A 72,089-nucleotide genomic window follows, 5' to 3' on the forward strand; every position below is an offset into this window, starting at 1 on the left:
AAATGAGTTATTAAAAACAAATGAAAGTAAATATAAAAGGACAGTTACTTACATGGTTAAGACATCAAATACAAATTCTAAATTAGTATTTGACAAGAAAGAATAAGGAAAACATTTTGCGAGTCATGAAAAACAGAACAGGTTTTTCAAAGAAGACTCATGAATATGATTAAAGGGATGAATGGACTTACTTATTAGAAAAGATTAAAAGCATAAATACTAATAGTTTAGTGAAGTAATTAGGTTAGGAAAGAGAGGAAGACATAAGAAGCAACTACAAACATCTGAAAGCAGTAAACACCGAGGAGGGAGAAGAATAATTTAACCTGATACAAGATAGTATAATTAGAAGTAAAGAAATTAAAGTTTAAAAAGAAAAAATAAAACTACATTGAGGATCAGAATTAACCCATCAACTGTGAGATGAAAAATGGTGGTAGTGGTGAGAGTCCATCCCTATGGGTAAGTAGATGAAAAGACTGCAAAAGAAAACAAAACAACATGAAAAAGTCAAAAATCAGTTCTAAAGGACAGCATGCAGCAGTCTGACTACAAAATTTGCATTCCATGGACATAGTTTACCTTCTAAAACAATATCTTTTTAAAAGTAACAGGAATGATTCTTTCAAAGATAATTTTCTCTGTTTCTGTGTAAGTCTTCATCAGTCCCTGTTATCTTATTGAACCTTTGTGGATTGGTGTGGAAAGTCCTCTGGGAGAATGAAGAAAACTTCCTGTGCAATCACAATAAATGCCTTTGAGGCATGACAAGCACAGGCAGCACATGTGCAAGAGTTAGGTTTATTCCCAAAATCACAGAGGAAGCAATGAACAGAGGAAGGTTTGAGAGTCTCAAAGCTTAATCTTCATCTTGTTTTATGATTAGAGGTTAGGTCTTTATGGAGAGGTATTGTCAGCCTTTCAGATTTGGATTCTGCTGTTCCCTGGCCAAATGTACTCCACAGTTGTTTCTGTGACTCTTTCCTTTATATCTTATCCTCTCTCTGTCCATTTCTTATGAAGCTCAAACTCAAACACGATCCCTGTTGTTTTCTTTCCCATCTCTCCTCCTTTCCCTGTCATCTTGCATCTCATCACAAATAATTCCCTGCAAGCTTCTCTTTTCTTCCCTTGCAAGCACACAAACCTCTATTTCCTTTCCACCATTGTTTTGCACTATAGTCTCTGCACTTGCCTTCAGTCTCTGCTTCATCTCCCTTAACATTCCTACTGCTGCTCCAGCAGTGACGGAATAAATGCCTCAGTCCTGCACCCCCCTGAGCTTTCTTCTCCTTCACCTTCTAAATTTCCTCATTCAAAGACAGGCTCTTGTGGTAGGAGGAAAAGAGAGTCCAATGCATATTTTTTCTACATTATATGTAGAAATACTGTACCAGCCTATATAATTTCTAGGAAATATAAAAAGTAAAGATTCAAAAGGCAAGACACAGGTCCAATTTTAAACAACAATTTTCAAGCTCCTTTTCTGATTTTCACAAGAACAAGGTATGTCCTGAGACAGTTTCTAGGACTTCATTTCTTTTTTTGGTCAAAGAAGGAGACAGGGTTATAAAGTGAATAATTTCATATTACCATGAGTTTTAAGTGAAGAACAAATAGAGTATCTCAGTTATTAGAGGATAGTCATGCACTGGTATGGGGGTGAGCTCTAATGTGTCTTTAAGTTCTGTTCCCAAGGTATTTGATCCAACAATAAAGGCAGCCAAATATATTCCTATTGTGTGTTACGGTTCCTCAACACCCTCTGTCAGTCCTGACGATCCTTAACCCGTGGAGGTTGTTATACTGTCTATTACTATGCAGGCTCGTATTTCTATTTTTAAAGTATACTATGTTGTAGACCTTTTAAAAATGTAATGCATATATTTAATGTTTATCTTCCTATTGAGAGATTTAGGGTATAAAATAAAAACAGATATACAAATGGAAAATTAATCATATGTGTAAAGATACCTTCCCAGCTCTCTAGGTACAGAAGGGTGTTTTTTTCTACCTTTTTTTCAGGTGTACTGAAATACTTATAAAATATTTCAGAATTATATATGGCTTTTTTTTTTTTTGAAATTACATAGATTGATAAGATTGATTTTTTAGTTCACGGTAAGATCAATTTTTGAACAAACTTTAAAATAAAGAATATCTTCCAGACTCCCTGACTAGCTTGCTGTCGATGAGACCACACTGGCCTTGGTACGCTACATAAAAGATCTAGAGTTCCTTATGAAAGGATCTTAAAAGATTCTGGCTGTTCCCTTAGTTTGAACAACTTAAAATTATCTGCAAGAATGCCTCACAGAATAATTGCATAACAAATCTCCCAATTTTTTTCAAGTACCATAGCTGTACAGTTCTTTCCTTGAAACTCTGCCTTGTGTACTGTAGTTTATAAGATTCTTACCCTAAGCTTCACTGAAACCCCCAAGGAAAAAGTAACAGTAAAAGCAGTCCCTGAAGTCACTTGCTTTTGAAAACAGTACTGAAAGTATGTAATCCAGATGATCACAGTATTTTTTGTCTCAAATTACAGATCCAAATTGAAACTAATCTTGTGTTTTTCCTGATTCAAGTGTTGTAACTCAGTTATTACTCTAAAGATCCTACACTTAAGGCTCAGAAATGGTTAGTCTTGGCCTAAGAAAAGAAAAGTGTGCTCATGTGCTCTTTTGAGGGAGTGACTGCTTTTATGGGATTATACAAAAATATATATAAGCATAAATGTGTATGTGGTTTTTCATACAATGAAAATAATTTTAAGAGTTAGTTTTACTTTGGATTTTCATATTTTAATAGCATTCTTGATTAATGAGAAACTATGAACAGAAACATTATTAAGAGATCCCCCTGATTGTAAATCCTCAGGTTTTGTTGAAGATTTTAGTAATTGTTTTCCTTTCAGTTTCCCAGTCTGCCATTTTCTGGTGGCTCAAGTAACCCTTTTTTTTTCACTTGCTCTTGATTAGGTGACTTAATAAGGTGGTTCACAATGTGTGTTGCAATGAGTGTGATTTTACAAGCTGTGGGCTATTTATACAACTTTAATTTCTCTGGAGTTTCTCAGTACCAGTCTATTTGGGAACATTAAGTTGTTTTTAGTGATAGCTTAAGACCAAGCTATAAGGTACGATGATTAGTCTCACATGTCTTAATATTCTGTTTACTTACTAAGACATATCCTTGTGCTCTCTTCTGACTGGACAAATTAGCAGATCACAGGTCATGTGTTGAAGGAAACAATATTGTGAAGTGCCACACACCTGCTTGCTTTGATTTGACCCTTTAAATGTGAACTGTGAATAGAGTTATCAACATCAGCCAGTCCAGCTGGACCTAAATAGCAGTTGTAATCATCTAGGAATAAGATGGATCTAGTACAATAAATCATCAGACTGAATCTGCAAATAAAGCAAATAGAAAATTCCATTAAAGTCATATGGGGGAAGCAGAATTGTGTATTTAGTTTATAACAGCCTGGTAGTTTTATCTTTTGTTTCTTTTGGGAATGCACCTAAACATTAGTCAGATTCTTACAACTTCCTTCTCATTAAGGAAGAGATCCTTCTGCATCCTTCTGCATCCCCATGCTATCAGGATCACCAGCTAAGGCAGTTCTATATCACTCTATTTCTATAAGCCAAGTCACAAAGTGCTAATAACTGTTTTGTCACTGAAACACAGAATTCATCCCTAGACTAGTATAGTTTAGACACTTATGTTTCTGTCAGTATGACCTTTATTTGTCCAAGGTCTAAACTACTTGTGTCATATGAATCACAGCACATTCTGGGAACACAAATTAAGTCTTAAAAGCCTCTTCACTATCTCAAAGACTTTTCCGGCTTTGGACTAAGCCTCCAACGTGTCTCTTCTGGCACAGGCCATACATGTAATTAGAAAAACAAAAACGTTAACACTGCCCTGATAGTTCTCAGCTGTTGCAATGACCTCTTTGAAGGGTGCCTTAGAACAACTTCTTTATGCCTGATAGATATAAGAGTGGTTGCAAAATCCAGAGGACAGAATGTCAGTTTAAAGCTGTTTTTAGTTAAATACCTCTCAGATCTGCCAAGCACTTCGTTGTGGGACCAGCAGATATCAGGAGCTGCATGTTGTTGCTCTCTCTCTTTTAATATTTTTGAGGTAGTAGCAGGGAGGCCAGAAAATGTCGGAATCTATGAGTGGCTGCCACTACCTGACCTTTTTTTTTTTTTCCAGAATGTTTTCTAATAAGTAAAAAATTAGCACCCAAAGAGTAACAGTTTGTAATTTCCTGTCTTAACTGTGATATGACTATTACCCTTTTGAACTCTATCATTACCCTCTTACTCATCTGAAATGATACATAAAATTAAAATCAGTAGCTGAGAATACAATTTGTTCCATTCAAGCCACAGAAAAAAAAAATAAATCAAGTAAGGGAGCTTGCATTTTCAGACAGCAAATTTCAAGAGTATACTGCATTTGGGTGAGTCTAGATCCACTCAAATAATAGCTTTGGATGTCCAAAATCAGTGACAAATAGTTATGCCAACATGATACATGTTTGAAAATTCTTTTCCATGTCCTTACAAAATTAATCTGATGTGACAGAAAATAAAAGATACCAAGATAGTGAAGTTTTATGCTTGTCTGTGATATACGTGTTCTCTCAGATACCAGGTCACATCCCAGTGGTATAAGGTCTTAATTTGAAAGAAACTAATATAAAAATTGGATTTTTTTCCCAGTGTTTAGCATTTATCCTTCATGATTATACTAACTTGTCTGATGTGTTAATTGGTGTTTCTTTTCACTAAATAGGTTTAGTATTTGGCTTTAGCATTGTTCAATCATTTGTTTTGTTCAAAGTTTAAGTCTTCTTAACCTTAAAAAATTGAACATTATCTTTAAATGTCTTTTCCATTTTTTTTCCCATGAGACCATTCACCACTGCTCTTCAGAGAGTTGGAGAAATGTGCAGATGAGAGGCACCTGAAGAATTCAGGTAATCTAGACTTTGTCCAGGAGTAAGGAACAAATATAGTTGTATTATGCTAGGGAATCTGTGCTTTCTATTGATACCAGTTAACAGCTCAGTTTTCAGGTGTCTTCAGTCAGTAACCACCTTCAAGACAACAGAATCACAGAAACTTTCATGGACTAACTGATTTATCTTGAGACCTCTCTTACAAACCTCCCAAAATCATAAAGTTTGGTTTTTTTTTTTTTAAATTCCTGTAAGGAATGGTGTTAATTCCTCTACATTCTGTCACTCAAGAGTCTTAAACAAACAAACAAACAAACAAACAAACAAACAAACAAATTGCAAGTGAAAAAATTAGACTACGTAATCTTTTGTGGTATTGTGGGTTGATCTTGGCTAGTTTCCTGGTGCCCACCAGGCCTCTCTGTTTATTCCACCTCTACGACAAAACCAGGAGAGAAAATGTAACAAAAAGCTAACAGATTGAGGCAAGGACAGGGAGGTGGCTCGGCAATTACTATCACGGACAAAACAGAATCTGCTTGGGAAAATCAATTTAATTTATTGCCAATTGAACAGAGTAGGATAACAAGAAATAAGAACAAATCTCCGGAAGCATTCTGAAATCCATTTACCTCAGGAATGCATGATATCTACATACGATTAACATATTTTGCTATACTGTAAATACTTATGATGCTTACGCTACATATTTAAGGTAAGGGAACAACATCCACAAAATTGTTTTGTCATTTGTGTATGAAAATTATACCAACAGTAGCCTCTTTCACCAAAATATTTTTACATTAATTTAAGATTTTAATTAATTATGAAACAATTGAATTGTTATTATTACTATTATTATTAGCAACAGCAATAGCAGCAGCAGCATAAAATTAAATAAAATTCCACTCGTAATAGCTTTGATTATAGTTTTGACAGGCCATGTGATAAGACAGAAAGAACTAAGGGCCTTTGTGTTAATGTTAACTAGTGAATGTTGTTAGATGAATAATACTAAGAAAAAAAATATTAAAAATAAAGGAAATAAAGAAAAAGGCTTTGCTGTCCTTAGATCTGCTGCCTTAACCATTAACAGATGGACCTATAAAAAAGTACATACGAACATTGAGATGAAGTCTGAGAAGGAATACAAATAGCTGTTGAATGAATAAATCTGACAAAGAGATTCCCAAGATTTCTTTGCCAGGCTCAACGTTAGCAACAGTAGGTGACACCTCTATCTGCGGGAATAAAGCAGTAGCTGTTTCTGTGCCCACTTGTGTCTGTCAGACTGTTCTGCACAGCAGAAGAGGATGTACACAGTTCTTCAGGAAATAATAAGTTAGAACAAAATCAGATGCGTTCAGCTGTTGTTGCTCCCTGTTTCCTTTGCTTCTCAAGCAGAATGTCTTTGGAATCCTGACTTAAGTTAGGCCCAAAGTCTTGTACATGTTTTGTCATATTTTTCTTTTGATCTTTGCAGATCTCTCCTATCTTGAGATAGGCTTTTGTCTGTCTGTCTGTCTATCTATCTATCTATCTATCTATCTATCTATCTAATCTACTTATTTAAATCCAGAAAATTATTTGATTATAACATCTGTCTGTATAAGAACAGAGAAGTTATTTGACAGGAAGTTAAACCAATTGACAGGAAGAACACCAAAATTCAACAACTAAGAAATCATGTAGAAGTTACATGATATCATTAATCTCTTCATTTGCTTTCTTTCCTTTTCCATTTTGTTTGGGTTTGGAGGATTTACTTGCAAATAATCAAGCATTTGTCTCACGTACATAATGTAACAAGGTAAACATCTTAGCTTAATGGTATTTTCACATAGAACAAGAAGTTACAGATTTTTGGAGTAAGATGAATAAATAAATAGCTTTATAATGAAAAGCTAAAGTTGTGTGTTCATTCTTCTTAATTAAATAAAGAGTGATACATAGCTAGGAATTGTGCATACGTGTGTGTGTTTGCACATGTCTATGTGTTGGCTCAGCTTTGAAGACTGTGAACCATAATATAATTTCTTCATTATGAGAAAGAGGAACTCTTCGGTACCAAATACTTCTTCAGACAACTAGAGGAAGACCCTCGAACCTGTAGGGGACTCTACCTCAACATCTGCCACAAGGACAACATGGGACACAATCTAGGCGGGTTTTGGAGAGCAGAAAGCAACCTCTACTCACAGTGAATTCAGGAGTTAAGTGAGACACTTTCTTAGACCTAATAAGGTCATGAAGTTTTGAACCAGATGATGTACAGAGAGTTCTTCAAAACATACTTGAGAAATCTCACAATTGACAGTACGAAGAACTGAGTATTTTGTCTTGTTTAATTTAAATATATGTGTATGTATATGCATATGTGTATGTCTACATATATTCTATCATCGGTTTTGTTGGGTTTGATTGGACGTATCTCAGTTTTTTCACTTCTAAAGCATCACAGAATCAAAGAATGGATAAAATTGGCAGGGGCCCCTGGACACTGCCTAATCCAACTCATCTGCTCAAAGTAAGTTCAATTAGAGCAGGCTGCCCAAAAATGTGTCCAATTATGTGTTAAATATGTCCACAGGAGACTGCATAACATCTCTTGGCAACCTGTTCCTGTGCTTGACCACTGTCACACTAAAAAAAAAAGTATATTATGTTAAAAAAAAAAAAAAAGTTGTATTTCTATTTGTGCTTATTGCACCTTTCCTGTCCTTGGATACCACTGTGAAGATTCCAGATCTGCCTTCTTTATACCATCCTATCAGATAAAGGTATTTACATACTAAAGAATGTTTGAATAATTATTTTAAATCTTTATGTTCATTCTTTATTTTTAAAGTTTTATATTGCAACTTTGAAAGAAGGAAATGAAAGAATCCAGGGGTTTTGTAGAATTTTTATTTCTTGCTTTGCAGTTAAAATAAATAATCCTGACAGGAAACTGAGTAAAAAATCAAAATCAAATTCATTTAAATGTTTTGGAGGGGAGTGAGGGGGATTATTCTGTCTATATTCTGTGTGCTTTTGTGCAGGATCATTAAGTCATTTTGATTGGAACAGACTCTCAAGATCATCGAGTCCAACCATAACCTAACTCTAGCACTAAGGCAAATTTCTCAGAACCTCATCTATACATTTTTTAAACACTACCAGGGACTTCCTGCAGACTTAGATAAATACTATTTAATTTCAAATAACATATTCCAGACAGTTGAACAGATACTAAAATTTTGTGTTCTTTAATAATGTACAGTTAAGTATTGATTTAGTGTTTCTATGCAAATGTAGTTCATGGTCAATGTTACTATTGTAAATTAATATTTTTTTAAAAAAAATCCATTGAAATAGGTAACATTTTGCTATAATTTTATAATCAATGACTGTTATACTACCTTCAATTGCAAAAACCTGGCTTTTCAAAGAAACCAATTTTTTCTCAGAACTACTGGAGTAATGTGGAGATAACAAATTTAGGGTTTGTTAGTCATTTCTCTGTTACCAAGATAGGGAGTGAGTTGTTTACAGCTGGTATTTTGTTTCTTTGAAACCTTTTTCATGGTATGCTCCATAGGAATGAAGAGCATGAAACTAATACACAGCACAGACACCCCTTGATTTTGTTCCTCAGGTCTGACCGAAAAGCTGTCTCATAGTTCCTTCAGGGAAAGTGATTGCAAGGCATCACCATGTCTCCAAGTTGTGAAGTCTCCTGGCAGAGCTTATATTGAATTTGACTCTTCTTAAGTACTAAGTTGGTCTTTTCCTGCACACAAGAATCCCAAGCTTTTGTTGGACTCTAAATCTGGAAGCCTAGGAAAACACTTGCACTTTTTTTGATCGTCTGTTACCAGCTATTAGGCTCCTGCCCAATTCTGTCCCCTTAGGAACCTAAACCAAAAAGATCAAGCAGAATCAAATCCAGGATACGAAAGCAATATCTTTAAAGTGATATGCTCACAATGATATCTTGTCACCCAAATAAGTGGCTTCTGTTAGAGTGAGGCACACAAAATCTCTCCTGATTTGCATGGAATTTGGGTCTTCTGTTGCACCTGAAAATCAGTCTTGCTCACCTACATTTTCTGTAAACAACTTTATATCCTAACATAGAAATAATGTCATAAGTCTTTGTAAGGAGTGTGGTCATTCTTTAAAATTTAAACATTAGCCTTGCTCCCTTTTAAGCTTTACAGACAGAATATGAAAATCCTACTGACACTGTTGCTCTTAACTTTAAAAATAATTGTATTTAATTATAATAAATGTTCCAAATAACCTTATAGTAACTACCAAATTGTTATCACACTAACCATCTTTATTTTATGAATAGATATGTTTTATGAGAAGGTATGTTTTACAAGCAGATACTTTAATCACAGGAAAAAATCTGCCACCTGATAATTGTTAAAAGGATGTGAATAAGGCATATTGTTTTTCTGATTCTTACGTTACAGGCTTGTGGTCTAATTTAATCTGTTCTGAATGCACAGTAAATGTAGTACAGTCATCTTTAAATCATAAACCTCTCGAAAAAGACAGGCAGAGGTCTGTTAATGTGTTGAATGATGGATATCCTAGGTACTATTGATCTCTGAATTCAGAACCAATTCATTCTGAACTTGCAAACATTTTTCATATATTTTTAGAAAATATTGAATGACTCTTAATCAGTGACAAGACTGTTTTGTCTATTGCTACTCAAAGTAGATTAGCAACAACCTACTGCATTTCACTAGAAAAACAAATCTTGTAGAGGTTGAATCTTCTGTAGTATATCTTGAATGAACTGACTTCATATTCAGCTACCCTTGAATTAAAGGAAAGCTCAGAGTAAGCAATTCATACATAGTGAGAAAAACGTTGTAAGGTTTATTATGTATGGAGATCTACACAGTTCTCTGTTGTATGCACGTATTACACACTGTGGTTTCAATCACTGCTAGACAATGATTTGATTCAAACAAACTGGCTACTTGATCATTGGAGCTGGTTTCTATATTATATCAGTTTCTAACAGCTTCTATACATCCCACTCACTACTGATGCTATTTTCTTTTTCTGAAACTATCCCATTCCAATTATTAGCTTCCTGCACTTCACCTGTCTCTATATTTTTCTGTTCAAGTTTGGATGCAGAAATCCTCACTATAGTAGCTTAATCTCACCTTTGTGTTCCTTGGCTATTGGTGCTGATCTGGAGGATATTAAAAGAATATCACACATTTGATTTAACTAAATATGGAATGCAAGTGAGTATCTAATAGACAGTATTTAATGAGCAAACAGTCCTTTCCTATTAAGCCTGTGTCATTATACTCCCACAAGGCTCAGAATAGACTAACAATAGAGGGTGTGAATATAAAACTGTGATTCAGTTCACTGATTAAGGACTCTAATTTTGGGCATCTACCAGCAGACTTCTCATTGTTAGGTAACTGTTTATGCTCTTATTAGAGTTAAAAGAAGTTGAGGGTAGGACCAAGCTGTGTAAAAGCAGGTATTTAGCACCATGGGATTTTCCCTAAGATGTCCGAGACATCCACACAGGTCTGACAGGTAAGATATGTGACATACAGGAAAACTCAGTCCTTCTGAAGTAGCTGTAGAAGGTGACACAATATATTCTAGGGCATTTCACATGCCACTCCAATCTTGTTTATGTTTCCCTTGTTCTCAGTACAGCTAGTTTATCCTATAAAATATTTGGGGACATCATCCCCTAGATAATGTCTACCTTATAATAAACTAAAGGCCCTTAATGCTTTTGCAAAACAAACAAACAAGCAAATAAACACATAACCTCCAAGAGCCATAAGCAATAATGGTGGGACACTTGTCTCTTTCCCAGGTTTATATAAATTACACAAATCTTTCTGTTATCCTCTTATTTGCAAGGAAAGGTTTTATAACTGTGCATGAAGAATGACAGAAGAACAATCAAACTGCAGATGCTACATAAGAAAAGGAAATTAATTGAAATGTTTCTGAACTTATCTACCACATCATCTTCAACTGCAGGAGAGTCAGGCTGTGTCTCAGAAGGTATTTGACTTGCACTTCTTGTGACATTCAATAAAAGTACCAACTTCTAACCCTAGTTTAGGGGGGAAATCCTTTCTGCTGCCAGCCCATAGTCACTTCATTATGAGTTATGATACCTTCAGATAATTCAGTTTTCACAATGGCAATGCACAAGGCCTATACAAATTAACAGTAGGTGCTTGCAGGCAGGCAAATAAGCACAGTGAAAATTCTGAGACTGTGAAATGTTCAAGAAAGTTCCTGATTTTACTGATTAATCTTTTAATTCAAATTTGTTTCTAAGACAAACAAAAATAATAATTTTGAAAATCCTGAAACTGACATACGAAAACCTTTTAAATATCAGATGCTAATTCTTATTATTTTCATAAATTACAGATAAGCCAAATTGAGTTGATTATATATGACTTTTTTCCTCATAAATGCCATGCTCACAAAAACCACTACATTTTTAACATTGACATTAAATCACATGAAACAAATAGTACTGTTGTCAGATTGAATATTCTTCTATATCAACCTAGAGAGTAACTGGTCTCTCTACTGTTGAGGAGCTGGGCAAGAACTTTCATCATCATCTCCCAACTATATAACTATACCATAAATAATGCCAGCTAATGTCAGCACTTTCTTTTTTGAATTTTCTGATCAGTAACCTCTGAAATAAGGGTTTCAGCTTTAAAGGATATATGTACCATAGTTTTCATTTCTTAGGGAATTTAATTGTCCTCTTTTTCTTATCCTGATAATACGCTATTAAAATTTCCTGTGAAAAATGATGTTCCTGAAACACAATTATCACAAATAGTTTTGTTGTCATAGAATGAAAACATTCTGAATGTTTAAAAGTTTAAAAACTATAAATAGGAATTTCATTTCAGAAGTCACTTAGAAAAGAAAAAATGTTTGTTTGTTTGTTTTTTTTCACAGAGTGACAAAACAGGATATTTCAATGTTAAAATATTGTGCAATTTTTCTGCTTTCCTTTTAACATGTAGGTTATCTCCTGTAGATGACATTTTACACTGTCAAACCAACTTAATAAAAAAGTGCCACCTAGACTTTTTCGAAATAAATGTGAAAGCCTGTGAAGATGGCAAACTAAACACACTGAAAACAATAGTTCAGATAGGGATGCCCTGGATAACAAAGGACAGTTATCTCTGCTGATATGGTTGGATGTGTCAGAAGCTGTCGTCACAATTTTTCAATTACTTCTGTGCAAGATAATGTGAGGCTGGGCTTGGCAGTCCCTGCTCATTCCAGCCAGACAGTTCTCAGTAGTCAGCCAGTTAATTGTACCCTTTCCTTAAGAGTGCTGATTTTCAGTGTCCTGCAATACTCTGAGATGTCTCTTTTGTGAAGGGCTTCTAAAAAATATCTAATTCTATGGACTAAAGTGGTCATACACCAATTACAGATATGGCACCAGCCAATGCAGGGCTCCTGCTCAAACCAGAGAATGGCAGTAACCAGCAGGGAGAGGGAAATGTTTTCAGAAACTTTAAAGATGTTAATTAAACATTTGCCCTCTTCTCATTATAAAGGTAATAGACATTTAAAGGGTTATTGAGCTCATTGCTGGACCATGACAAATAAACACACAACCTTTTTCTCTATTGTATGTCTTCTCTGGTAGACACCTTTTTTTCACCCTTAGTTTAGCTATTAAAATGCTTTCTGATGGAGATAATGCAAAAGATAGTTGGATAGTCCAACTATACAATATGCATCAACACATCTGAGATGAGATGTAGAAGAAAACACTGTACTGAAGTTCTATCTCTTTTTCCTGATTTCCTAGTTTATCCTGAAATTTTAGTCTGGATCCTTTAAAGAGTACAAGCTGGAACAAGATTATATTTTTGAGGAACCTAATGCTACAGAAAGACTTACTACCAATCTTTGAATCATAGGTTTTTGTAGGGCACTGCAGGAATCGTATCTACAAAAACCTCCTCCACCCCAATGAGAAATGTCACACTTTGAATAAAAGTAAATTACTAAACTGTTTATGAGGTTGGGAGAGGGAAGAAAGAGGCTACGTATGTTCTGGACATTTTTCCCTCTTCAACATCAACAGCAGCTACAGGTGACTTGATTTGGGATATGTTACTGGCTGCTGCATAAAAAATGTTCATATAAATTTTAGTTGCTATACTTGCATCCACAACATTATAATTCTGTCTAAAGATGACACAGACAAGAAAGTGGTAAATGAAAAGATTATCAGTGTCATGAAGCCTATGAACCCATGAACACCATCTATTAATTATTTTCTTGTAAACTGTTTGTGAAAATATAGATATTTCTCATTACATGTTCTAGGTTTGATTTGACCTTTAACTCTTCCTCCACCATTCCTGTTCAGGATAGTTATTTCTAGCTCAGAAATAGGTAATGAGCAATCACTTTTAAGAGTGATGGATCTAATGGAAAGACATTTTGTTTGAAAGTATGGGATATCAGGTTAATGGGAATTGTACTTGTACACTATTGCAAGAATAAATTTCTCAATTTCCTACCTGATTGTGCCTAGATCATAGATTACTAAACCAATATGGGTTGACATCATCAAATGGTTTACTGTCTTGTAGCAAGCAAACAGAGTCGTATTTTTATTAGAACTTTTTTTTTTCCTTTTCTTTTTTCCTACAAGGAATGAGGCATTAAAGATAAAATTGCATGAGCAAAATGGAAGGACAGAGATGTGAAAGGAGATGAAAGAGAAAACAGAACACAGAGTTTAATTTAACCTCTTTGCCACCATAAAATAAGATATTTAGGTCAGAAAACACATTCCCCAAGGACAGCATTAAAAAGTGACAAACATATGTTCTTTTCAATAATGCATAAGGTGCATCAGATCCGTTTAAAAAAGAAGTGTTGCTGGGAGACAACATCAGAAAACAGTTTCAATGAGTTAAGAGAAAAAAACATATAAAATATATTTCTTTAATTTTTTAAAAATTAATTTGCAAATCAGAGTAAAACTTTTTGTAGATTGGCTGAATATTTTAAAAGTTCATTCTACTGAAGAACTGCAAGCAATAGTCATTATGCCTGGAATACACTATAGGTTAATTTTTAACAGTTAACAGGATCTGAACTTTACTCTTTAAGAGATGCTGTGTTTTGCAACATTCTGAGAATTCACAAATGTCAAATCATTAAAGAAATTATGTTTATGTCATCCAAGTAGAAGCTGTGATTTTTTGCAGACTCGGCAACAGCTAAATAAAAATAGTTATGTACATTCTTTCAGATAAAATTTGTACTAAGTCCAATAAAGTCATATAGAAAAGTCAGGTTTTGTATTTTGTTCCTATCTTGTCTTTTCTCAGAAAAATTCCAATTGCCTTAAATCAGTCATTCTGTGAATACTATATGCAAACAGGACATAGATAATTGTTCTTGTTTTTTTTTTTTTTCTCATTAAAATTATTTTCAAAACCTATTCAGGGTATTTAGTGGTTTCCATGCAGCCCAGAGTGACAGTTGATCACAAGCTCATTCTCAGCTTCAAAACTAATACTTTCTATGTAGTCAAATAAGTGAAAAGTGGCCAGCACAGACCTCAGAACTATCAACTATCTTAAATTTGCCATGGGACCTGAAATCTTAACAAAAGACAAAACAAGCAAACCAAGAAACAATATGATTGCAGTTACGGTTGCTATTCTATGAATAAAAAATTTTATTGCAAAATGGAATAATTGGAAAGTACAGAACATACAATCAGACCTTACAATCAAGTTTTCTTTCCTTTTAGTATTAGTATTATTGTCTCTTCATTTCATAATATAATTTGATTTTTCTGTACAAAATTTCCTGAAGGGCATAAGTGCATTTCAGCACTATGCAGTGGTAATTCAGTTTCAAACCATGCATAAAAACTCAATAAACAGCAAAATGCTAATTAGTTGTATATGGGCTGTGACCTTTTCTAGTTATTTATCAGTATTTTTAACAGTTAAGAAATATTCACTGAAGTAAATTGAAAGAATTTTAGTATACGATTTACTTTTTTTAAAAAAACAAAACAAAACAAAACAAAACTGAATGTTTATCAAATGGAATTGAATTGATAATAATATGATAGTTCATGCATGAGAAGCCTCACAATTGCCCATGTGAAGAACTGGATATTGTTTCACTGGTGTAATCATGTGAAGGGCGGATAGCACTTACACTTTGCATGACCTTGAAAACACTTTCCCAGACAAATATCAGAAATTTTTTTGTTATATCGTTGCTTTTACCAAGCATATAGACTAAAAAAAACAAAAATAGAAATAAAAAATTAAACAGTGTTAGTAAATGAGACAATTGTGCTCTTTTTTTTCAAGTGTTTTAGGAAAAAAAAAAAAAAAAGACCCATAATTATAATCTATAATTTAAAACACAGATTTCATAAGACACTTCACAAAGAGGATTTAGCATTACTGATGTCTTATATATTATAAACCAGACTTTTTTTAAATGTGCATTTAAATATTCATTGAGAATCCAGATTCCTTGATTCTGTGATCCTAACTGGCAAAGATGCTGGGTTTGATACAGAAGCTATAGTTGCACGCTAGATGTTTTCAGTAGCTTTGATTTCTTTGTTACAGCATATATTCCTAAATTTAGCAGAATGTTTTTTCTTTACTTCGTGGCATTTTTATCTTGAATGTATTCTTTATCTGCATATTTTTATAGCTCTCTGGATATCTTTCCACTATGTTGGATAGACACTAATATAACTATTGTGAAGTACAAACATTTTTGTTTGCTTCTGTGAATCAGTATTTGCCTTCACTATATTTATTGACCTGTTACTTGGAAGTTCTACTGTCTTTATTTGAAGACTCAAGAATGTCTTTATTTTCCCTCTGTTCATACTTCAACCTTACTGTAATACTATCCAGAATTTTAAAATATTTATTTCAACTATAGCTAGGAGAAGGTTACATGCTCCCTGCAAATACAAGAGAAATCTGGCTTCCTGGTGGAGTGAACAAGGCTACACCTGCTTTTACGATAGAAGAAAACAGCCTCAGTTTATATGCATCTATGAAATTCCTAAGCCCTATATAGTTATGTGTTTCATCTTTGGATTTCACCAGTCTACTTTCCGACTGAATTTTGTATTTCACCTGTTTACATTGTATCCACAATTGATCCCTGTATCTATATTTAATTACATCCATATGTAATAAATTTTTTCAGTTATTTTTGTGATATTATTCTTATGTTTATTGAAACTTTCAACACTTTATTCAGCTCTGGAAATGATCCACTGTATTTAAATATTGAATGAATTAACTAAGAAATATTCTTGATTCTAAATTCTTGTTACTAAATAAATGTTTCTCGTGAAATGATTCTTGTTACTAAAGCAATGTTCTTGATTCAAAATAGGGATTGGAGTTATTGATCTGTTTGCTGGTTTTGGACAAGACCCTAAAGCAGGTCAATGCTTCTCAATTATATCATCATTTAGTGGAAAAAAAAAACAACTCCTTGAGAAATAACAAGCTACTTTTCAATCATGTTGCAGCACAGAGTCCACTATAGTTACTGTTTATAATGATTTATTAATGCAGTCTGGTTTTGGTTGCTCAAGCATTTAAGTTTTGCTTGATCTGAATGCTATCTTTGACACTGTTGATTATAACATTCTGCTTGATCATTTATGAAATCATGGAGGATAAGCTGGCACTACTCTGAGTTGGTGTCAATGAAGCATATGTCCCTTTTACTTTGTTGTTACATACTAGCTTTTTGCTGTATTACCTTGGCACCTTGACAGGTACTTCAGTTTTTACACAACCTCATTTTTACTTAGCACATAGAGAAGTATTTCTTTAAGGTAACTTCATTCATCATTTAGCTACTTTTTCCTTTATGTAAAATACTCAAGGATATGGGTTAGTGACTTTGTACAGCTGTATAGGAAAGCACCAAAAACTAGAAGGAATATATTTGCTCTTTGAACATGTACACACACACAGAGAAACATGTATGCATGTTCTGGGGCTGTGGTAAAACCATTTCTCTTCTTTAGATGAAGTTAATTAAGAGAATGGGTCTGGAATTTGTCACATCTGCAAAAGAGACTTTGTCAGGGATAATTATGAGAGTTTTCAGAATTCTAAACCTCTGCTTATATATATATATATATATATTTTGGCTATTGTTCATTACAAATACAATCATTATTCATAATTAAGGTAAACTTAAAATGCACATGGGACAGTGCACAACAACCACCAAGTTTCACTTACAATATCACAGTGTTTATCTATTTATAGAAAACTCTAGATCTGTCCCTTTAATTCGGTTTACATCAAGTACCTACGCTGATTTAAATTCAAAATGTATGTTTACTTTAGTAGTAATATTAGCAGTTGATGTCTGGTGTATATCCTCCAGGTAACACATAATCTCTCTCACTGTTCATCTTAAAGAACAAAATGTTTAGGACATGTCAGGCATTTATTTTCATACAGCAGTTTTTTTCCTCTGTGAAAGTGATGTATGGTAATGGGAAAAAAATGCTTTTATACTCAAGACGTGAGCTGTCACCTCAGAAATGCATTTGCCTGGTTCCAGTTTAAGCCTTCTTCATGTTTCCTAATGGTGATGGAACACTCAGACAGAACACTACACGGATCAGAAATGTGTACAATAACCAAGATAACTCCAAGTTGTTTTGTCACCATGGTAACTATGCTTGAGTCTACTCTAGAAACTTTGCCTGGCACAACAATTGTCAGCTATAGACATTTGGGAATTTTTTAATGATACTACTTAGACCACCAAAGGCCCTAATGTAGACACAGCAATTCTGAACTCGAAAAAAAAAACAACAAACCTGTCATTTTCTCATATAGTTTATTTTATGTGAGAAACTGGTGCATACTACATCCAAAGAAACATATTTTCATCAGTAAAAACTGCAGTTACATTTAGAGCTTTTGCTGAGATAGATGTGTTAGCAATCCCTCTCTAGTTTAGACTAGCCCTCAGCAGTATAGAGAAATTAAAGGTAATCCTGAGCATGCTTTCAAAGGATAATATTTTCTGCAGCATTTTTGTTCATGATTTTCAGGTGCGTGTTTTTCTCTACCACCCCGCAGATCATGTAATATAGATTTCATACTGATAATGCAGGCTGTTATCTGTAGGTGTTCCTAAATAATGAGTAGTCCACTGTAACAGCTTTCCTTACAAACAACTAGCAAAAGCCAGCTTCTGTCTGTTTTTTTGAACAAAATAACTTATAACATTTCTAAAATTGAAGCCTACCTCAAGGCTTTTAAATCCATTCTTGGGCACCTAAGGGTGCCTTTCAAGTCCCATTCATTTCAACTTCTAAATTATATTTAGTCCAAAAATGGCCATCTTTCTTTAGGCTAGACTGTGCCTGGGCAAGCACAAATGCTTGTCCTGAAGCTACAAGGACCCTTAGCCAACATTTCCGTCCCTATGGAAGCAAATCTAGGCACAACATTCTCTAAATGTCCCTATCTTACATATCCACATGTGAGAGGAAGGAAAAGGCTAAACTATAGCACAGGAGGAAGCATGTTTTACCCTCTTGAGAATGTGTCTCCCGGATGTAATGATGTGCTGGGTTGGTGAGGGTTCTGTGTTTCTGCTCAGCCTTCAGTTTGTTTTAGCTACCTTTTCAGTAGAAACTCCCTTTCTATTACAAGCACCACTATGTACACAGTAAAAGAAATCTCAAAATGAAGGGGAACACGTTGTGTTTAGTAACAGATTTTTTTCCCAGACTGCAATCCACTGCCTCTTCCTTTTTTCCATCAGTGTGGCTCATGGGATTTCTCTCAGCAAAGACTAAATGCTGGAAAAGCTGTCCTCATTGTTCTGCTCTGTCCTTCATTTTAAACTAGGTTGTAACTTTTTATAGTCCTTGGTGTTTAATTGATCCATATCTAACAGAAGATTTTCCTTACAAAATTCATGATTGCATCAACTCACATATGGAAAACTGAGTGGAGTAGACTCTAAATGATAGTTTGCACAAGTGGCAATTGAAGATCAGAATTACTGCAAGTTCTAATTTACTATTAGAATAGAGCCACTAAGTATGCTGATGATTATGGCATCACTGTTTTTCTCGTTTGTCTTTCTCTTTGTAAATGGGATTCTGGGAAGATATCCATGGGAACATAAAGAAGGACATAATGGTTTTTTTTTGTTTTTGGTGACAGTCTTGCATCTGTCTACCAAGAGAATTATTTCGATACATCATCAGTCATCTTGGAATTAATTTAAAAGATCTTCCTGGGTGATCTGAAGGGATTTCAGCATGCTTAATTTATTGGTCCTTTTCTCTGCTATGCTCAGCTGAATCATTTAAAAACACTAGCCATATGAACAGCCCTTACCACCATGCTTGTTTTTAAAAGTGTTGCAAATTATGCTCTTTTTTACCTTGAAAGAAATAGCTTTAACACAAGCACAGGTGGCATTTTTAGAGTCAACTTACAATGTATATACTAAGAGGAAAGGAAATGAAAGTATAAAAAGAAATACACATTGAAAAGTCACAAGCTCATAAAATAACAACAAAATGAAATACGAGAGAAAGAAATAAAAATGTCAGCATTTTAATTATTTACGCTAATTTTTTTGAGGTTTTATTCCATGTTAAAACCTCTGTAAAGACTAAAACCTGGCATACAAAACATGGCATGTCAGTCTAGAAATTAATTTTCTCATATGTAGATTGAGGGAAGTTAATTTGTGGCATTTTGTTAATATTATATGGTTGAATGAAAGAAAGTGTTACAAGCTGGAATCATTTCAGTCTATCATGTCAAGGAGAAATTAGATAAATGTTAGCATGAAAAGTATCTGTAAGAAGAAAGCCACATCCTTAAGATTTCGGCTTTCTTTATAAGCTTTGGTTTATACATCTTTGGAACTTTGGTATCACTTTTTACACTTGATATTATTTTTACTGTATGCTAGCTTTAGACTACCCTTGCTGTGCTTTACAATGAAGGTTGTCTTCACAGTTAAATGAAGTATTTCTGTGCATTTATGTTTGTATATATGGCTGTATATCTGTGTGTGCCTGCATGTGTGTATACACATACCATATACATATAATTCTAAAACGATACTTGACACTATAGTCTCATTCTATTTCCTTTTGCTTTGCCAATATTCTTGTATTTGACTGCTGTATGGTTGAAAAGAATCCAGGATATTAGAAAAAGTTCTCGTATGTTATGAACAGAGCTGTCACATCTCACACAATGAGCATGAGACTTAGACACATGGCACTTGGTTTGCACCTTCTCACATCAATACTTCTGTACCATATGTTTTTACAGTGCAAAGTCAAATCATTTGTCACACTTTGTGATCCTACATGCCAATCACAACTGGATGCCTTAGCTGCAATCTGTCAAACAGTTATGCTTGTCACACGGGGGTCAGAAGAAGGAGAAATACCTTGCTGCTATGCTCCTACTAGAGGAAAAAGGGAAGAAGGTTAATGTAGCAGATCAGCCTCAAAGGAACTCCACCACAAGGTAACATCACCCATTTGTGAGCTAATGTTATTACACTGATTCACCACTTTAATGTGTTGAAAAGAAACAAATTTTAGTAGCCATGGAAACTTTATACCTGTACAAGTTCTTAAAACAAAACTACTAAGCAAAACACTCACGCAGATACCCTACAGAACTTTGAGTGTTAGTTCAAATTTTTGTTGTGGGAAGTTTCCATCTACTCGTGCTTTGGATGAAGCAGAAATATAAGCAAGGAATTCAGCTTTCTGCAGAATATTGAGAGTGCAGTTTGCTATGTAGACTAATACGTAATTGTTAATGTAACAACACATTAATTGTTCCCATTCCTTGGAGCATGGCAATCAAACGTTTCTGCTTAATCATGGTAGCCAGAATTCACAAAGAAGCAGAATTCATGTAGGGAATTTCCATCTGCCCACCAAAAGAAGCCATATACATGATTCTGAGATGTCTGACTATATTCCTGGCTTTACGCTTCCTGCCTTCACCTTCCCTCTCAAGATATTACCGTAAATAACACCACTTACTTTATGATGAATGATCATTCCTTAGCTCCAAAGTTTTCATTTGAAAGATCTGAAATACTCTTAACCTCAAATACCAAAATAATCTACTCTTTGCTGTACATGAAACTATCAGTCACTTCACATTTATGGTTTGGTTCTTTCAGGTGTACATATAAGAAAAAATGGAGAATGTAGATTTTTAAAAAAAACCCATGTCTTTAAAGAGCATCTGGAACACATTTCTCAATGAATGGTAAACTGCTGCCATATGTGCCTTGATATAAGACAGCACAGTGAGTCACAAAGTCTTTGCTGAATGGGTAGCGCTGTGCTCCTGACCATTCAAAAGTGTTAGGTGACTTGTAAATAATTGAAAATCCTGTTAACATGAGGATTTAAACTGCTGAGCTTTGTAACTCAGTGGAGAATTTTTCAGAAGAACTTGGGTGATTAAAAAGAATAAATGCTATTGAAAATCCAGATAATCCAATCAATTTTGTCAAAATAATGTAGAGGTGTTATGTTGTTTCCCAATAAATGTTTAGAATATAGACACCATTTTAAAGAAAGGAAACAGGAATGTAAAATGAGCTTCATGGCTCTGGACAGTTTCAGTATCTCTATATCGTTATGAAATATAAATGATCCTTTAGATGAAAATGTAGAAATTAAAAGTCACTAGAACGTGCAAGAAGAAAGTGCAGGTTTTGTGGTTTGCTTGTCTGCACTTACTAACTTAAAAAAAAAAAAATGTAGTGCTTTTGTGGGTCCTGCTGGTAGCACTTTAGATAATGCTACATGCACATTTGTTATTGTTGACTTTTCCCTCGGGTACCGATATTTTTGAATGATAATCACCATATTAATCCTGTAAAAAAGCACCTGGTCAGTTAACAAATCGTCTATCAGCACTTATGTGTTTGTTTAGTGCCTATCAGCATGAGCCCTTATTGGGTATTATTATAATTTGTGTAATATATTAATAATGATTTCATTAATTAGTATTTCCTATAAAAGGAAAGAAAATGAATGACATGTGACATCTTCCACAACATAATGCTTGGCAAGTAAAGAAATATGAAATTTTCTTAAAATTTTAACTAAAACTTGATGTCCACATACCTCAAGTGACAGGCACGAGACCTTCACAAAGAACTCTTTTCTACCTCCTTCAGATAAGGAAATAACATAGAATAAATTTATCTCCTTCATAGTATCACTCAAGGAGAATTATAACTTTAGGAGCACCAAAAAAATTTGAGACTGAGACACCATCATGCATTCAGTTTTTGATGTATTAGCCATTTAGGAGACAAGTGTGAGATAGGTTACAATTAGGGTTTTAACTACTTTATTTCTTCTAATCTGGCATCCTCTCTGATTTTGGGGTACAAATTAGATACAAAATGATTAATATGACTAGGTATAAACAACTTTTTTTTATTATTATTTTTTTTAAACATTGGTGTCCTACTTAAGATTAATTTCAAGAATCCGAGGGACCCACAGTGAAACCTTAATATCATAATTTAGGGAGCCTTCCAATGCAGGGCAGGAAATGGCTATTTATGTTTTCTTTCAACAGGACTCAAGTGCATAGAAATTCAGGGCAATTTCCAATTAATTTCTACTACTCAATCACCTATACCATTAAAAGAGACTTCATTTTAAAGTAAAAGCATAAATAACATTTCTGGAGGACCTGAATGAAAATGACTGTTGATCGAATCTGAATCATAACAGTCTGCCTACACAAACTCTATTTTATAACCTATTCCCACCACAAATGCAATCCTATATACACTAAAACCATACATATAAACAACCATATATTTCAAGAACACACATGCAATAACTTCACCTTTTTTTTCTTTTTCTTTTTTTTTTTTAGTACTTATATTATTTCCTTGTCATTCTCACATTTTATCTCGGCTTTTCCTGTATTTTCCTACTTGTACTGTACTCCAGAAAAAACAGGGAAGATTCTTGCACAGAAAAAAATAATACTTACATTTTTATATATGAAGATTGATCTCTTACATGCAACAATCAAAATTAATTAAATTAAAGAGACAGTCTACTGATTAAAAAAATATTGCCTCTTTAAAGTTCTATGTTAACTTTTTAATAATGTGTAAGGTGTTGTTCATAATAAAACCATTGTATTTATAGCTCTCATTTTCCTATTGTTTATAAATTAAACATTTTGTAAATCAAAACATTCTCTTTACATGGTAAATTTGTACTTTTTAGTGCTTTTTTGTTTGTTTTGGCTTTTCTTTTTTTTTTTTAGTGATCCTTCTGTAAATTTCTTTATATTTTATAAGCACTTCCTGCCTCAAGACAAAAGGGAAAAATTGGGCCTTTCAGTTACCCATAGCCAATTTAGACTGGAATTTTGCAGAATGATATGATTACCCTTTGGAGGTGTTCAAAATTAATCCCTTTCAAACTATGGCAGTGGAATTTAATTAAGCTAGCATTAGCACATTAGAGGAAAAAACATTGTAAAACTTTCTCTCTCAATCTTTGAAATAATAGTTAACCTCAGTGTAAGCAGACAGTATAAACAAGACGAATTAGAGGATACCAATTTTGCTAAAAACAAGGAGGAGATTTTATCTGACTTAAGCTTATATGCCATAAAATTCACTTTGTTTCTTGTCAGTCTATCTAAACAAAGACTTGTGACTAAGCTGAGGCTTTCTTAGACTGTCTCTCTTTCCCAGGTTCCAAGCCATTGATTTTGTCTGCTAGTGACTTGCAGGGGGATTGGAAAAAGCCACAGGGCTTGTAGTGTCAATTTCCTTTGTTCTCTGAAATGTATAACAAGAAAATTTGAAAATAATTTTATGTCTTGTTTTTACCTACTAGCTTTCATACTCATATGCAGAATTTACTTTCATGACATGACTATTTCTCAGGCTTTTCACTAGTCACCACAAAAAAGGCTCAGTTAACCAGTGGTATGAAATTGTGCATACCAACAGCCCAGCAGCCTCTGCCTTCATGAAAGCTAATGGCTTGACTAAAACCATTATGAATTTACAGAAAGGAAGGATTTAATGCTTGCAAATTAATACATTTTTTTCTATTCTCATTTTTGTGTTTATATGTAATAATTCTAGGCACTCCATACATTTTATTTTACCATAAACACATACTGTAGTTTGGAGTATATTTTTCTAGTTCTCATATTCTTGTAATATTTGCAATCAGTGACAGACACAGTATTTTCAAATTCTTCACCTGGAATCTCCAAATTATTTTCACAAGTACATTAAGGTTAAGTCAATGCATCTTTGGATGGTCATATTAATTACCGTGGAATGAGAAATTCAGAAAATATTTGATACAAGAAGTCTGAAAAGTACTGGACTTGTGCCATGGAAAATGAGCTCAAAGACAAGTTCTGGGCTAAAAGCTCATGTAAAGGGTTATTGTATCTAAAAAGAAAAAAAATATATATTTTTCTGAAAAGTCCTTCCCAATACTCTTGTGCATTTCTAAAACCTAGTAGCAGTTTGAAAAATAGACTGAATAATAAAACAAACAAACAAAAAAAACCCATAAAATCTCATGGATTCTGAAGACTTTCTGTATTAGAACACAAAAAGATAATAACTTTAACAAGCATTTATAACTTCAGTTACACATCTATGTATGCATGCACTGAAGAGACCCCTGAAAGCATTCCATGAGGAAATAAATCAATGGAGAAGAGACAATCAGTAGCAGTTGGATTCATTCACCTCCTATAAGGTACATCCCTCACATTCAAAAAATTGGGGAAAAGAGATTTCACTCCTTGAAAATTATATAATTCAAGACTGTCAAAAGGGTCAACCAAAACAAAAAATGGGACTCCAAGAATGAATCACTGCATAATGAACAAACTGGGAACAAAGAAAAAAAATTCATATCAAGGAAGAAGCATTATCACAAGATTACGATGGTCTGAACAAATCCATAAAGATCACTATCATTTTTCAATAAAATGCTACCATGAATCCTAAGTTTCAGTTAAGGATAATGTTGCTATTGAAAATTATTTTTAATGAGTCTTGAAATTTATTTTAGGTCAGTTTCTCATGTTATTAACTAACTACAGAAAAACAGACTGAAATATGATTTGAATTCAGGTTTCATTAATGTTTCTTGCTGATATCATTGCTTTAGCAAGCTGGTGAGCTACAGGGTACAATGAAGCTTTAAAAAAATGCTATTACTGTGGCCTACTTCCGTAACTGCATTAAAACTTACCATTACTTAGTTCATTTCTCAGGTAACTGAACTTGCAAATTGATAGAAAAACTTGTTAAGACATTCTAAACACAAAATCATATACAGTTGTCTGTCACTAAAGGACTTTTTTTGCTCGTGATAATTAAACAAAATCAATATACTAACTGTGAGCATGATCATCTCATGTCAGTTTCCTCTGACTGGGGTTTAAATTCAGATGACTGTTTTATTTGCTTTTTAACATGCAAATCAAGTTTAACTGTCCAAAAAAAAAAAAGTAAAATACATCTTATCACAACAAACAAAAATCTCTGTATATCAGAATATCCTGTATTCTTACCTACAGTCAAGAAATAAACTAGTGACACCAAATGGCAAATTCCAGTGATGTATTTCAACCTAAAAATTTTTTAGCAGAAATAACAAAATCTGATCCTACTGAACATAGCAATTAAGAGCATTTAGGAAAAAAACAGTGAAGAATATTAAAGGAAATATACTGGATTTTAATGATCCAATAGCTATAGCAGCAAAAAAAAAAAAGAGAAGCTTTTTTTCTTTTTTTTTCTTTTTTTTTCTTTTTTTTTCTTTTTTTTTCTTTTTTCCTTGCCTCAGTATATCAGATGTTAAAAGTCTGCAAAAAAAGATCAAGGTACTGATGGATTAAGAGGCATATAAAGGGCAGATAAGCCAGTTAGGGGAGATAAACTCATTGCCATGGACCTAACTGACTCTTTTGATTTTTTTTTCATTTTGTTAATCTCAACAGTTGATAATATGGGAAAGCATAGAAGGCTCAATTCAGTTGCCTAAATGTGGGTATCTGGTGCATGAGGGTGTCCAGGGCGTGCACAGAGATGGGTCTGGAAGGTAGGAAGCAGGATCACATGGGGGTACAGCCCTTCCACAGAGGCAGCTGGAGGCCAGAGCAGATGAGCAGCGGTGTGAGCAAGGCACAGAAGTTTCTGTTTAGGTAAATGTCACCATATTTCTGTTCTCTGGTGATGAAATTACTATGACAGGTTTTAGCGAAAAACTTAGATGGGTCTATGTTTTACTGATAACTGTCATGAATCTCAACTCCATTTTGCCACTGTTTGCTCTGACAATTTGTCAGGAAGACAATTTCAGGAAATCTTGTTTTGGAAACAATTAGATCAATGATTTATTGTCAAAACTGGGAGATTTTTCTATTGTGCTGAAAGATCAGGTGAATGAGATAGTCTGAAACAAAGTAACTTGGAAATGGGAAGTTAGAGAATATCTTTGGGCAAAAATTTAACGTATTTTCTTCTTTCTTTCTTTTCTGTTGAACAATGCAAAATCTGCTTAAAAGTTGAAACACACACAAAAAAAATTACAATGTTGAAGAGTACCTTGACTGAAAAAATTTTTCTATTTTGCATATTTTGTAATAAAATTACTTTTTTTAAAAAGTCAACTGACTTTTTCTTCAAATGGACTCCAGCATTAAGTAGAAACATATCTCCTTCATCCTCATTCATCCTTGCTCAGTCATTTGCTACAATTCCTTCTGAATAGCTAAATCTGTAAATGAACTGTATAGGTATATACTTACTTGAACTAAGAAACTTAAATCCGGTTATATTGAGCAAAAACTAGCATATGTTCTAAAAAATATTTTTAAACTAAAACATCTCTAACAAGTTTTGTTTCAGATCTCCTAAAATACAATGGCAAATGGATAAAAAGGTAAACAAGCCTGCTTGTGAAACTAAAATAAACTCTGAAAAGTCCTACTGCTATGGAATAAATACAATGGCTAAGTTACTTTAAAACAAACAAAAAAAAATACCTCAAGAGAGTCTATGATTTAATCACCTTCTGTTAAAATACAGAGTTCGTTGCAGAGAAGATGGGAAAGGACAAATACTGACAATCTCATGACCTTTTCTAATATATTATAATGAAACTCAGAATATAGTGTGGCCTCATAAATGCAGTTGCATTTTAAATATTCCATTCAGCATTCATTAGGTTTCATTCCTTTTTTTTTTTTTCATACGGAAAAGTCACTAGACATTTAAGGAAAATATGCATTGGCAATATATTTTCTGCCTTCCCTGACAGTGCTTCCTTCCACCATAGGACCATGAGAAAATAAGATGAGAAGACATTTTTAATAAGCTTTTGTCCCACAGTCTCTTCCTTATTTTTTTTGTCATTAATTCTATTTCCCTTTCAGATTATATCAGTTTCTACATATATTCCAGAAAAAGAAAAACAAAACATGTCCTAGACACTAATTCTTAGGTTAGTGACCACTTAAAAATAACATGATGCAGTTGCTATTAAAATGCAATTCAGCTTTCAATAGACTGCTTGTGTGTGATACCTAATTTTTTTGTTCCTCCCTTGGGTAGTTGCTAGAATCAGTCCCCAATGTAGATCCATCCTCTGACCGAAGCACAGAAATGAAAAGCTGAAAAATGAGAAATGGGAACAGCTTGCTGATGAAGTTGAATGAAGAGCTAGTAATGATATTGATGACATTACTAATTATTGAGCAGGCAGAATTCAAAATGAGAATTCATTTGTCACCATGATATCATCAGTCAGCTTGCTATTGCTTTGGGTAATAGCTTTGTGCTTGCTTGGTGCAGTATAAACTTAGCTATCTAACTCATTTGGTTTTGTACATCTGTACTTAATTTTTACCTTTCGAAGTTTTACTATCGTAGGTACTGCATTGTGGTTTTTTGAGTGTCGTATTTCAAATGTTTGATATTTTATACTAAATTCAGATAATGAGTTTGAAGACCACATAAACTCTGTCCCTCAAAACAAGTAAATGTTCCTGGGATCAGTTGACTGAAGCCAGCTCGACCGGAGCGCGAGCGAAACCTCGACGCTACAGAGGTGGGTGAGGGTAAAGAAAGGGGTTTCAGGTCGCGTTTTCGATTTCGCTACCCGGAAGTCGCCGGCAGCCCTTGCGGAGGCGACTGACGTGGCGTGGGCGTTACCACGGTGACAGTGGTTACGCCCCCTCTGCTTTGCCTTCAAAAAGCCTGTGGGAGGGCAGTGGCGCGTCCTGGTGCTGGGAGGTGAGCCAGCCTGTGAGGCAGGAGAGTAGTACCCACGCTCTGCCGCAGCAACGATGGTGGTAGCTCGTGCAGTGGGGTGCAGAGGTTCTGTTCCTCCTTGCTGTTAGACCTCTCACCTGTTGCTGGTGACACAGACTGGGGTGTGGCAGTGCAGGTAGGCTGGACACAACCAGCTCTTTTAGGTGAGTTTGTTGGGGGTTTCGTTTGGGTGGTCTTTTTTTCTAACTAAAGGCAGTAATGGTTTCTAGAAAAAGGAAAGCTGTTGCTGCTGCTAATACAAAGAGTGTGTCTACACAGGAGGTGTCTACACAGACACTACCCTCCGAGAAGGATGCAGCCACCCAGGTTTCTGACTGTGCAGAGTGTCTGTGCCTGGCATTGGTACCAGAGGATGGTGTGGGAGGCACCTGTGTACGATGCGAGCAGGTCAATGACTTACTGTGCCTGGTGGCAGGGCTCAAGGAAGAGGTGGAGAGACTAAGGAGCATTAGGGAAAGTGAAGCGGAAATTGACTGGTGGAATCAAACCCTCTTGGCTCCTAAGGGTGTGCAACTGGAGATGGTGAAGCCCCATCCTTCTTGCCATAAGGCGGATGGAGCAGAACTAGTTGATGAGGGGGAATGGAAACAGGTCCCTGATCGGAGAGGCAAAAGAACCCTCTCTCGAACACCATCACCACCCTTGGTGCCCTTAACAAATAGATATGAGGCCCTGGACCCAGTAAGTCCATCAGAGAACAGCCAAGAAGATCTGCCTGGAGAGCCTCCTGGACAGACCTCATCTACAAAAAGAATTACGACCGCAGCTATAAGGAAAAAACAAAGAAGGGTGGTTGTAGTCGGCGACTCCCTTCTGAGGGGAACAGAGGGCCCTATAGGTCGCCTAGACCCATCCCACAGGGAGGTCTGCTGCCTTCCTGGGGCCAGGGTGAGGGACATTAATAGAAGACTGCCGGAGCTAATTCAGCCCACAGATTATTATCCCCTGTTAGTAGTCCAAGCTGGCAGTGAGGACATTAACAGAAGAAGTATCAGGACAATTAAAAAAGACTTTAAAGCACTGGATCAGTCAGTTCATGGGACAGGAGCACAGGTGATATTTGCCTCAGTTCCTGTGCTATCTGGAATGGATGAAGAGGCAAATAAATAGAGAAATAGAAAAGCCCATCTCATTAACAGATGGCTAAAGGATTGGTGCCACCATAAAAATTTTGGGTTTTTTGACCATGGGGCAAACTCCATGGTACCTAGTCTCATGAAATCAGATGGGCTTCATCCCTCTGGGAAGAGCAAGAGGACTATAGCCCATAAGTTGGCAGCACTGATCAAGAGGGCTTTAAACTAGGTTTGAAGGGGGAAGGGATTGAAACTGGGCTCTCCAAAGATCAGCCTAAGGACAAAAAGCCTGAATTAAGAGTGAAATCAGCAGCCCACTTGAAGTGCATGTACACTAATGCACGCAGTATGGGCAACAAACAAGAGGAGCTGGAAGCCATCGTGCAGCAGGAAGGCTATGACATAGTTGCCATCACAGAAACATGGTGGGATGACTCGTATGACTGGAGTGCTGCTATGGGTGGCTACAAGCTCTTCAGAAAAGACAGGCAGGGCAGGAGAGGTGGAGGGGTGGCTTTATATGTTAGAGAGTCTCTTGACTCTGTTAAACTTGAGGTCAGTAGTGACAAGGTTGAGTGCCTGTGGACCAGAATCAGGGGGAAGTCCGACAAGGCTGATGTCCTCGTGGGTGTCTGTTACAGACCACCCGACCAGGATGATGAAGGAGATGAATTATTCTACAAGCAGTTGGCAGATGTCTCAAAATCGACAGCCCTTGTTCTTGTGGGGGACTTTAACCTGCCAGATATCTGCTGGGAACTGAATACTGCACAGAAGAGGCAGTCTAGGAATTTCCTAGAGTGTATAGAGGACAATTTCCTTCATCAGCTGGTAAATGAGCCTACCCGGGGTAAGGCCTTGCTAGACCTACTGTTTACAAACAGAGAAGGGCTGGTGGGAGATGTAGTGGTTGGAGACCGCCTGGGGCATAGCGACCACGAAATAATAGAATTTTCAATAGTTAGAGATGCAAGGAGAGCCATCAATAAAACCTCTACACTGGACTTCCAGAGGGCAGATTTTTGCCTATTCAGAAGTCTAGTTCAGAGCATACCCTGGGAAACAATGCTTAAAAACAAGGGGGCATACTTCAAGCGGGAGGTTTTGAGGGCACAGGATCAGACTATACCAGTGCGCCGAAAGGCTAGCCGGCAGGGAAGACAACCGGCTTGGCTAAACAGGGATATTTTGAAGGAAATCAGAAATAAAAAGGGAGTTTACAGACTGTGGAAAAAAGGGCTGGCTACCTATGAAGAATTTAGGAAAATAGCTAGATCATGCAGGAAAAAAATCAGGGAAACAAAAGTGCAGTTTGAAGTTAATTTGGCCAATTCTGTTAGGGATAATAAAAAGTCCTTCTTTAAATACGTTAATAACAAAAGGAGGGGCAAGGAAAACCTCCATTCTCTACTGGACTTTGAGGGAAATATAGTTAACAAAGATGAGGAGAAAGCTGAGGTACTTAATACCTACTTTGCCTCAGTGTTTACCAGTCAAACAGATGGCCCTCAGGATAACTGGCCTCTGGAGATGGTTGACAGGGATAGGAAGCCAAATAGTCCCCTTGTATTCCAAGAGGAAATAGTTGGTGGCTTACTGAGCCATCTGGATCCTCATAAGTCTATGGGACCAGACGGGATCCATCCCAGGGTGATGAGGGAGCTAGCAGAAGAGCTCGCCAAGCCGCTCTCCATCATCTTCCAACAGTCTTGGCTCACTGGGGAGGTCCCAAATGATTGGAAACTGGCAAATGTTACCCCAATCCACAAAAAGGGCTGCAAAGCTGACCCTGGCAACTACAGGCCTGTCAACCTGACCTCGGTGCCTGGCAGGGTGATGGAGCAGATCATCCTGAATGCAATCACACAGCACCTCCAGGATGGACCAGGGATCAGACCCAGCCAGCATGGGTTTAGGAGGGGCAGGTCCTGTCTGACCAACCTGATTTCCTTTTATGATCAGGTGACCCACCTAGTGGATGAGGGGAAAGCTGTAGATGTGATCTATCTAGACTTCAGCAAAGCCTTTGACACTGTCTCCCATAATATACTCCTTCAAAAGCTGATAGCCCATGGCTTGGACAAGTGCACTCTCTGCTGGGTTAAGAACTGGCTGGAGGGCCGGGCCCAGAGAGTGCTGGTAAATGGGGCTGCATCTAGCTGGCGGCCAGTCACTAGTGGTGTCCCCCAGGGGTCAGTGTTGGGTCCAGTCCTGTTTAACATCTTTATTGATGATTTAGATGAGGGGATTGAGACCACCATCAGCAAATTTGCTGATGACACCAAGTTGGGGGGCAGTGTTGACCTGCTGGAAGGCAGGAGGGCTCTGCAAAGAGATCTGGATAGACTGGAAAAATGGGCTGATTCCAATGGGATGAAGTTCAACAAGGCCAAGTGCCAGGTCCTGTACTTTGGCCACAACAACCCCCTGCAGCGCTACAGGCTGGGCACAGAGTGACTGGAGAGCAACCAGGCAGAAAGGGACCTGGGGGTACTGATTGACAGGAAGCTCAACATGAGCCAACAGTGTGCCCAGGTGGTCAAGAAGGCCAATAGCATCCTGGCCTGTATCAAAAATAGTGTGGTCAGCAGGATAAGGGCAGTGATCCTTCCCCTGTACTCTGCATTGGTGAGGCCACACCTGGAGTATTGTGTTCAGTTCTGGGCCCCTCAGTTCAGGAAAGATATTGAGGTGCTGGAGCGGGTCCAGAGAAGAGCAACAAGACTGGTGAAGGGACTTGAGCACATGACCTATGGGGAGAGGCTGAGGGAGCTGGCGTTGTGTTCAGTCTGGAGAAGAGGAGGCTTAGAGGTGACCTCATCGCTCTCTATAAGTACCTGAAGGGAAGTTATAACCAGGTGGGAACTGGTCTCTTCTCCCAGGCAGTTAGCAATAGGACAAGGGGACATGGGCTTAAACTCTGCCAGGGGAAGTTTAGACTGGATATTAGGAAGAAGTTCTTTATGGAGAGAGTGATCAGGCATTGGAATGGCCTGCCCAGGGAGGTGGTGGACTCACTGTCCCTGGAGGTTTTTAAACTGAGATTGGACATGGCTCTTAGTGTCATGATCTAGTAAATGGGCTGAAGTTGGACCAAGGGTTGGACTTGATGATCTCTGAGGTCTTTACCAACCTAGCCAATTCTGTGATTCTGTGATTCTGTGAAATTATTATGAAAGGGTCATGACTAAAAGTCATACCCATCCATGATGAAAAAGGAATCATATTCATATTTGATACTTTTGAACATTCTGTCAGATTTCTGGATATATATTTTAATTAAAAAATTATAGTAAAGATATGCAAGTTCCTCTGATTTGAGGATGCAGCATCAAAAATTGTAGTTCCTGAGTGCTTGAGTAGAAACAATCTCTTTGGCATTGATTTATGAAAATCAGTCTTTTCAAACAATCCAATATTCCTAATCCTTCAGCCTGTGAACCAGTGTCACAGTCGCAAGAGCCTGGAGGCTCTTACTATCTCTTCCAAACAGCTGAGATTTCTGGCTGAGTCATCTCGTTGGAGAGGGAGCTGGCCAGGCTTCACCAGCTGTGCACTCCAAGATTTTCCTCTCTCCTCTCCAGCTTGTCATCCCTGCCTTTTCATCTCCTTTCTGGATTCTCGAGTTCCTGCCTTGGCTTTCACAGGGCCACTTTCCATTTTTGTGGGCATATGCTGTGATCATTAGTGTTTTGTTGTGAAGTAAGTAAAGAGAATGTCTGCCCAATCATGAGGGAACTGCTGATTTTCCCTTTGGTAGTCACCAGAACTGTCAATGACTCACCCTACCAGCCCTCTGTCATGGCAGTGGGGATTAACCTGAGAGTGACCCAGGGTCCTGAGCCAAAATGTTTTCACTGCAGGGGTCTGCTGACAAACTGTAGGCACACATGGAGCTACTGACCTGAATCAGCAAGTACATTGTCTTTTAATATGCTTACAGTACTATAGTCTAGTAATATATTCAGTTTGGAGGTACCCTAGAACTCATTAAACAACCTAATGGATCATGTGACAGTTGGAAAGGTTTTCTGTGTGAGTGAATGTTAAAGCAAATGTGTTAATTTGGGGCCATATTATTATTCCATCTCATTTGCACTGTTTTCTCTCATTTTGATTAATGCCTAGATTGTGACTAACACATATGAGGAACAAGGGATAATACGCATAAAACCACAGTCTGTGGACATTCTTACCCTTCTAGTTTGTTCATCTGCTGAAAGAAAACTCATAAAAATAGAGAGGGGAAAAAAGTGTTAGCGCTGTTTCCCAGTCTTATAAAACTTAAAAGATTGTAAATTAATTTTCTCTATTTATAACTATGTCTACAAGGTTGGAATGCAGTAGGTTTTATTTGGTTAAATATCAAGATCAAGAAAAAGCAATTTGTATACCTTCTAATCAAAAGCAGAGGAAAGCTTTAGAGATGTTTTTAATATCTAGAAACATTCTTTTATTAAGCAGATTCAGGAGAAATCAGGTGTTCCAATTCAGTCAGTTTATAATTGTGTATTGGATTACATGAAGGTCATTAATTTCTCCAGGACATTCGAAGTATATTCATAGTTTGTCAGAAGACTCCCACAGAACTGACTTTCATTTGCTTTATCTACATTGTTTCTCACCAAGTGACATTTCACTGAAGCTGAAAACATTTATATTTCTTCTGTTTACAAATGTTGGACAGATTAAATAAAAACAATATAATAATAAAATATGTTTTGGAAAAAAAAATAATTGTAACTAAGGAGGCAATGCCCAGGATACTTTTTAATGTATTAGGTTGTATGACAGAAAGAATTTTTAAGGTACATCACACTTTCACCATCTCCAATTCTTGTGAAAATGGAAGGAACTTAGGTGGATTTTTTCTCTTTCTTTAACAGTCTGACTCCTTGCAATAATTGCCCTCAGAAGAGTTCAGAGTATATTACTGTTTCTCCTCTGAAAATCTGAATTCAGGAAGCTCCTACAAAGAAAAACAGAAGATAGCATCCTAAATCTCGTCAGAATCATACATGGAAATGTCTTTCACAAAAATCTCCCGGGGGAAAGAAGTGCTTCTTAAAATGACATAAATCTGAACTGCAGTTCCAGAAAATTGTGTTTAAGGGTGTTTCAATATTGCATTATCTACACGCTGCATTGCTCTGTGTAATGGCAGAACAGACATACAAAGTTTGACATGCAACACCTGACTCTCCTGTATGTTTCCAGCCAGTGCTATGATAAGCTCTTTCAGAGGAAAGTAAAAGACCTCTATAATGCTTGCAAGCCATTCTTCAGAAACACAAAAACTTTAAATGTAGACTACTTTTTCTGAACAAATGGACGGTGTTTTCCCTTCTTGTATGAAAGGGATGTGTCAATTTTATTAGAGACTAGATGCTGTTTATCATTGGTACAATATGTGCAATCAGCTTAATCTCATCATTAGTTTTCAAACAAAACCAAGGTTTGGCAAATCACTTTTTAGTGTTATTATTTTTTTTAACTTTTTTATTTTCTCCTCTGAAAACTCTTTTACACAAAAGCAGTCAAAATGCCCTTCCCTTTGTGTAATGGAAGATTTGGAGCAAGAAAGATGTCATCCACTGTACCTCAGGCTGCCAGGCTTGTCAGAGGTCCCTATTGACAAGAAGTCTACTAGGTAGCAAAAATGAAGCAGAAAGGGAGTTATTCTATGACCCTTTTTTGATTTCTTTTCTTTTTAATCCATCAGCAATCTTCACTTATGGTATTGTGCTGGAAATGGCTTATTATTGCTAAATCTGTTCCTATTTTTAAACAGAGGAGACTGACTTTGCTCTTTGAAAGTACTCATTTGCTTCTCTCCATCTTTATTACCTCTCTTTTTTTTTTTTTTTTAAATATGGGAACTGCTATTCTAAAATAACTGTTGATTAATCTAATGACATTTAATTACATAAATAGGTGGAATGGAAAACAGAAGAAGGAGAGGTCTTTGATCTTTCAAGTTACTAGATTAAATGATAGCAAAAATTTCTCAGTATATATAAGAATGTTGCTTTGGCCTCCTAGGTCTCTAATATTGTCAGTTATTCAAAGACACCTCCCAAGCTTTTAACCTCAATTTAATTAAAATATATATTATACCAATTAACTTCTATTATTTCAGCATCAGAGTGTCTTATCATGCTGTCATTATCCTAAGCAAATGGGTTTGTTTTACATAATGTGCACTAATTATGGTCGGTCCATTAAAAACATTTCTCTTCAAATACTTTAGTCATAGGTAAAGAGGAAGGTTTTTGGTAGGTTCGTTGATTGTTTTTTTATAAATATTCCAATCAACCTTCATGTAACTGAGGACTTTTCCATTTGGAAAACTTATTCATTCTATGTTGTTTGTTTTTTGGTTTTTGTTTTTGTTTTGTTTTTTTTTGTTGTTGTTGGTTTTTTTTTGGTTTTTTTTTTGTTTTTTTTTTTTTTTTTAAGGAGAATATATGGTAGTTATTAATGGAACACCATAATTTATTTCAATAGTATTACTTCTTGGAAAGCAGGAACATTTCAAAATTAAGTTCAGTATGAAAAAGACTCTGATGTGTTTTGTCCTAAGAAACTCTTCATAGATCTTCTTAATACATTTTTAATTATGAGGTGTCATCTAATGACTTAGTGGTAATGGTTTTCTTTTCTTTTCTTTTCTTTTCTTTTCTTTTCTTTTCTTTTCTTTTCTTTTCTTTTCTTTTCTTTTCTTTTCTTTTCTTTTCTTTTCTTTTCTTTTCTTTTCTTTTCTTTTCTTTTCTTTTCTTTTCTTTTCCTGATATTTATTTGGGTGTACCCTTCTTTTTTTTTTTTTTTTTTTTTTCACTTTACAAATGTATTGTTCAATCTCTTGAAAGATTCTTTCACGCTTTTATTTTTTTGTTTCTTCCCAAGTTTTGATTACAGAAATAAAACAAAGATGGGCTTAAAATGACCTGCACTTAATTCCACTCCACAATTTTTTTAATCCTGTTTCAAGTGGCAGGATGCTGATGCATGTACTTACATATCAGGAACCCAATGAACAGATCAGACTGTGATCCTAGGTTTTTGGTTTGTCCAAATGAGTCCTTGCTGATCATCATGTTCCCCCTCCCTGAAGCCATGGTGACTCTCGTCAAATTCACCTTACCTAGGCTGAGGAAGCAACCTAATCTCAACAGACAGGGTCCTCATCCACTGAAGTGCCCAGACAGAGAGAAGCTGCCTGACCCTCTGATCTGGATGTAAAAGGGGGCATCTCCCAAAGACCGCCTTTGAGTGGTCTTCTTGGAGCAGCAGGACTGTGAATGGAGCACTCCCTTTAGATCAGGGGCACTGTCTAAGGAAATTTCCAGGGACTGAGAGCCCTCACCTTCTCCTTGGTGAGTGATTATTTCTTCTGGATATATCCTTGAGTGAGCCCTTGCCCCCACCCCAGGCAAGTGGTTATTTCTTCTGCATACCCTTGAGTGAAAGAAGCTTCTCTTTGAGTGTGTGCATGCTGTGGATCATCATTCTTCTGTGGTCATATGGTAATAATATCCCCAATATTGAACATGCAGTTTATGAAATGTTGCTGGAATTCTAATTGATTTTGAATTACCCTCCGCTTGCATTGGTTTCTGGTTGTTTGGTTTTGGTTTCAGTTCTAAATTAAAGCTGATTTAAACTTCTGCTAGGATGTCTAGGGGTGTTTTTTCAGTAAAGCTTAGTCAGACGATAAATAGAACTTTCTAGTTACTAAATTACCCAGTTCTAACATGGTATGTCAATCAATTCATTTACCAATTCACTCCATTCACCAATCAAATGAAAATGCCTTCTGTAGATTAATGAAGCAGACTTGCAGTCTCTGTACATGACTTCTTATATCTGAAAATTATATTTCATATAATTATGTATGTAAATAATCACCTATACAGACACTAAAGAGAACACTGACGGAGCTAAAGCTGAGAATACCTCCCAGTCCTTGGGGTGAATTACCCCTGAGTTGAACTATGTATCTGTTTTGTTTGTTCATCATGTACTATGCGCAATGCTCCTTTAAAAAGCCTGCAGCTGCACAGCAGGGATATAAAGAGTGCTTGTTTGCCTTGTTCTGACAGGGAGCCTCTGGAGGCAGGGGCAGGTTGCTCTTCCATTGCAAGTGACTAAGAAAGCCAAGGAGAGCACAAGAAGAGGAGGGAGAGAAACTCCTGGAGCACCTCTTGGGACAAGGATATGAACCCAGACACACAGTGGGGGAAAGGCTGTAACACAGACAGAAGGTTAAGAGACTTCTGAGAGCAGGATGTGGACGGTCAGGTCCGATATGTAATGCAAGAGGAAGAAAAAACATTTTTCTCAGGGGTGTACTGGAGATTGTGTAGAACATGCTGCACGAGTTTTGCAATCCCAAGCATCGCACACCAGAACTACTTCTCAAACACTGTTGCTTTCCTGGGAATGAAGTAGTAGTTTGCCAGACATCCTGAAAATAATTTAACATTAGCCAAACATTAAGGTAGACAAACATCTGCATTGCTGCAGCCCAGAAGGATACTAGAAGTTGCTTGTCTGACTACAAAACTAGTAGGAATTCTCTATTCTGCAATAATTCAGTGGCCAGGACACTGCTTACAAACTTCTTCCAGCACATCACCTTTTACCCAGCAGAAATGAGTTGTCTTTATTGGTTTTATTCTTATGATCATGAAATGTATCTTTATAGAACAAAAGACCTTTTGTATTCTTAAAAAAGACTACTTTAAGGAAGATCCAGCCAGGGTTTCACTGCGACCTGTTGGACCCCTACTCAGGGATAGAGGGACAGCCCCCATAGAAACCAGCCTGTATCAGAAGGTTCTCCTTGTAGCAGCCTATATGTATGCCAGTTGCAGACACAAACAATATCCACTAGTCACAATATTTTAAAAATGTATTTATTTTCAAAGACTAAGGAAGAAATCTGTTATCTCAGGACTTCATTCTAAGTATTGACTTTCCTAATCTTGACAAAATTGATCTTCATAGAATACTAAGAGAACTAAATGAGTACTGGGATGTTTTGAAGCAGAATTGAGGATGTTTGTGTATGATTCTTGCCAACTCTAGGGGGAAATATTTCAAGATTAAATCCACTGCTCTGCTTTGAAAAAGCTCAGCAAGTATGTGTTAAAACCTGCCTTCTAATATTCTATACTCGTTTTGCTGGAACAGGATATCCTCAAAAGAGAGTTTTCTAGTTGCTCCCAGAGGTCTTTGGTGGGAGCAATCCGCTTCCCATTAATCCTAATAGTGTGTGCTGGTGCCATAGTCCTACATTGGTTTATTTCTTTCACTTTCAGTCCTTCCAGTCTCTCTGTAGGCAGTAAAGTCATTCTAGCTTCCTTACATAGCCCTTATGACTCTTTATCCGCCTCACCTATGACAAGTATGTGATCTTGTGGTGAAATATCTTCTTTGATATGTGAGATAAGGCAAAGAGGGTAATAAAGAGTGCAAAGTGACAGCTTTTCTTGTCCTATTCTCAGCTTTTATTTCAAAGGGAATATAAATCACTCTCTCACACAGAGATCACAAAGAAACATTGATTATTTCAGTAGCTCAGCCTGTCTTCAAGAAGATATAGCTACAATAACCTGGATCCCAGAGTGTCATAAGAGTTTTGTCCATTCTTGAATTTTAAAATATGCTACACCACATAGCTATCTCCTGTAACCACTTATTTCTAGAAATCATTGTGCCTCAATCATTGTTTAAAAGGTACTTAAATACACTGTCAGTTTAAACTCAAGACATTAATTATTTTTAATTTAGTTCATTTAGCAAAAAATACACTTCTAAAAAACAGTTAATTTTTTCAACCTTTGAGGAAGTTATAAACAACTTGAGAACATCTCATAGGTACGTTTCCCAAAGCATGCTCGTTTCACCACGGCTGGGTTCAATCCTACCCTCTCTCTGCACCTTCAGAAAAACCTGTTCCATCCTTGTAATTTTCAGCCTTCTTAAATTTATAGACAGGAAACTGTTTCCAGTCTAGATGAAGACCCTTGAGTAGGAAACCTAAACCTGATGACAAACTCATTTTCCATCATTATATTTCAACACTTTTGAACAGTAGTCTGTGACTATGAAACCAGGAAATGAGCCGGTCTAGTGAATGTTCCTTGATATTGGACCTCACTCATCAATATTAAATATTTCCTATTTGTGCCAGCTAGTGTTTTTTCCAAACAATCCTCAGGCAGGGTTTAGGAGCCAGAACGTCCCAAGAACTATCCTTAACAAGCAGTTTGTATGTCATCTTGTTGTTCTGGAGATTAGGAGAGTTTATTAGCATAGACACCTGTCATTCTCTGCCAGTTGGCCTCAGTGCTCAGAAATGTTCGCCAGCATAATCTGCTCACATATATTAAAAATCTAAAAGCCTTATATTACAATAATTTATTGTAGTATGGCTAACTTGTTGGCTTATTTTTCCTTTCCTTTTCCTGCTTTCGGTTGTATGAGAAAAAGGTTTTAGCTGTTCAGCCCTTTTGTCTCTTATTGTGGTTATCTTGATTTCTGTTTTCATTTCATTTTAATTAAATTGAATTCAGACTTTGAAAATATGATCTATTCAGACCCATACCTAATTTGAAATTATTACAGCCAAATATGAGAAAATATGGGGCCCCTCAGGCATACAACAAATCATTTTATATTGAGTATTTGGATTGATATATAGCAGGTATCCAGCTTAAGAAACAGGGACAAATTATTTGCCCATGTTTAACTCTGAAAAAAGCAAAAGGGGTCTAGAAAGATCTTCATTAATTTTCCTTGGGCTGCATTAAACAATTTTTCCCTTGTTATACAGTAGTAAATATCAGGAATGCTCCAAATTGTCTTGGTTTGATTAAAGTAGGTATTTCTGAGCCTTTCTACAGCACCAATCATACTCATGACAAGAGCAGAACAAATGCCCAATTTCAAATGTAGTAAATCTATTCCAACTCTTTTTTGAATAATAAAAAGTAAAAAATATATTTCTGTTTAATATTTGCTAGTTTAAATGTTCCCTACATCTGAAGCACAGCTCACTTCAGCCATGAGCAAAATGAACAGTATTCTATATCTGATACACAAATAGTTAAGTTTTCCTATTTCTCTTATGATTTTTTTTTTTTTTTATATGTATGGAGCAGACCTGTATTCCATAAATGCTACTGAAATAGTCAAGGTTATCTGGTAAAATTTCAGAATTCTAATTTAAGAATCTGTGCTGATAATAGAATCATCCAGGGGATGGTTAAATTGAATATTAGGAAAAAAATGTTCACAGAAAGGGTTGTCAGGCATTGAAACAGGCTGCCCAGGGAAGTGGTGGAGTTACCGTCCCTGGAGGTGTTTAGAAGGCATTTAGACAAGTTCTTCGGGACATGGTTTAGTGCTATAGTTATGCTAGGTTATGGTTGGATTCGATGATCCTGAGGGTCTCTTCGAGCTGAAATGGTTCTATGACTCTATGATTCTATTCTATGAAAAAAGGAATACATTTATTTTGTTCTCTCACTAGTAGAACACCACCACTAAGTTATCCTGAATTACTGGAAGGATTACTTGTATGTTTTTCAAAGGTATTTCTGAGTCTCTTTGGTGTCTAGTTAAATCTAGAGCACATCAAAATAAATCTTAGCTGGTAAAGCTTACATATAGATGGTGAAAGAGAGAAATGGAACAAGAACAAAGGTATGTGTGAGTCAGATATGTTCCATTTATCTACTGAATTATGATTTCAATATTTGAAATTGCATTTCTATGCATTTCCAACAGATACCTAATGTTAGGAGAGCTTTCTTTTTCTATGGAATTACCGTTGGCTTACAGTTCTTAAGAGAAGAAATAAGGATTATTCTTCTAAAAACCATTAATTTATACAATTCAGGATAAACAGTAGTATCTTATGACTCTTTCACCCAGGATAAACAATATTTTTACAATTAAAGACTCTCTTTATAATTACTATCACATTTCTGGACATAAGAATAAATAAAGTAAGAATTTTTCAATGTAATAGAACATCTTGCCTTTAAAAAATTAAAATGAGATGAAGGAATATTATTACCTCATAAAAGAGAAGGTTTCTGAAATAGAATTTCTGGTAAAGAAGATCTGATAGTGCCGCTTCAAACAGCCAACTTTGCAGTTATATTTTTATTGATATGACCACTGCCTATGGGTGAACATTCAATTTCCTTTTCTGTAGGAAAGTGATCACAACTTTGAGGTTTTGATTATTCCAAGGCAGGAGTGTCTCAGTCTGTCCTGTGCCTCAATTTTACTTCAGCATGAGCAGAGCATCCAGTTTCTAAGCTGTCCTGTACATACGTTCTACACTATGGACTATACATTTATACAGAGTAATACAATTTTCATGTAAGGCACAGATTATTCTACTCCTAGAATATACTTTTGCTTCTTAGTTAAATCATTAATTTAGAATAAAAAAAACCCAAACAGAATTACAAGAACTATGCTCTAATTTTGCTCCCTTACATTTAGGTTGATTGCATTGCTTATCTAACTGTTGGTCCCTTTTATATATATTTTTACTGGATTTGTTTTCATGTTAAAGATTATTTCATTTTGCACATCCTTACAAACATCATCTAAAAGTTACAGTGTAATTCTTAAAGAAAGGAGGAAAAGAAAAAGATAAAACAAGCAAATTAAGAACATTCTGTTTCACTGTGCAAATCACTATGAAACAAAAGGATTTTGTGTTTCTTTCATAGGAATTTTTTTATTATAACATGACATACAATCACGTTACATAAAATATTGAAAGTTTTAACTACAGCTCAAAAAACATTTTACATTGAAAAAGAAAAAAGAAAAAGAGGAAAAAGAAAAAAGAAAAAGAGGAAAAAGAAAAAGAAAAAAGAAAAAGAAAAAGAGGAAAAAGAAAGAAAAAGAAAAAAAAAGAGGAAAAAGAAAAAGAAAAAAGAAGAAGAGGAAAAAGAAAAAGAAAAAAGAAAAAGAGGAAAAAGAAAAAGAAAAAAGAAAAAGAGGAAAAAGAAAGAAAAAGAAAAAAGAAAAAGAGGAAAAAGAAAAAGAAAAAAGAGGAAAAAGGAAAAAGAAAAAGAGGAAAAAGAAAAAGAAAAAAGAGGAAAAAGAAAAAAGAAAAAGAGGAAAAAGGAAAAGAAAAAAGAGGAAAAAGAAAAAGAAAAAAGAAAAAGAGGAAAAAGAAAAAAAGAAAAAGAGGAAAAAGAAAAAAGAAAAAGAGGAAAAAGAAAAAGAAAAAAGAAAAAGAGGAAAAAGAAAAAGAAAAAAGAAAAAGAGAAAGAAAACCAAACTATTTTGTTTATTTAAGCATTTCCTTTAGGGTAACCATAGATTTTGCCAGAGTAGGGTATTTTCTGATTGATGATATCTGTAAAATAGCTGTTTGAACTACTCTTCTTACATTTATGTCTCATTATCTATAAGATATTTCTGGTCTATTCAGCAATTCTCTTCTGAAAGCATCCTGTAAAAAGCAATTAAGGTATCCTATCAACTTGGCACAGCTCTGACATTTCTACTAAAAGGAGAAATAAAACATCAAATGTATCTCCGCAAACATCTCAAACTGTTTGCTGTGGCCTGCATTCTACCTACCGGCTACAAAGAGAGGTAAATGAGGGAGCTTCCTCCATGCCTTCAGCCAGTCTGGAAAATTACCAAAAAAAAGTCATCTTAGTTGAGTTCCTGCTTCCCTGAACTTGGAAGCATGGGGGAACTATCCAATACTGTTTCAGAGACACAAAGATGAGAAAGAACTTCACTGCATCCCTTTTTCCATCCCCACACTAGCGGCAGGGCAAGCTAGCCATGAAATAGGCAGCAAGTTACAATGTTCCTGGAGGCTATGAGCTGTACATCCCACTTCAGACTCCAAAAGGAATTTTCACAGGACTGGCACTGGGCTCCAGACACAAATCCCTTTCTGTACCTGACAGCAAAGAAGCCACACTCGTACCTTTACTAAAATTATATATCTTTTTTTTTTTTTTTTTCCCTCCTTTCCAAATACATAAATAGATTAAATATTGTGTATGCTTGCCCTAGCTTCAGCTGGGATAAAGTTAATTTTCTTCCTAGTAGCTGACATAGTGCTGTGTTTTGAAATTATAAAGTGAATAATGTTGATAACACACTGATGTTTTAGTTGTTCCTGGGTCATCAAGGACTTTTCAGCTTCTCGTGCTGGCCTGCCAGTGAGAAGGCGGAGAGTGCACAAAAGATTGGGAGGAGACACAGCCAGGACAGCTGGCCCCAAATGACCAAAAGGGTATTCCACACCATATGATGCAGTGTTCAGTATATAAAGATGGGGGAAGAAGAAGGAAGGGCAGATATTCGAAGTTACAGTGTTTGTATTCCCAAGTAACTGTTACATGTGATGAAGCCCTGCTACCCTGGAGATGGCTGAACACCTGCCTGCCCATGGGAAGGAGTGAATGCATTCCTTGTTTTGCTTTGCTTGTGTGTGTACCTTTACCAATTAAACTGTCTTTATCTCAACCCACGAGTTTTCTCACTTTTATCGTTCGAAGTCTCTTTCCCATTCTACCAAGAGGAAGTGAGCAAGCAGCTGTGCAATTAAACCATGATTAATTAAATCAGTTGAGTCTCTACAATGTATCTAAAGGCCATCTAGAGGAATAAGATTGATCAAGCCTTCACGCTGTGCTGAAATTTCCATCTTTTGTGTAGATATTCAAAATAAATATTTATCAGGGAAATAAACTTTCGAAATACAGTTGTGTTTAGCTGGGATAAATAAAAACATAAGGAATATTTTCTCATTTTAGGTTTACTGTCCTCATGCTATAAGCAGTGGGACAAATCTCATGTTGGATAGATTCTTGCATTTTGCCCATTTTGCCTAACACATACATCTGACCCTGGTATTGCTACATATTTTGTACCTTTTTTTTTTTTTAATTTTTTTTTTCCTTTGAATGACAGCATTTAGCTTCAAGGGAAAATAAGCATCCCCTCTTGCTATACACAAAAGCATTAGCTCTTGTCAGTACTAGGTCATCTCCAAGCTCTCTTTCTCTCCTGCTGTTGATGTTAAATAAGTGCAAGGGCTCTGAGATGGATTGGTGATATTGCCGCTAGCAATTGCAATCAAGCCCTCCTGGGTGCAAACTTATGGCAACATCCCCTGGTCTTCCTGAGTCGATGCATTTGCAAATGTTTTCACCTTGGCCAAACATGTCAAACTCATAATCTCAGAGTGTTTCTTGCTGGTGGAGTGCAGTGTCTAGCTACCAGAAGTGGGAATTGTCTCCATTTCAGACCTGTCTTATTTTACCAGATTTCACATCTGCCACTTCTCTCATATCACATGCCAGTTATGATGTAAGAACTATGGCAAAAACCTTGGACAATTTCCTCTATGGAAGTTTCTTGCACTCCCTGATGAAAAAGAAAGTAGGCAAAGTGAAAAGTCAGCTTGCAAACTATGTGTATTATTTTACTACATAGATTACAAAGAGCAGGATACAGAGGGAAAGAACAACTTACAAGAGGAAAGTTCAAGGCAAGTGTGTGGTAGATAAAGGATAAAATTAGTACTGGTGATAACACATAGAATGAATTACTGTGTTTGATTCGAGTACTAGTTGTTATCATTTATGCATATAATTAATCCCTAGAGTATGTAAAAACTTCTATTAAATATTGAATCTAAAAAGCTATCAACTGGAAATCAAAATAAAAGGTACCTTCTCCTGAAAAATTCAGCAAATAATTCAAGCCTGAAGCCCATGATCACAAAATTTGGTACCATGCAAGCAGCATCAACCCTATATTTAAAGGATGCCTAACAACATACAGAAGCACAGAACCATAGAATCATAGAGTATTTTGGGTTGGAAGGGACCTTAAAGATCATCTAGTTCCAATGAACCTGCCCCTGATTTCTACAGCTTCTCTGGGCAGCGTGTTCCAGTGCCTCACCACCCTCATCGTGAAGAATTTCCTCCTTATACCTAGTCTAAATCTACCCTCTTTTAGTTTAAAGCCACTGCCCCATGTCATATCACTATATGCCCTTGTTAAACGTCACTCTCCAGCTTTCTTATAGGTCCCCTTTGGGTACTGAAAGGCCACAATAATGTCTCTCCAGAGCCTTCTCTTCTTCAGGCTGGACAACTGCAACTCTCTCAGCCTGTCTTTATAGGAGAGATGTTCCAACATTTTTATCATCTTCATGGCTCTCCTCTGGACCCTCTTCAACAGGTCCATGTCGTTCTTATGTTGAAGGTCCCAGAGGTGGACACAGTACTCCAAGTGGGGTCTAATGAGAGTGGAAGGGCAGAATCACTTCCCTGACCTACTGCTCATGCTTCTTTTGACGCAGCCCAGGGCACGGTTGGCTTTCTGGGCTGCAAGTGCACACTGCACAAATCCCAAGTTCTTCTTCTCAGGGCTGCTCTTAATCCACTCTCCATCCAGCCTGTATTTGTGCTTGGGATTGCCCTGACCCATGTGCAAGGACCTTACACTTGACCTTGTTGAATTTCATGAGATATATATGGGCCCACTTCTCAAACTTGTCAATGTCCCTTTGGATGAAATCCCTTCCCTCCAGTGTGTTGACTGAACCACGCAGTTGGGTGTCATTGGCAGACTCTCTGAAGGTGCACTCAGTCCCACTTTCCGTGTCACTGACAAAGATGTTAAAGTGTCAGTCCAAACACTGACTCCCTCACAAACACCACTCATCACTAGTCTCCACTTGGACATCAAGATATTGACCTCAAACCTTTGAGTGCAACCATCCAGCCAATTCCTGATTGACTGAGTGGTCCATCTGTCAAATCCATGTCTCTCCAATTTAGAGAAGAGGATGTTGTGCAGGATAGTGCCAAATGTTTTGCACAAGTCCAGGTGCAATCTAGAGGTGAAGAAAAGGGAGATAGAGGTGAAGGAAAAACATCATCATAAAAGGAAGGGCTACTGAACAGAACAAAACAGTTATTTATCTAATCTGAATTTTAGTTTCTCAGTTCAGTCAGGGATGATTTTGTTCTTACCTTTGATTAGAAAACAAAATTAAGATTATGTCCTATGTCAGTTATGTCTATTATTTTTCTTCAAAATATACTTAAGATTATGTAAGAAAATAAAAATGGTTAAATATTAACATTTTATTTAGTATATAACATTCACATTGAGAATGCTAAAGATTGAAAGGAACATGCTTATTATGTCTTATAGCAGTGTCACTGAAAACAGTGACAAAACTAACATACTGGGCATACTGCAGGGTTTTCCCAGCTACTTCTCTAACAAGACATCCACTCTTTTGGTCTTTGAAATGGTCTGAATTTGAAGAAAAGCCAAGAAATTAATTAGGGTAATGCTGAATCACATTTCAAAGCTCTGTATTTATACTGTATGTTTATCTCACGACAGGGATGATTTAAGAGCTCATCAGGTTGCTGAACAGAGGTCCCTGTCTTCTCCTGTTTTGATGAGGGAGGATTTACCACAAAACACCAACTTCAGTGTTTTGCTGGGGCCGTAGGAAGGCTGGAAGTCAATTCACAGTGACTTTCAATGGAATATAGGTGTGTGACTACCAGTGTGCCTTGTGAAATGTCACCCTCAACTGACATAGAAAAAAGCTTATATTATTCTGTAATAAAATTATGGTGATTTCATAGGATTGTCATAGAAAATTATTGAAATTACACAGTCATTCATGTAAATTTTTCCATATCACCACCCAATAAATTCCATAATTAACCCATATAATTTCTCTAATATCATGGACTTTGGGGAAATCTTTTCAATTAGAAACTCAGCAGTGGGAGTGGAGAATTGGATAGGATGCCTGAAATTAGATTTACTTTGCCTGTGTTCCCTTAAGGTTAAAACAAGGGTTTGAAAACTAGCATTTTTTCTTTATCCCTTACCTTATTTTTCTCTTCCTCCCAATGGAATTAATGAATGATACAAAGTCAGAAAGTACAGAAGTAAAAGTCAAAGATTTGTGCATTTGTTACAAGGAGACATATCATTTGGAATAGACATAAATGAGTGATAGCTGTTTTAAACATCATCAAAAAATCAACATAAGATATTTTTTTTGAGTCCACTTAATTCTTGGCAAGGACTTCAAAATGAGTAAGTTTCTCTGGAAATTAAAATAAATAAATATATAAATACAAAACCAAAACAACAACAACAAAAAAGCCAACCAACAAAACAAACAAACAAAAAACAAAAACAACAAAAACACAACGAAAACCCCACCAAAACAAAACAACTAACCAATGAACCAACCAAAAAACCACACCACTGCCACCACCACAACAACCAACAAACAGTATTTAATCTCTGAAAATGTATGTTATTTGCCATTTGTAAATAAACAGAAGTAAATATAAGGTGCTTATCATAACTAAGCTGTCTAGTGAACTGTCTCTATTGAGAGAGAAATGGGATATATTTTCTATTCTAAAGAGGTCAGCAAGTGAGAGAAGTGCTTGCATGTTGATGGAGTTTTGCCACAGGGAACAAATTAGGTACCTATGACTTTAGTTTGTTTGTTTTGGTATCTTTTTTGCTGGGATTTTTTCATTGTTGTTGTTTCTTTACCCATGTTTCGATTTTACAGCTGTTTTTACAGTATTGTTGACACTGACCCAGAAACCATAGCTTAAAGTCCAGCATTAGTATGTTTCCTGACCCTAGCCTGAGGCTGGTTTTATCTGAAATCAGAACTGAGGTTCTCAATATGCTTTTACAGTCTCATTAGATTTTTGCCTTTCACATTCTATTTTAATGTGCTCACACTGAAGGATATTTGGAGAGCTCATTGATTGCAAAGACTAAAACGTACACTCTAGGTTTGGAAAACATGGCTCCAGAAATTTCATAAACTAGCTCTAGAGTGCTTGTGACAACTTCACTCAGACAAACTGTTAGAACAGTGGCCAGTGTGAGCCCTTACAATTGTGCTCCAATGCAAAGGAGCCATGAAGAATTTTATAATATTCCTTTGCAATATTCCCATACTGTGGCTGCTTGTGATATAGGGAATTCCCAGGACACCGTTCACCAGCAGTACAATGATCTTCATTGCTCTTCAACACATTTATAATGATGGTTCTTATAGTTTTAATTAGACTTTATAGGAGAGTTTTCTACCCATTAAAATAATAAATGAATGTTGGCATTAAACAAACTTGGACAACAATTATTATTGTTCTGAAGCAGAAAGATATGTCTTTTGCCAAATAATATGAGAATCTCTTGTTGAAAAAAAACCTGAAGATCTAATTCACTTTGAACGTAGGATTTCTCATTAGTCATGAAAATATGTCAACTCTGCAGGAAAACCTCCTAATTGACAAAAAACTTACAGTCATGTCCAGTTTTCTTACTCATTTGAATAACTCTGATATGGTAAAGTTTATAGAATAAGAGTATGAAACTGAGGGATTTGTCTCTGAACAAGTCATCAATCAATGTACAGTCATGTCAATCACAATATTTCATATATGTAGGGGGCACATGACTTCTGAATTCTACTTAGAGCCTACATAAAGTCTTTCCTAGAACCTCTGTAAAGTCATTAGTTACTCTGGTCAGTAAAGACCTGTTTAGAGTAAAAATATACTAAAACTTTATTTTCAGGGATCAAGCATAACTTAAGCAACGCGATTTACAATAACACTTTTTTTTTATTTCTCGGGCTCTGGAGATGCTTCACAGAGAAATAAATCTGAAGGAAGAATATATGATAATAAGTCTAGATTGGGAAACATTCTGATAACAGGAAATCAAATTATTTCGGTTGTTTACCAAACGTATTATAAGAATAGCAAATAATAATAATTAAAAACCCACTAAATTCTAGAAAATATTTTTAAAGGTTTTTTTTTCTTTTATTGTAAAAGTTGCAAATAAGTATCTCTTCACTAATCAAATCTATAATGTCATTATCATTTTTACTTCCTGGTAAATGAAAAATAGATGATACTTGATTCTTCTTCAGAGCAGATTTTACTGTCTTTGACTTCTTGTTATTTGCATTGCTATGAAAAATCCATTGACCTTTATGTTACATTAGAACATCAGAAAAAATAGAGATACATTTCTATCTTGAGATTAAAAATATTATTTGTTTTTCATGTTTCAGTCCATTGTTGGGACTTAAATACCCTATAGGCGTATTTTAAAATAAGACCCTAAAAGGAAACATGCTTATTTCTTCTCTCTCTAAAGATATGCAAATAAGAGTCAGATAAATTTCTATTCATGATCACACATAAAAAGATCCTTCAGTTTTCTAGTCCTCTTTTTTTTTCTCCTTGAAATTTTAGGTAGTCACATCCTAATTAATTTTATTAGCACTTTTTTTAGGAACATACACATTTTTCAAATTTAAGTGACATATTGTATTTGTTTCTCCTTTTTATTTTGTATTAAGTAAGAAATTTGTATTAAATTTGTATTAAGAAATGGATCTTTTTTAGTTTTTATAAAATTATTGCTATAAATTGATTATGCAGCCAAACCTCTCTGTAACCCAAATATTCCATATTAATGAAGACTGGGCCATTGCCTAGCCCAGTGTTGAGTTTTGCAATATGGAAATCAACATAAATCTGCAGTGAGAAATCACTAAGGAGTTTGATGTTAAAATATGTTCCACCATAAAAATCCTGATTTGAGCTAAACATCAGGTGCTTAAAAAAATCTTTCATGCTGAAGTTATTATCCGTGAGTTTAGCTTACATATTTGTTTTTTTAAACGTTTCCCAGTGCACAGTTAGATTCTCCCCTGCAGTATGTAGAAGGCTGTGTGAAACAATGCTTCTGCAGATTACAAAATGTCTTGTGGTACGTAATTTTGTTGGACGGAAAAAGATGGAATTACATGTTTTTTGGCAGATTCAATGTAACCACTCACATATGAGCTGTCCTGCTGTTCCCTCTCTGAAAAGCCATTGTCTCTCTATCATTGTAGACTTCCATCTTGACAAAATTGCATTGCCACAGTGTGATTTCTATGGGTCTTATTTTAAACAGAATTATTTATGCTGTTCTTACAAAATCTAAATCATTATGAGAGCCTCTGAAGTGAAGGTTAATTCTATTGCCAGCAGCTGTAACTTCACCCTCTGAAGCTGAAGCTTGTGGTGGCAGCAATTACTGGACATCTCTGTTCCGATAAATTTGTAAGTGTTTTTCCTTTGATTAAATATGCCAGCTTTTAATTCTGTATAATCATTGATCACATGAAGTGCCAGACTATCTTGTTTTAGTATCGTTCACATCTGCTTCTATTTTCCAGTCACACAGGTAAAATGCATTGACCTACAACATGCTACTTAAAACCCAGCACCCTTCTGTGGCAGACTGTCAGCTGCTTCAGAAATACTATTCTTAATCACTTGAAACACCTGAAACCCCAAGAGGTGATATGCTGGCTGAAATTATTAAAAACAAAACAAAACAAAAAAACAAAAACAAAAACAAAACAGCAACCACCATGCTTTCTGGCATCACATACTTGCTAAATTTGCAATGTCAAGTACTGCAGCACCTTTTAGTTTTATCACAAAACACTCTCCAGTAGAGAACTGCCATTTACCTCAAGTTCAATGAGTGACTGTGGTGTAACTGCACTTGCCTTTGGATACACAAAAGTATGACATGAGATTGCATGATCCAAGGTATCAAATTCCAATAATAGTCCCAAAAGTAGAGTGTCAGAAACTAAAATGAGGTGGAGGAATGGTATGACAAAGGGGGCCCATGAGGCCTTCAATCTTCAAGAATCCTTTGGGTCATGCAGAATGTCTGCTGAGTTTATGCTCAGACTACAGACATTCCAGAATAACTGGCACATGTGACTGCAAAAACCTTTTTTTTTTTTTTTTTTAATTTGATACCAAGTTGTGGCAGAAAGTTGAAATTTTGACAAAAATATGTGATAAAAATTACTGTCTGTTTTTTAAAAATACAGTACCTCACCAGTTTCAGCTTGTTCTGCTGCTTTGATTTCTAAATTATGTATTTTCAGCTTGAATTTCTAAGTAGAAAATCACTTGGTGAGCAAGCCAAAGTTTTCATTTTGAAAAATGCATAAATCGGACTATTTCAAAGCTGTTTATTCTTGCTCCTCTCATAATGAATAACTTCATGCAACAAGATCATTTTCTCCAGACTTTTCATTTTATTAGGACTGCAATTTATTATAATTTCAAGGAATTTTATATTGCAGTAAGCACAATAGCAAAGTGTCATCACTTAATGCTCTAATAAATAAAATGGAACCATTTACTATCTGTTTTCTCTCTATGGACATGACTTTAAACATTTACTAATTCAGAAAATGGGAAATTCCTAGAACAGGAACATCCTTCCATCACTTAGATAAAACCTGTACTCTTACAGCTGTGAACGTTTTCTATTCCTAGTATGCTATGATACTCTGTCAACTCTTCAAGCCAGAAGTGCTAAGACAAAGTAGGCCTTTATGGGGTTTTTATGTTTGTTCTGCATTGTGTCAATTTATTTTTCACGTTATTCAGCCTCAAAATTTTACACTTTGAAACTGTACCTTAGAAACATAATTTTTAGACATGAAGCAGCAAACTGTTGTATTCAGATGAAAGGCTCTGTGTCATCTTTTCATATAAGAAAGAAATATTGCTAGTGTCTGGGCAAGCACGCCATTTTATAGTAACTTCTAAGACTGTTGTACAAATTTAGCTGCAGATGTGCTCTTTAATACAGATTATTTACAGTACATGACAATTTTAGAAGTTAATTTCTCAACAGTCTGAATGATAAAACATGGTGAATATTTTTGAGATTAAAGTTCACCACTGCAAAAGTTATAACACACAAAAAAATATTTTTTAAAAACTGGTAAAAACAGAAAGGACAAGAAAATACATTTACAACTGGTTAGAAATTAAAGAAAATGTGCAAATAGGTGTTAAGCATCAGAAAGTTTTAATACATGGAATATGCGAAACAGTTTGATATTTTGGCCATTTGGTTTGGGGTTTTTGTTTTGTTTTGGCTTTTTTTTTTTTTTTTTTCTGTTTTGGCCAGCCCTTACTCACACTTTCATACTGGTTTTTATACCTTACAGTAGAACAAGGGGACTTGAATTCCCTCCACATTATCATGATGCATGGAAGAAGTAATTCTAATAAAAGCAACAGTGCGCTCACTTAGATAAATATTTTTTACCTTTTCCTATAATGGCCCTTTATTTGGTCTGAATGACTTTTGAGTAACCTCTGCTTTGAATTCAGAGTTTAATTGCTCAGTAAGTGAAAGAATGAGACTCCTGATATTTAGCCATTCCAAATGTCATCCTAGTTGTGGAGCACATAATTATTTTAATTATTTTGAACCCTCCCATATCTCCCAAAAGGGGTCATAACTACACTTTGAAAATACATATAGGTACCATTCTGTGACTATGCACCATTCACAATATGCCATATATGAATCAGGGCATGGAGGTTTAAATGTATATTTTTATGAAAGATTACTAATGTAAAGCTTTGGTTTCTTCTATGTGGATATGGACATTTACAGAAAAAACAGCTGTATTGCAGGTGTTAGACACAAGTTCTTTTTACACACAAAGGAGATGAACAGAAATGCATTGGCATCATTCAGTTCATCTTAAGACAGTCATCAAAAAATGCAAGAGGAATCGTATCCTAAGAATACTTCTCCATCCACTTAAAATGTAGCTTATGAGAGAGTAGTTCATGTATAGAAGTCTAAATTGTACCAACATTAGCCAAGAAAATTTCCACCCTACCTAAGTCTTTATCATTTTGATACACAGATGGAGGCATCCTAAAGCAGGCCAATTTTTCAAAGGCATTTTACTCTTTGAAAATAGAAGAGTTCCCCGTCATTCCAAGTGAACCTGAATTACCAAGCAGATTAGAAATTAAGCCCATATAAAGCTTTCAATATCAGATATTAAAAATAGTGTGTGTTTGTTTGAAAGTCTTTGGAAGAATATAAATAAAGTGTTCAGAACTTTGGGGTTTTTGTTTGTTTGCTTTTTGTTATTGTTGTAAATACAAAAATTAACAGATACTTAACTATTTTATTTCAAATAAAATAACTTTTGATCTGCATTACTGAGGTTTATCAAGTAGCCTGTATCACATCACAAATGGAACTATTTAAAATACTTAATATCTAATTAATGTTTTTTTCTGCCAAATTTAATTATAAAAAAAGACCACCATGATATGTATTATTTTAAATCACTGACATTTCTACTGCCTATGAGTTCTAGAACTAAAGTTGTACTTTTATTTAAGAATGAGAGGTTCCTACTTATTATGAAAACTACTAAAAAGTAGTTTAGCTACAGTGTTGTTATTTGTTGTTGTTATTTGGATGAATTGAAACTATTAGTAAAACTATTCAAATTACAAAAGTAGTGATTTTACTTTTAGTAAAATTAGTAAACTGTTAGTAAATCATAAATTATAACATTTATCTCAATGTACTAGTTACAAAACCACATATAAAACTGCAGTGAGCTTCTTTAAGTAGATGCCTACATTTATTTGAACAAGCTTTCATTAGCTTCAACAGTACATGAGAGTATGTGCATACGAACCTCTTGTTTACTTAGTTATTTGTTCAGCTGTAAGCTGGATCAGGGAGAAATACTACAAGTATAACAATATCTTCATGATTAATATATTCTAAAAATATAAAGACAAGCCTTTCCCTTTCATTCTTAATTTCAAAGGTTTCTTCAAACATAGGATGAACCTTCAGCTAGGGAAAAATAAGAGAATACAAAAAATGCAAGAGCCAGAGATGATCTACAAGATGTTTCTGTCATTTCATTTCTGCTGAGGAAAGATTGCAACTACGAAATAAAGAGAATGTGCTTTACCCACTAAGTTTAAAGTGTTTTTCAACTGCATTCTTTCAAGAAGTGCACCTACATATCAGGAGATCATACACATTGTCATGTGCAGCCTAAGGGGTCAGTTGTGCTGCAGAACTTGTCTACCTGAGGCACACAGCGCGAGGCAAAATCTGCTACGAGCTTTACGGCTAATTCTTCATGTGTACACAAAGAAGGCTTTCCTGAGGGGTAATTTTCTCACTTTCAAAGAAGGAAATTATTGCACTTCAAATGTCTGCACATAGACACACTATCAGCAAGTTAGGATACCATAATTTCAGATCAAAACCAACTGTGCCATCTCTACGGTGCACTGAATCACAAGGAGGTGTGAGAATTTTGTTTTGTCATTTTTCCTGAAAAGATCCATTATCCATTATCCCTAAAGGAAGAAACTTTTTTTTTTTTTTTGCAGGTGCTTCCTAGAACAAACTGATTGCAAACTGGGCCCAAGACAAGAGCCGATATGCAGACTACACTTACTTGTCACCAGCAGAGTCCAGCAGCAGCAAGCTACTGCCTCAGCCAAGAGCAAGGGACAAACAGGAAGAGAGCTGTGACTCCTATAGATATCCGTTGAAGGAAGTGATTACCAAAAGCAGAATTGCACGGCAGTGAGGTAACCATGGAGGGAGATTAGCAGTTTCCAAGACACCACCCAAGCCAAAGGACAGTGCATACATACAAAATGAAGTTAATCCTTTGAAATAAGATACCAAAAGCTCACAAGCACTCAGCCACTCCTTCTTTGGAAGAAGTACTAAAGATTTGAAGAGTCTGCATACAGCAAAGAGCAAAAAAAGGCTTCAATTATTTCAACTGAAACCAGTGCAGTTTCACTGTTAGAACGTGCAGCAGTAACTCATAACAAATAACAGTATAAAATGAAATGTAACACTTGTTGAAAGTTTAACTATTCACAAGAACTGGCATTGTAGCAGTAAGGACACATAAATAAACTACCAGCTACTATGCCAGTGAAACCTACAAATTCTTTCAGAATTGTTAAGCCTTACAAATAAAAGTTTCCTAGTGTTATACTGAAAATATTTTTCTGGATCAAGCGAAGATCACATATACAAGAAGTTTAAAATTCACTTTTAGTCTAAATAAAGTTTAACAGTGTATTAGTGCAAGTTGTCTGATTAATCCAGAAACAACTTTCATTTGTAATAGCAAAACGATATACTACCTAGGCTACATTTCTGGTTAAAAAATTAATGAATAACAAAATTAAGGTTACCAGTGGGATTTTCTGCCATGCCAGCATATTAAAAATCAGTGGAGTCAAATTTCTGAAAAACAAAACAGAAAGTAGACAGGTTTCTATAACATAACATTTCTTCCTCTTCGTCAAAACTCCATATACTCATAAAAGACACATGCATATTATGAACTACGATATGTCTGATTCTAATACTGTATTTTGTTACAAAAGTGTCGTATTAATATTATTGTTGCTGAACTAATGCTAAGAAATAGGTAAAGTAGGACTTAAAAATAACAAGGTCAGCCAATAAAGTGAATATGTTCTTTTATCTTTCAGGTGGTCGTATCAGTCACACTTCTGATATGGATCTTTTTGATGTGCAAGTCCAGCTGACATTATTGTTTTAATTTTGTGGAAATATTCCACTGTGAGGTAAAGACAGCAATAGAGAAGTATCTATTCTGATTCCACTGACTGGATTGCATTAGCTTTGTTACCAAAAGTTCAAGCTCTCTGGGGAAAAAAAAAAAAAAAAAAAGTTACCTTCTGGCTACAAATAATATCTCTACACTTGCAGGTGTTTTAGCCTAGCTCTGCTTTTACACTGATGGAAAAACTCTAGACATCCCAATTATAAATGGATTCCCTACTTCTTCACCCATGTCTGGCCCAGATGAAAACAAAACAAAACAAAATTAAACAGTTTTAAAAAACAGCTGAAAATTTCCTGTTGAATGAAGAAAGAAATTTAAGGACCTATCCAGATTTCGTCAAGGGTGACAAAAATATATCCAGTATGTTAGCTTTGGAAAGTCAGCTTACAGAGAAATAACCAGAGCCATTGCATGAAAATGCACCTTAAAGGCAGGATAACACCTTGTTTGTCAGCTGCTCTTCTTTCAATGTATATATTCAGATCTATTTCGTAATTGTAAAATTTTCCACAGCATACCACGTAGTTTTATGGTTAAATGGATAAGTCTACTACTTATGTATTTTATACCTTTTAAAATGTAATCAGAAAAACTTTGTTCTATCAAAAAAGGTTAAGTGATAAAACTAATATCCCAGCAGTGAATATTTACTAAGAAAGCTACTGAGAGCTTATCTGATTGAAGAAAATTTCAGTTCAGTAGAAAACGGACTCTAAATTGAAACCTCAAATTTCCTTATGTCTTTTGTACACTGAACAACTGAAGATAATCCCATCTTTGGATAGGAAAATATTTAAATGCTACCATTTTCAATGACCATGGAGGTGGTGTTAGCTATTCCCTATCAGTAAGTCATCAAAACAGCCCAGAAATTTATTTCTCCATTTCCTTGGCTGCAAATGAGAAGCATCAAATCCTTAGCTTCTGCTGCAGATTGTTCAGCAGCTGTCACTGTGCTCCAGTTGCAGAAGTGGGGTTAAGAATCAAGACTCCCTTGATTAAATCAGTCTCCAATTTTTGGATGTGAGCTAAAGAATCCTTTCCCCACAGCTAGATAACAATATTACAATGACTGACTCCATATATTTATTCTGTGAAAAAAATATTAAGTTATCCTAGAAGCCAGTGGTAAAGCAGGTAACTATTTTGACCCCAAAACCTTTAATATATAGTCACAATGCTAAACCACTATCTCACTTCTAACAGTGGCCAATCCACTAATTGTTGGAAATAGGAAGTTGTATTAAAGAAAGTAAAAAATTTCATGGAAGAAATACATATACTACAAAAATACATAACATAAATTTAGTGGGATAGTAACAACTACACCATAACTCCGCTAGGACTTCAAGAGGTGAAGAAGTAATTTACTTTAGTAAAAATTGAATTATATACAATGGAATTACAGCATTATTTAAATATGGATTTAACTCTTAATTACAAGGTAGGTTCACTGGTATTTGAAATATTTTTCTCCAAATAATTAAAACTGCTACTTAAAAGGTTTTGTAACAAGTAGTGACACACTAACGCTGCACAGTTAAAATACATTATTTAAAAATTGAATCTAAATGTACTGTAATTCACATTCATTAAAAGGCTAGACATTTTTCAAATGAATGAAACTGTTCTATAAAAATCAATTCACTGTACAACAGTAATATATTACAAAACTGTGGTTAAAAAGTAGTCATTTAAATGGAAGGGACATTAATCCAGTGGTAATAGTTCCATTAACACAACACCACTTGTTAATATTTTAAAAACAAATACCCACCCTACATCTCTTAGACAGTGTAGGATATCTTTAGACTTGGTAAATGTTGATTAGCCACGGAAAAACTGATTACTATATGTAACAACTTTAAAACACAGATTTGGAACTGAAAAAGTGAGATGAATTGCAGAAGCACTTTTATCTTCAATCTATAGCTCTTGGTCCTAGTATTGGATATTTGACATAAACCTAACGATTTTTTTCAGTTTATTATCTTAATGTAAACTATCAGGTGATTTATAAGATATAATGGTATGTAAGTCTATAATTAATACTATACTTTTACTGAAAACATAAGCTAAAACATGCTATTTACAGACTTTCAGTTTAGGAGATTTCTTCAGGTCTTCTTGACTTAATAAGGGGAGTTGCAGAAGCGACTTTTGTTTGCCTTTTTAATGTTAAACTAGCATCAAAAGACAGAAATTAGAGAATTGGAAACAGATTGTCTTAAGCAGCTGAATTCTACCTTTTATTAAGAATAACCCAACCTACCATTGTGGTGTCTGCATTCAGCTTCATATATCACTGTGAAACTTCAGACATTTTCCATTTGGATGTGATGATTATAATGATTTTTTAGTTTAAATTGTTTATCTCCTCCTTCTCAAAAAGTCAAAATAGATTGCTTGGACCATACTAAACATTTCTAAGCCTTTTTTTGTGCAGAATAAACCTACTGCATTTCAGCCCAGTTACAAGGCTTTTAAAAGTTGTACCCTTCACAAGTAAAACACTTCCTCTTTAAATCCATGTTGAAATATGACATGCTTCAACCATTTTATCTGAATCAAGTTAGCTAGAGTGGTGACTGAAAGTCACACACAGAAATTGTTGTAGAAGCCCACAATGTCAAGGTATTTTGTACTTTTGGTTTGACAAGTTATGCTGCATAAGGCAGAAGAAATGTCCCAACATTTGTTATGTGGTGGATTTCTTTATTTTAAGCATGTGCTGTATAAAACTGCTAAACCATGAAGTGTTTTTGGGAAAAAAATGATGCCCATAATTCTCAATAACCATTGTCAGTTCTAGTTTAATGGGGATGTTACTGCATCTCAAAAGTTTCCTGATGCATAGTTCATTCTGCAGTGCCACATGCAAAAGGTCTGAAACTGAGCTTTGTCAGATGTTGCTTCAGGCAAACAGCTGACTTTCTTAGGTACATTATTTCTCAGGAGAAACTGAAATTTGTTACCATGGCCACGTTCCACCACAGATAATAAATATTACATTCTCTTACATTTTAGTATTCTAGTGAAGTTGTTTCCTACCTATGTTTTAATATATTTAGCTGTTGAGAGAATTATTTCAAGACAACTGAAACTGCCTTTGGGTAGCTGAGATGCAAACAAACTTTAGCATGATTGAAGTCTTCACTGTGAACAGACAAGCACTCATATTTTTGATTCCATGTTACCTGCAATTGTAAGAATGGGTGAAAATATAATAGAGTTGACTTCACAACTACTCAAACCCATGAAGACAAATCAAGAACATTTACATCAAGAACACTTAAGGAGAAGCAACTCACAAAATGTATTCCACTTGTGAAAAAGAATCACTACATTGTTTATGGGCTTTGTGAAATAAAGAAAATATCTTTGTGTATATAGATTCAAACTACACACACAGCATAGCTCTGATGACAATGTTAGCAATAAAAGGATTCAGACGAGCAGGAATGCAAAATGCCTGATGATCAGTCAGAATATTTCCATTTATGTATGACATAGAGTATGGAACAGAATCAGAAAATGTGATGGCTTAATGCTTATCTTATCTGCCTTTATCTCTACCAGATGCCCAGATAAATGATGATATAGAGTACTTGCACAAATTACTGATATGCTTACTACAGTACAGGAGAGCTATTTAGAAGTACAATTTAACACATCTCATTCACTAGAAAATTATGTGATTTCCTGATAACAAGGTGGCCTAACAATCCCAAATATCTTGATTCATTTCTACAATGGCGTGCTATACTACAAAATGAACTTTTCTTACGAGATACCCACAACAGGCTTAATCACTGCTTGCTTGTCATTTGTTTTGTTGTTTGGTTCGTTTTTTGTTTGTTTCAATGGCTACAACTGTTTCATGACAAACATCAACAACTGTCAGAACAAAACAGTAACTATAAGAAATATGCTGAGAGCCAGAACTGCATGTTCAAGTTAAAGTTGGTTTAAACTTGAACCTAGTCTTATGCTAAAAATACATTACTTTATATACTATCATGACAAACTGTTCCAAAACTTTAGGTACCATTAGAATTTTTTTTTCTTTGATAATTAAGGCCTATCTGCTATTCTACTACCTTGGTAAATTATCTGAAAAAAATGTTTATACACAAAAAAATTCTCATTTTTTCAGAATACCTTCAAAAGCTTTTATTCTCAGCAGGAAGGATTTTATACACAAGCAATGAAGAACACACTGCCTTCAAGAAAACAGAGAGATTGAATGCCTCAATAAAACTTTGAAAAAGATTGCTAACCTGGAAAGCTTGAAAATTCTTCACTACAGACTTCCTACAAAGTTACAAGGTTACATGTCATCCAGCAATTCAAAGAACACCTGCTGATTTATTGCATGGATGGAGAATGCATACAAAGCAAAATGGTAAATGTTAATGGATTACCATTGTCTTAACCTGAAAAATCACAGTCAGATGCAAGGCAGAGCCCAAAAGAAACAGTAAAAAATTGAAATATACACAGATTTGCAGCAAATACCTTGAAATACGCATTTGAGAAAGCATGATGATACGGAAGGACTCCAGAATTAAGATCTCACAGTGTGTTTCTCTGTTGTCAGTTTGAATGCTTTTTGTGTCACTTCACTGCAAGAGGAAATAAGGATGGGGCAACACTAAATCTTCCTCTCTCCTCCTGGTTGAGACCTCCAAAAGTGCTCTTCCTGGTTTTCGCCTTCAAACACACTCTGATCATGCAGTGTATGCTCTTCACGCTGTTCTGCGACAGCTTGTGAGGCAGTCTTCTTTTTATTTTGTCTGTGTTGTAAAGAGATATTAATTCTAAAAAGAATTAATTAACACCCATTTTTTTTTGTGACTTATGACGTACTGGAGCTAGCAAGAGGAGTGATAGTGGGAGACCATTTGTGGCTGCAAGAACATGGGCATTTAAAGGAACATGGAAATATGACTTAATATTGTGGGACTCAAGACCAATTCCAGACAGGGTCAGTCAAACACAATCATAAGGAAAAAAAAATAAAGTATTTTGACATGTGTCAAGACAAACTTTTTATGTATCTGCAGCAACCTACATACTGTGCAGCCATTCTGGATCAGTTGGTAGGGCAAACAAGGACTGAGTGCCCAGGAGCAGATCACAAGGAAGATCAGGCCTAGACCCTGTCTCTCAGGGTATCTAACAACAAAGAACTTAAAGATCCGGGCTTTATTTTGAATAGCTATGGAAAGTTGCTGTTCTCCTAACAGAGACACCACAGTGCTTTTACTCATTAGCTGTCTTCAGTACATTGTTCTGTTATTCGCTGCAGTGCATGGAGCGTGACAGGAACCTGACTCTAATCAGCATCCTCCTAGATACAGGTTATGGACATGAGGTACATACATACTGAAAGAGAGCTAGTCATTATCCCTAATGTTCAGTCTTCAATCATAGGTCATTGCATTATTTGGCCTTATTAGTTTGTTAGCTATTTACTGACCGTATACTTACTGAGTGTTATAAGACAAATTTTTAACTAATTTTTGGACATTAAGGCCATCCAAGAGAAATATGAAGAGTTGTTGCAATGATGGTTCTGAGTAGAGGATGTCACTCAGTTGCTATTAGGTGAAAAGAGAAGCAGAAACCTTAAGCTGTGATATCGACTAATATTTGCAATTGTTTTTCACATGATTTGTAATTGACAGTCATCTACACTAGTAAATAGACTTCATAAAACCTATACACATGCTTTTGATTTAGATATGCAGCTAGTGTTTACATAGAAATAGCATGTGCAGCCAGAAAGAGTAGACATGGTTCTTGGTTTATGTATTTGGAAACCTTTTAGCACATCTTCATTGAACTACAGATACATCTTACACTGTCTTACACTCTACGCGCTGTCAGCAGATTTTAGCAGCCAAAATCCCCTTGGATTCCAATTGCACTGAACCTGTTTGCTGCTTCCCAAGAATCAGAGGAACATGTTCCCACCATTTTAGCTGTCTCCTTCTATATTCTGTGCATTGACTATGATCAGGCTTTAAAGGGGAAAGCACAGGACTGGCCCCTTGTCTAATTGCAGTGAACTGCTGCAGTCGTTCAACCAAAATCATTTTGTGTCAGAGGGGAAAGGAAAGGAGAGGAGAGGAGAGGAGAGGAGAGGAGAGGAGAGGAGAGGAGAGGAGAGGAGAGGAGAGGAGAGGAGAGGAGAGGAGAGGAGAGGAGAGGAGAGGAGAGGAGAGGAGAGGAGAGGAGAGGAGAGGAAAGTTCATAGTTTGATTTCAAAATTGCTGAGGGGGAGAAGAGGTCAGGGAGAATTTAAAAAGGAATTGATTGGAAAGATGATCTGGAGCTGAAGCGCAGGTGGGTTCATAGATTGTTAAAAATTTTTCAGTGAGGAGATGTGGCTTCAAGAATATTGGACTTCATGATTAAAGAGATTTTGAACATTTTTATGTTCAAAATATTTAGTACTAGAAAGTTGTGCCAAATAGACTAATTTTGCTGGTACAAGATGTTACAAGTTACAAATTATATGGTGGCCAAGAAGAATTTTACATTGAACAGGAGAACAGATCGTATCTTTTCATTTTTCACAACCAACATATAAAATAGAAGGAAAAACAATAATGGCTAAATGGAAAAGAACTAGAAATGCTTAACCTTTCTTTTACTCAGTGGGATCAAAATCAGAATGTCAACAAGATCTGTGGTACTTCTGATAGAAATAAATACTCTAGCTGTTGTAATGTAATGTTTTTTATGCTATTAAAGAACATTTTGTGAAGTATAATCAGAGTAATTGCAACCTAAATCTCATTAATCTACATGTTTTTCATCTTCAAAACATTACAAACACAACACATCTCCAAATATTTCCCAAAGCATGGAGCGTGCCCCATGAGAGGACTGACGAAGTGGTCACAGGCAGCAGGCACAGAACGATCTCCAAATCTCTCTCTAGAGTCACAGCTGTCATTAGTAGCAACGGAGTGTAGGTTACATTTTCAAAGATACGTATGTGATTTAGGAGCTGCCAGGCTGGTAGATGAGCTCTGGCAAAAATTGCTTCAGCAGCTGAAGATGGTAGTATCCCACACTGATCTGTTTTCTATTTCGGAGTTATTTCCTCCAAAACAACCTCAGCTGTTTGCTTCTATACACATGAATCAAAACTGTATTTTCTAAAACTTTTCAGGCACAGATATATATATATGCATGTGTCCTCAAAGCACCTGTGTGTGTTGTGTGACTAATTCTTGTTGCCTCCCATTCAGTCCGAAGTTCTCAAAGGTGTTTTGGTGCTGAACTACCGGTCTTACCTACCTTCAGGAAAAAGAAAAAACAACAAATAAAACCAATAAAAATCTCACAGCGATTAGGACTTAGGCATCTGGGAGAAAAAGATGAATTTCAGAATTTCCCATTCAGCATTTCAAAACGGCTTATGAAGTAGAATCTAAGAAAAGCATTTCAAAGTTTTCCCAAAATAAATATGCTTTTTAGGATACTGACAGCTGCTAAATAAAATGTCTTAGGATGAACAAGGATCTTGGAGTAAGTACCAGGGTGAACTACAAAATTGTGAATTGTCCTGAAGCCTGCAAAGAACACCAGAATTTTCAAAATTGCTGGCTGTCTGATTCTTATGACCTGAGGAGCTAGTACTAGGTCTTATGCTTTTGGTTCTCCCATGGAATTGGAGTACTTCAGTGGTCACTTGATTAAAAATGGAGCAATTTTAGGAACGGGAACTAAAGTGATGCTTCCTTTGCTCTCCTTTCAATCCCTGAATTACTCATTACACTTTCTTCCAAAGTCAAGGTCAAGTCTGGGAGGAGGGAACTGACAGCTCAAGTCTCCCCAACCTGAAGGTGAGGACACTTCTTTCCAGAAGTGAGAAGAGAGAACTCTGTCACCACTGAGAGTTTAATAAGAGAAGATGCTCCTCTTAGAAAGTTCGCTATATAAAAGTAAATCATGTATCTTAAATTATAGAAGTCATCAAATATTTTATGTACACTTGCTTTGTTCAAGTGCTTCACTGGAAATTTACCCTTTACTGTGTTTCTCAGGTTTTTTTCTGATTACCTGAGACTGCATTTTGGGTTTGTTTGGTTTTCTGCATCTACATTGAAAAATTTCTTTTTCTTTCCTCTTCAAAATTAGCTTCTGCTATTCAAACTGCCCAGCAGTAGGAATGGACAACAAGTACCTGGGAATGTAGGGATTTTTAGCATCCATAGATGAATATACAAATATGTTCCTGGAGCAAGCAATAGGCTAAGACATTTTGCTTGCCTCTTATGTTTTGTGAACCAAGATACTGTCTGTACTTAACACTGGACATTAATTCACTTGAAGAATGACTAAATATCCTCAAAAAAACTAAAACAGCTGTCCTATCAACCCACAAATGTGGACAAGTGACATATAAAGAACTGGGACTTATCTATATGTAAATCCATACAGAACTCAGCAGGAAGAAACAACTTAGCTCTCATTCTCAAGGCACCTATCTGTGTTTTATGTGAAGCTTCTCAGCATAGAATACTAGCTCAAGACCACACTAAATGTGGCAGCACAGCCACTGCTTTGGAAATGACCTCAGTCTTCAAGCTCAGAATATGTCCGAAACACACTCATTTCCACCTGTAATGAACTGTGTAGGTAAACCTTACATCTGAAATATGGCATACTGGGGCAGAAGTGAGATACTGTATTCCCTGGTTTGTCAGCAGCAGCTGTTTGGCTCACAGTAACTGCAAGAAATCTCAAAGTTACTGTCGGTTGTCTCTCTAATTCTGTGTATCCTATGGCGTTTTGACTGCTCAGGAAAACAGGATTCCCCTTAGCCTTGCTGATCTTTGGTTCTGCTATGTTCATAGCACAATTTGAAAGGACCTTTTATTCCTGGGGCTGTTGTGGTCATGATATAGCCTGTATGCATGTCTACTGATGTTAATCCCTGAAGACTTTTAGCCAGTGTCATAGTACCAGCCTGATATATCAGGCTTGACTGACTCAGGGTTTTTCAATTTACAGTGAAAAGAAGTGGAAAAAATGAAAGGATTATGAAGTGAATAAAATATATTCAAAACAACAGCCACAACAAGCTCATAATTACAAAAAAAAAAAAAAGGCACAATCATAAATTAATAATAAAACAAACAAACAAAAAAAAATCAGAATGCAAACTATATTCCATGAAAGAGAAAAGCCTTAAAATCTTGCCCAAAATTGTAATAATGTCTACTTGAAGTGGTCAGATGCTACACTCAGGAGTATATACAGAAAACATTTTAGATAGATAGTGAACATGTCAGGGTGCTGAGTGCCTTAATGGCCCTGATCAACCTCAGCTGGACCTTCCACCTATAGGTGCAGGAGCTCAATTTAAGCTCAGCCCCAAATAGCTCTTTTTTTTTTTTGAGCTATGTCAGGAGAGTGCTGGTCTCTTGTTAGTCAGTGCCTGACTATGAGGACCCTGAATCTGGGGTTCAACCTGTGAGCTAGCTAGACCATGGTTTTGTCTGAAAGGTCCAATGCACATGATCCTAACTGTGCCTTATGGACTGGCTTAGTGGCTTGACTTTAGGCTTCTCTCATCGCTGTGATATCCTCTTCTGATCTGGGCTCTTGGCTGGACCTTGTCACCATCTCAAGGCTTGTCCTGCTTGGATACTGTGGCTCTGGCTTGTAAAGCCCTGCTCTCCATGTTATCTCCCTTGGCTGCCCAGCCCTTAGGGATCAGATGGCCCTTGCTGTTCCCCAAGAGGACAGATGAATGGTCTGTCACGAACTTTATTTGTCTGACTTTCTCTCTTATATTGATTTATTTGTTTTTCTATTAGAATTAACTGCTGTAAGTTAACTCAATAAGTGGTATGTTCAAACAAACTGGAAGGCTGAGTGCCTGAGATTTTGCTCTGTAGTAGTAGGATGAAAGTTATGTTTGTAATACATCTTGTCAGAGATGAACTTGGTCATACTTCTGTTACTCTGCAGAATGCATTTCTGGTATGTAATATAAACATTTCATGCTACATTTCAAAATTCACTGCACTATTTACTTCAGCCAAGCTGAGATGCTGAAGTGGAAACCACTCAAGGTTTGAACCACTTATTAGTTATTTGTCAACACAAATTCTTGAAAGTAAAATGAAAACTAAAAGGCTTAAAGCTATTTGAGTCATATGAGTGATCCCAGTGGAAGGTGCTAGAAATGTCTACAGGTATCATGAAACATGAAAAACAGCTATTTGGTTGGGGGAAACTCCCCAGATTACTTCTGCATGTACTAGAAAATCCAGTAGATGCTTGAATTTGAAGTTTTTGCTTGAGTTTGGAGCAGAAGAAGTTAATGGTAATTCTCAAAGGGTTTTAATAGCTTTTTTTGCCTTTTTTTTTTTTTTTCTCCTCTATTGCAAGATCCCAGAGTAATCATCTTGCAAAGCAGAAGAATGTTGCTACTAAACTCATATATGCAACTTGGTATCAGACGGTAGGAAACCCAAACTTGTAACTGTCCAGTCTACCTCAAAGAACTGAATTTCAGTTTACCACCTACATTCAGAGATGTTCTTCAACTTTCGAATGTAAGGAAATCCCTCTTTGTTGTTTTTAAGTTTATCCTTTGTTCATTCATAGAAGAAAAGAAGGTCAAACTGTTCTGGTTTGGGGAGGCAAAGAAGCTTTGTTACCATTTTTGAGACTGATGGCTGTGAAACTGTAGAACAGTAAAATACACTCTTTTGTGAAACTAGTGCCTTAACTTCTACTGAGTGTAGGAACTTGTCCTTTCATAACTATTTCCTAAGAACTACCTTAGACACATTCAAAATGAAGATGGTTTCATGCATATTAGGAAGCATTTGTTTTCATTATATTCTGTCTTTCCTGTATTTCAAAAATAGTTCATTTTGTCTGAGTTGACAGAGTTCAGAGTTCAGGATGGAAAAAAATGTGAATCTCATAAAATGTTATTTTCAGGTACACAAAGAAAACAAAGTAGTTGGAGAACCAATTCTCTTGTAATGCCTTGGTAGAGTTCTCAGCACTAAAAACATGCTATTTGCAACTCTATTTTCTGTGAGTGAAATTACTCTCAAGAACTTGATAGAATCAAATAAATTAAAAAATCTGATCTCAAGCTGCGGTACCAGGTAGTCCTTGAAAAACTGACGAAAAATTATTTCCAAGAGTTAAATACAAGAATGAGTTAATGCTGTATTTGACATAAAAACAGAGAAAGGACAAGTAGTGTTATAGTGACCAGTTATTCTATGGGGTCAGAAACCTGAAAATCACCTTACTTGAAAAAAGACATTTTTACTATCACAGATTATATGTGTTCTCTAGGTCAGTACTTCCAACAAAAAGCTTGTGTTATATTGTGTAATTATAGTGATATCAGGCAAGATTATTAGATATTTATTTTGTAAACTGGGTAGCTGTAGCTTAAACTTAGGCACACGGAATTACAGAAAAATAGAGAAAGATCTTCAAGTGAGTTAATTAATATATATAAATAAACATACATCAATTTCTCATTCAGATTATTAATCTCTGTTATTAGGCTATATACAATTTCTCATTCAGATTATTAATCTCTGTTATTAGGCTATATACGTATAATAGATTCTTATTACTCTTAGAGTATTGCTTTAAATTTTTGTTCACTTTCTGATCAGCAAAGCACTAGTAAGAAAAAACATCTGAATTCAGCTACTTGTCTGAAATTTTAAAGCTAGGAGTTTTATTTCTTTGGTTTTCTGTCTGGATTTTGTTTCAAAAACACAAGCTTAAAGGCTAGGCCTCCTCTGGCCTCAGAAGGGTTATATTTTGTGATTCCAACCACTCAGAATTAATATTAAATAAGATTTAAAAAAAACAAAACAAAACAAAAAACTGGGTTATTTTTGTTTGATATTTCTCCTTTTTTTCAGTGTCATCATGAAATGAAGGCCAGCTAGCATTTCCAGTGGACAGATTCATTTGCTGACAAATGATGACACTTTTATTATTGTTGTATAGTTCTTCAGCCCCTCAGACATTTTCTTGAAGTATTTTGTTTTTTACTGATTCCCATTTCACCACTTTTCCCATTCCCCCTTTGTTCTAAATTAAAAAAAAATGATAAATATAAGTCAAGCAAAAAGATGAAGTTAAAAATCATTATGTAATTCTGCATTTCATTTTAATTACGATTCTGTACCTTTGAAATTTGTTTAAAGAGGACAAAAGAAATCTTTTAACATAAATATAATCTGGTTCTAACTAAACCACTTTGATTCCAAAACATTTTTTTTCGTCCACATTGAAATTTTCTTGAGCAAGTAGGTTGTGTTTTGAAATAAATGTAAATTGCAATGACATAACTGAAGGTTCTTGCTTTTGTTGGCATGATTCTGAGAGGCATATGATTTTTTCCTCTCACCAGATGCATGCTGTCATGTTCACCTTTTGAAAAAAGTGACATTGGCATTAATGAGCAGTACTGAATACCCTTAAACAGAATAACATCCCAATCCAACAGTGTCAGGAAAAGGTCATTCACATAGCTCAATCTATCCAATCTGTAATTTAGGCATTCTAAAATGTTGGCATGTTAATAGTACAAGTACTCCTAGTGACTGAGAAGTACTTAGGCAGCAGACTCATTCTAAATGACATTGCCAAAGTTTTTGGGGAAAAAAGATTACAAACTGTTCAACTGTCAGCCGACACTTGTGTAAGAAAACCCTTGACAAATATGACTCTTTTGGAGGCATTACTCTGCAAGCTTTTTGAGACATTGTTTCATTTAATCTGTAATATTGTGGTTGTTTTCTGGTGGCTTACATACATTGACAACCATTGTGATTTGCAGACCCCTACACCATGCACTGTTGTGTGTGTACAACACTGGGAAACATAAAATTTCAGTGGAGACAAGGCTATGTTAAAGATAATAATAATAATAATAGATTCACAAATCTCTCACCACCTTTCAGACAAAGAAGTTACAGAGTACCTTGCTATGCTATTACTCATGTTGTAATCTCCCCACCTTTTTTTCCTTTTTCTTTTGCATGTCAGCATTCCTTGACATTTTATGATATTTGGATCTTTTTTTCTGACTTTACCCTGAAGATGTGGGTCTTTATCAAATGGGTTCCTTTGTTTAATACTTAACATTGGAATATTTTTCCATTATATGTGGTAAGTTTAAGTGGCTAGTACAGGAATTGCTGTATATTCCTCATTGCTACTGATTGTTATAATATTATAATATAATAATATTATATATTGTATTGCTGAAAGTAATGCTGAAAGTAATTTACTGGTAAATTTGCTTTGTTCTTAAAACAGCAGGAATTATTTCCGTTTTTTGACAAAGCAGTAATTTTTCCTTTAGCATGGATTTCATTCCAATGTCTCTATATTATGTATAAGTCACATCTACCGTTATGTGTATGTCAAACAAACAAAAAAAATGTTATTTCCTATATATACTAAATATGATGTAGTCCAAACCAAAAAAAAAAAAAACATAGAGAAGAATTACTTCTACGTTTAAGTACTAGAAAGACATACAGACTAAAACCTTATTTTCCAGTAAATAATTTACTTACATTCTCAATATAAAAGTACATGATGCATAAAACTGTAGGTTTTTAACTTAATTCAAAGAGTGTTCTGGAAAGCAAACAATTCTGTTAGAAACTAGCCTAAAAACCATGAAAAAACCAACCATTTTGTTTCTTTTTACTTTTTTGAGTATTGTTAGCCATTTTTTTTGCTTGTATTGAAAAAGCATGTAATTTCTCACAGAAGGAGAAGTGAAAAATACTGAAGCCTTAGGGTACTTGATTGAAAAATGATGAAACAGCTGTGGTATCTCCTTTTCCATTTATGTCTACCCATGGCCCACATACAATGGGAAGGAAAACAATGCTGAAAATAGTTATGCTTACAATGAATTAAGCTGTATTACTGGGGGGGAGGGGGGCGGGGGTGGAATTGAGAGAGAGAGAGAGAAAGATATGACAGTATGGCAGTATTTATAACAAAATAGATCGTAGGTACTGCAAATCACACACGTGGAAAACTTCGCAAGTTTGTTTGCCTTGGTTAGTAAAGTTACATATGTATACATGTATATGCCTCTGTATATATTTATACATAAATATACCTTACAAAATACAGTTTAAGTAAAATGATAAGTTTACGTTATTACAATAAAAATTCTTCTGGTGGGAATAGGGATTATGGAATTAGAGACAGGCATCTTTCTAAAGTTGCAACAATCCTGTTAAATACTCAAATAGAACACATCGGTCTCTAGGAGAAATAGGTGAAACATGAGAATGAGGTTCTTTTGAAGAAAAAGGCTTTCACTTTAGCGTTGATTACAATCAAAGATACAAGATGTACCACATTTTATCTTCAGTCTAATTTATAGATAAATATTAGACACCAGATGGAGAACTATCGCATATCCAGTTGGATGTGCTATTTTTTTTTCCCGTGTTACTGCTGCTAGATTTCTGTGTACATCACAAAAGCAGCTTATATATTTGGGAGGGGATTCCTTTCCTAGGTATGTTTAAATTGTGCAACACTGTACCAGGAGCTTCACTCTAATAGGTGAGAACCAGCAGTATTACTGTGACATGAAGACATGGGGTAGACTCTTTATGGGAATAAGAAAAAGATGAAATGTTAATTTAAAGACGCATCTTTAAAGCTGAATACACCTGGATAAGCCTATTCTACTGGTTCTCTATGGGCTTGATGTAAAATCCAGAAGGACTTGTTCTGTAAGACCATTTCACTGTGCCTGTCCAAATATTTTCACAGTATCCATATCTCTTTGAAAGTCTCCAGAAAATTGTCCAACTGTGACTAAACTGTATGAAATACAGGGATTTCTGTTAGAAAGCTATAGAATTAAAAATGTTACCTGATACATATATAGAGCTAGTTGATAAGATTCAAGCATATAAAGTCTGCACTGTAGGTGCATGTTGCTGGGCACTCCATGCAGCATTTTACAACAGTTTTAGTTAACTTCTCTTTACTTTCTAAAATAAATAATGCAAATATGGAAACATACTACATTTTTCTGATATTTGCTCTCAGTCACAGACTTGTTAGCACTAGTCTGGTACAAACCCTCAAATAATAAAGACAACGTATCCATCATCTTTATAATTTTGTGTTTGTACTTTATTCTTTGCAGCTTACTTTTTGTTTTACTTCATTGTAATTTCTCTGAAGTTCACATAAACATTGAAAAAATAAAAAGCATATCATGAAAGGAAGTGAGAGGAAGACGTATATGTAGAAAGTATTAGCTATAGATCTAATTCACTGTATTCTCCCTCATTAGTTTACTGGCTTGAAAAAGAGACTGTTAGGTCCTGGCTCTAGTTTTAACTAGCATTCTTTGCCAGCTTGTTAAAATACTTACCAAAACCTGGATACAGCAATGCACAGAGAAATACCTGCTCAACTGTTCTTGTCTATGAGTAGCATAAAAAGCAGGGCAGGGCCACAGACAATTTCCATGTCTGCATAGTGTCCTTTCTTTTTATAAAGTATGCTGGTTTTGACTGGGATAGAGTTAATTTTGTTCATAGTAGCTAGCATGGTGTTATGTTTCGGATTTGTGTTGGAAATAGTGTTGATAATACAGAGATGTTTTAGTTACTGCTGAGCAGTGCTTACACAGAGGCAAGGCATTTTCTTCTTCTTACACCACTCCACCAGTGACTAGGCTGGGAGTCCACAAGAGGTTGAGGAGATAGAGCAGGGACAATTAATGCAAGCTGATCAAAGAGATATTCCATATCGTATAATGTCACGCTCAGCATATGAACTAAGGGGAAGAAGAAAGGGGAGATGTTCAGAGTGATGATGTTTTTTTCCTGAGTAAACTTTATGCATGATGGAGCCCTGATTTCCTGGACATGGATGAGCATCTATCTGCCTGCCC

The 72,089-nt window shown here is 35.6% G+C and overlaps 1 long non-coding RNA gene across 1 annotated transcript; it reads left to right on the forward strand.

Annotated features, from left to right (window-relative positions):
* The first annotated feature begins 28,436 nt into the window (after positions 1-28,436).
* LOC139827093 (uncharacterized) lies at positions 28,437-56,302 on the forward strand. The gene is made up of 3 exons (XR_011737289.1): positions 28,437-28,593; positions 54,891-55,094; positions 56,022-56,302. It is a non-coding gene; the product is annotated as an uncharacterized lncRNA (long non-coding RNA).
* Positions 56,303-72,089: the final 15,787 nt, after the last annotated feature.

The sequence above is a fragment of the Patagioenas fasciata genome, chromosome 1 (assembly GCF_037038585.1).
Source record: "Patagioenas fasciata isolate bPatFas1 chromosome 1, bPatFas1.hap1, whole genome shotgun sequence".
In the NCBI taxonomy this organism is placed as follows: Eukaryota; Metazoa; Chordata; class Aves; order Columbiformes; family Columbidae; genus Patagioenas; species Patagioenas fasciata.